Below are 64,099 nucleotides of genomic sequence, written 5' to 3'. Positions count from 1 at the left end.
ATTTCAACAAACAATTTAACAACAATTTTTCAATTCCTAGTTTCCAAGTTTTAACAATGTTATATTGTTATGTCTCACAGTGGGGGCAAAGAAAATGCCCCCTCTTCGCACAAACTTTACTGATGTGCAATATTTGAAACGAGTGCGATGTTCAAACTTGCTGCACAATCCCCATGGATAAATTCAAGCTGATAGGTTGACCTTTCTGGCGCTCGACATTTGCACACGCAAAAAGGTCTACTTCTGACAAACCTTCACAAGCACTCTCACTTTCCGTTTCCTCCATGTAATCCTTGTGATTTGTACCAGACGTACATGGTAAGGGTGACAAAACTCGGCGTGGAATTTGAGTTCCCTTTGTAGGTCTTCCGGGAGTATCATCTGAAGTCATGAACTTTTGTTTTGTTGGGGCATGACATGATGTTAACGTGGATTGACGGAGGATTTTCCTTTTTTCTCAGACTTTGTTGATGCGTGTTTTTACATTCCAAAAAGTTTCCATGTTCAGCTGTTGACAGATTTTCTTATATATAAAAAAGAAGGTGCAAATGAACTCAACAATCCTTTGTGCTCTATGTTTAACAACTCTTTTGAATCTGGTGATATACCCGAAGACTGGAAACTTGCTCATATAATACACTATATAAGAACAAAGGAGACAACACAAACAAAATGAACTAACTACAGACCAATTTCGTAACGTATATACCCTGTTATTGTGTGAAAAATCAATTCAGGACGTAGTAATGAAACATATGGAGGAAAATGACCTTTTTAGTCCACTACAGTACGGGTTTCGAAGTAAACGCAGTTGCGTACTACAATTATTGGACGTAGTTGAGGATTTATATAGATTTCTTGATAGTGGCAAACAAATTGACATGATCTATTTGGATACTCAAAAAGCATTCAATAGTGTTCCGCATAGGCGTTTGATCAAGAAGCTCGAATCTTACGGCATACGGGGAGAAGTGTTAAAATTGATTGAGAATTTCTTAGCGTGTAGTTCTCAATGGCGGAACATCTGACTGACAAAACGTTACTTCCGACATTCCCAGGCGACAGTGCTTGGACCAGTTTTGTGTGTAATATATATGAATGATTTACCCGACCAAGTTATCAACCTATTAAAATGTTTGCCGACGACACGAAGATTTATGCTGCAGTTGATTCAGTAAATGACCAAATTTCTTTACAAGAAGATCTCTACAATCTATGTGAATGAAGTAATGACTGGTTAATGAAATTTAATATAACAAAGTATAAATGCATCCAGTAGGGAAACGTGTTGATTTGATTCATCACTTTAACTACAAAATGAACGACAACAATAACACTGCATTTTGAACTAGCTTTTTTGAAAGTGAATAAATGCGATTTTAGGGATACGTGTCTTCAACAAAACCTGAAATTCGATACACACATCACAACCAAATCCAACAATGTAAATCGCTTGCTTGCAATGATTAAACAAACATTACATTATGGACAAAGATTTATTTCGGTGTATATACAATATAAAGAAGTGAAACTCCAGCTGCTGGTAGCAGTATTAATTCTTATTAAAAAAATTCATAAATTCGCTCAATATTGGACTACGGTTCACCAGTATGGAACCCAACATCAAAGAAAATGAGCGAAGTCTTAGAAACTGTTCAAAGACGTAGACGAAAATAGTTCAGGCTTACGACTTTCTGTCATATGAAGAAAGGTTTAAACTGTTAAACCTACCAACCCTATATTACAGACGAAAACGTTTTGACATTATTCAGCACTTGAAAAATCGTACATGGATACGAATAGGTGGACATTGAAAAACTCTTATCTTTCAACGATAACATCACCAGAGTTCATATATATATCAGATTGTTAAAGGTCAGTGAAATAAATCGCTCCGTTTAAACTCGTGCTCAAACCGGTGTATAATGACTGGAACATATTGCCAGAAGATATTGTTCTGAGTGGACTCCATTTAACATATTTAAAAGTAAACTCGATAAATTGTGGTATCCGGAAAGATTCTCTCTGGAAGAAGTTTATAAAGTCCCGGAAGCGGTATCAGAAAACTGATGTATACATGAGGGATCATAACAAGCAAGGGTGACATTAGACGTGTGGTGGGGAGAACACAAACACAATGTTATTTTGTTTACCCCATTCAGCCAGTGTAAGTTCATGTGGACTTATGCCCATAAAAGAGAATCATCACAGGTTCCGGACCATTGCATGGCACATGCTGCTTAAAATGATTTTTCCGGTAGTGCAGGCACACATCAGAGTTAGACCAGCCAGATTCCGTTACCCGTTCCCAGCGGACCCCGGGCTGTAGCCATCCAAGAGGTCATCTCTCCGACGTTGACCTGGGAATATGTAGAATGGCGGTAAGCTTACTCCTGCAGCACTGCCACCAGCTATTATGGTGACATTTTTAGCTCTGGTTTGACGTACTGAGTTAACGTTTTGTCCTTTCCAGGGTTGTGTTTCATAATCAAGACGGTTCTTCAATGTTCCACATATATTGAGGACTATCACTGCTGTTATTTGCTTCAAGGACTTTATTCAGCTCAGAAAAATAAGATTATTTCATTTCAGCTGAAGTGAATTTCGTCCTGGCCATGGACAGTGTTTGGGTCAGAATGATACATGGGTTGCATAATTTAAACGCATTGTTCCATGAAGGCGAAAATTCAAGATCAGTTGTTTTGTAACTTCTCAAGGCTTATCCCTTATGGCAAAGTCAGTGACCAGTCTCAGAAACTCTTGCATAGAATAGCCGTACCCTATCTTGCTAATGTAATCCACATAACTAACCAGTTGGGCCTCCTCCGCTTATTATCCCCCGCCATCGGCGGAGGGATTTTGTTTTGGCGTTATCTGTCCGTCCGTCTTTCCGTCCGTCCGGAGCCATATCTTGGAAGTTCTTTGGCGGATTTCATTGAAACTTGGTATGAGTATATAAAAATATATATGGATAAGGGGATGATGCTCGCCAAATGGCATTCTACACCATCTGTTAATAACAGAGTTATGGCCCTTTGTATCTTGAAAAATGGTTTTTGATTGTTAAATATAACATTTTTGTGTCTAGAAGCATATTGGCGGGGAATATCAATTCAACGAATTTGCTTGTTTAATAGAGGCCCTAAGTCACAATACACATAATCAGGCCCAACCGGCTGGTTTCCCAATGTATGTTCTGTCCCTTAGGGTACTTTCGGGTACTCCATAAAACCTTGAAGCCTTGTAGACTGACATCCTATTTCCTATTTTACATTAATAAAAGGGCATGTATCACTTATAAATTTATATACAATTATCAAAGCTGAGGTCACCGCTATGGAAAGGTCAATACAAACCAACGAAGGTTCAAACAATTAGCTTATTCATTGATAACAGGAATATATTTTCGTGATAATTTTAGAGAAAAAATGGATCAGTATTCATAACACATTAATTTCAAGTAATATTTTTATTAATTGGTATTTGATATATTCCTAAGGATCTGTATTGCTCGATTGTTTGGATGATGTTACATTTTCTATAAGCGTTATGAACGGTATTTCTGGAGGACGTCATTTATTAAAGTGAGTTCAATTTTGTATATTAGATGTTTTTTGTAAGAAGTGGTATGGAGTCACCTTTTACAAATTTGGTAAAGCCTTGTAAAAAAGGGGTTTAAATGCATGTGCGTACGGCATCGTTCCAGATTGATCTATGCAGTCCACACAGGCTGATCAGGGACGACACTTTCCGCTTTTTAGGGTATTTTTTCGTTTCAAGAAAGTCTATTCTTAGCAAAAAAATCAAGTTTAGGCGTAAAGTGGCGTCCCAGATTAGCCTGTGCGGACTGCACACATGCATTAAACCCCCTTTTCACAGAACAAGGCCCATGAACAAAAAACAACCACACCGATTCAGATATGCAGTGAGCCCAGTACAATAGTTAAACCAGGCATATTTACCGATAAAATGTAAAGTCCGAAAATATTTGAAAAAACTTTAGATTACAGATATCTTGTAAATGGAAATTTTCGACCAAATAAAAATTATGATCTGGCAACTTAACATATAGATTCTGATAATTTGTGCGATGCTTTAAAAATGAGTCGACATGTTTTTACCGGGTAAAGTTTTATTTGTTTGTAACAAGCATTTTTAGTGTACAGATATATAGACCGTCCGCTACAACCGTATTTGCATGTATTCCCTATGTATCGTCCTTCAAATTGAACATGAACTGATCACCGTTTGGATTGTATGGAATTTTTAAGTCCACATAAAAACTCAAAATCAACGAACATTTCGCAAAATATTTCGTAAAATATCCAAAATTTCAACGCTAGATGTGCTATGGCAACGCAGATTTAACGCGATACAAAGTGCTCGTCTTATGTTATGTCACAATATATTCCACGTGAATTTCCCGCGACGATATCCGAACATTTACAAGCAAACGCGATATTGGCTTGATGCAGCGTCGGAAGCACGACGAAGCTTTCATGAGTTGCCCGAAGCTTATGTCGCGTTCGCTCGCAAATGTTCGGATAGCGTCTCGAGAAATTCACGTGGAATATATTCTCAAAAAAAAAACGTGCATTATTATTTTTGAAATATTGTACGAAATATTCGTTGATTTTGAGTGTTAATGGGCTTTTAAATGTTAACTGTGTTGTTGTTTTTTCAGACTAATTATAAGCGACTGATACCGTTACAGTGGTTTCATGATTCAGAGACACCTTTCATTATTGAGAATAATCTCTTTCAGCTGTTATGTTTATCAACGCAACGTGGTCACGGTGGGTCATGTGGTTTATAATATAATCTCCATAATGGATTTAAAGTTATCACTGTAATATAACCCGGTTCTAAACGTCCGTGAGCAATACACAACAGTATACTATCCATTTGGAATGTGAGCGATTGTGAACGATAGGCGAACAATCCACGCGTCACGTGTGGAACACAGAAATGCAAACTATCAACGCATCACGTGTGCAATACAGAAAGACAAACTATGCACGCGTCACGTGAGCACTACAGAAAGACAAACTATGCACGCGTCACGTGAGCACTACAGAAGGGCAAACTATCAACGCGTCACGTGTGCAATAGAAGGAGGCAAACTATCCACGTATCACGTGTGCAATACAGAAAGGCAAATTATCTACGCGTCAAGTGAGCAATAGAGAGAGGCAAACTATACTTGCGTCACGTAAGCAATCCAGAAAGGCAAACTATGCACGCGTCACGTAAGCAATACAGACTTGCAAACTATCCACGCATCACGTGAGCAATACAGAGAGTCAAACTATAAGAGCGTCTTAGCAGCTTATTTATTACAGTAGCTAAATATAGAATTCAGATAGACTTAATATCACGTATTGCTTGTCAAACATAGATTCTTTATGATGCACATTCAGACAGTGAATAATGGGAATACTGTTCAAAACAGTTTCAATATCTTTATAGGAAGAGCAGACGGAAATTAATCATAAACGGTTTACATAAAAATTAAGTAACTATTTTCCCAACGAAGTCCATGAACAACGCAATAAACTACAGTGTTTGAACATTTGGAGAAACATTAATACATGTTACATTGTTCATCCTAAAATTTATATACATATTTGCTTAAATTATTGTTCATATAATGGCAAACATGTTTGATTTGTGTATGTCTTACCATTAAATGTGTTAGTTTTAAGCGCGTTGATACTTTTGTAATGTGTATATAGCATAATGACAAGCCGTATACATGATTTAATGAAAAAATGTTATGTTCTGTTCTAAAAAATCTTATAAAAACATTCAGTTATAACGCAGTATTATCAATACGCAATGCCACTGTATTTGTCACCCACACAATATCTGAACATCGATAACGATTAAAATATTGTAAAATACAGTGTTTTTTTATTTCTGTAAGGACAGTTTTATATGATACATTTTAACGTACTCTTCACTGGGATAAAGCAACAAAAACAATTAATCTTAATACACATCCCCCCAGATTGATAAATGAATATCTAGCTTTTATTGCTAACTTAAAGCTCATCGTTATGCAAAAGATAGTATTTAACAAAATACATATGTACAATATAATTATACAGAAAACTGTTATTTCAAGTTTCAATTTAAATATCGTCCTTATGCTGAAAAACAATGCTGCACAAATATGCATCAACAAAGACGTGTACGTGTAGAAAACATTCTTATCGCGTCAATGTCCCCCGTCGGCAATCAAGACCGACACAGGTTGCCGTCGATATAGCAGTGGCAGCAGTAGCGACCGCAATGAGCGCTCATGTACTGACGGTAGGCGGGTAGCAGACAGTACTTCCGATCGTACATCTCGCATCTCACTGTGACGTCACGTGGTCTGTCCACAGCACCTGTAGGGATCAGCTTATATGTTATTTATAATATGAGCAGATTTCTGTGCTTTAAAATATACTCAATACATGTGCGTAAACACTCATCCCAGTTTTGCCTGTGTGGACTGCACAGGTTAAACAGGGACAACACTTTCCGCCTAAAATGTTTTTGTGTGTTAAAAATAGACCTTATAAAAACAGACAGTGTCTCCGCAGCTTAGCCAGTGCGGACACTGTACATACATGCATTGAGCCCAGTTTTCCAAGAGCAATACTCTAAATCAAATGATTGGGTATTTGCATTATAAACACAATACTTCCGCTCATACCTCTAACATGGGTCGTCACTGTGTGTGTCCACGATGCATGTGTATATGGCACATAAGAGGAAGAATGTTAATATGCATACATAAATTATTTCAAGATTGTCACCTATGTGTCTGTAGACAAAGAAAGAAAGGACTGTAGTTAATATTGACAAATAGCAAACAAAAAGAAGTCTTCATTCACGAGTCAAGCATGGAAATACATGTATATTGTAAGTTGACTTCTTCGAAATAGTGTTCGAATAATCATAGTTATTTACATGTAAACACGTAATGACCGTTCTAATTGTACCACCGTAGTGCTTTTTATCATACCACCACATTGATATCTGCCTTATATAACGTTGCCTGATATATTTTTTATTTCAAGGTCAACAGGAAGTTCTTATATCAGTCAATGCTTAGAGTTACGTGGGATTTGCAATAAGTTTAAAGTCATAAATCGCAAAAAAGTTGATTTTTTAAAAACCCACAGCCTGCACTACATAAGTTAAATGACGTCATCAATGGGAAATTAATCTTAAATATCGATATACACACATATAGTCATTGTACTCGCAAGTGCTGCGCAAAAAGTCAAGACAAATGATAACTGTATGCTCATCCTCAACTATTTAAACAAACGATTTAACACGCTTATGGCAATATTGACACCTTCATCAAAATGTCATTTCAATACACATCTCCAAAATGGCGTCTCCAAACAATTCGGTGAAGTGGGTTCTTCGATTAAATTTGTCGCTGCAGTCCATTCCAGATCACCAATTCAAGACGTTTAAAATTAAAGCGGGCGTACTCTTCCCATTCGTAGTGCAAACTTCTTTTTTTTAATCTATACGATGTTTAAAATAAGCGATTATTCGTGTCGTCTATTCGAACGCCGTTGCTACATGTATGTCAACGTGTCGAAGCCGGATCAGCAAAATCAGCGGAGATCCGTACATTTTAAATATAAAAAATGGATTGTTTTGCAGACTTTTAGGCAAATGTGGTATGATAAATAGAAAAACAGGTTACTGTCCCATCGTTTTGTAATATATCAGGCTCGGCACGAATAAAATAACGGCTCGGCATGCATCGCCGTTATATTATTCTAAGCCTCGCCTGATGTATTACAAAACGATGGGACAGTAACCTGTTATTCTCTATATAGCAGCATATATCGAATCATTGTTAATTGGCGAATACACGATTTAAAACTTTGTATTTACCTTAATTTCATTTACAAGCTCATGTTCTCTATAGTCTTGTTAGTAGGAAAATTAATTTATTGTATTTTATTCAAGACCTACATAATTGTTCAAATTGTGTAACAAAACAAAAACGTCAACTGACATCAGGAGAAACAACACAATTACATCATTCATATCGCGCCCTTTCGTTGTATTTATGGTTTATTTGTGCAAAGTTACGAGAAGCATTACGTTTGATGATACGCAATAATGCATGAGGCATAGACATCTTGTGTGTGTGTGCTAGCAATTCACGATGACTTCATGTTGCACTACTTTGTTTAAGTGATTTTCGGGGGCACATCTTTTTTGCCCATTTATGGATGTTCGAAATAACAGCCCCTTGCCGCTACACACAGAAAATACAATTATTGTGATATATTGGAAAGTAGCTTCGTCCTTGTGAAAAATATACTAAAAAGTATTCCGGAGAGTGGCCGGTTTTCTTTAAGCGTATTTCCGTATCCGATGTACATTGTACTATACATAAGAGTACCCGTGGTACATTGAAGAAGTATCTGCGCCGAAAACGACCATTTGAGCTTTACGTCCTAGTGTAAACCCTCAAGGACGCAACAAACTATTCTCACCACTGCACGGCTAAAAACTACTCTCACCAACTCGCGGCTACAAACTACTCTCACCACTGCACGGCTACACACTACTCTCATCAATGCACGGCTACACACTACTCTCACCAATGCGCGGCTACAAACTTCTCTCACCACTGCACGGCTACAAACAACTCTCATCAAAGCACGGCTACAAACTACTCTTACCTATGCATGGTCCACACGTAGTAGGACAGTTCCTCTCGCCCCATATCCGGTACTTTGTGACACACAACTCTAGCGCCTGGCCACCCTGCAAGTACTGCTCACATCTGTCATCCAGGTCCGGTCCGGTTGTGGTTGAGGGAGCTATAATAATCCTCATTCTGATAAAATTCTACATGTTTGTTAAGTGTATTCCCAGGTCTGCCTGTGCAGTCGGTTCAAGCTAATCTGTCACGACACTTTCCATATTCATGGTATTTGTTGTTTAAAGTAAGTATATTCTTGGCACAATTACAGTTAAGGCGGAATGTGTTTACCCTGATAAGCCTATTGCTGACAACACGGGCTACTCTGGGACGACAATTAACGTTATTGCATTTAGACTCATTTTCTCAGAAGAGGGCTCTAATAACAAGGTCGAGGCAACATAATTACAAACATAGATCCAGCGCCCTGCCGCTCCTAATGTTGGTTACATTCCTCAGTACACAAAGACGAAAACTACTCGATATTATTATTTACGATTGACAACGTAGAGGTCTTATGTCATTTGTAACAGTCTATATTATTTAAATGCTGTGTTTAATAGGTTTCCGAAACACATTTTTGATAAACATTATCGTTATTACACGATTGAAAATTATATAATTTTGATGAACGCCCAGGCGTGGTTGACATGGCGTCCACCTATCGACCGCTATGTCACGGGTTCAAAGTCTATTGTGGGAACGTTCTTTAGATATCCAACGAAAACACCAAGTAGTGGTTCTAGCCAGGAAACGGACTTGAGAGCGTTGCAATAAGACTTAGGCTTTTGATGAAATCGAATTTTAATAAATATGCTTAAAGTAAACAAATTAAGTAGCGTGACCGACATGTGCACCCAAATACCTACGTACCTCGGTCGGCGCATACCCCACAGGTGGCATTACAGTTTACTTCGGCCCATTGTTTGTACGTTCCGTAACAAATGTCATTCCCGTATGTCCGCTTGCATTCCTGTACCAGGTTCGAGCAACCAACCGGATCTACCAATTGAGTTATATGTAAGTACACTTTGTTATGTTAGTAGTACGACTATTTTGACTATCAGGGCCCGTATGCACCAACATATTCTTAGACTTATTCGTAAAAATAAGGAACACTATTCTTAAAACTCTAATGTTCATGTTTTTACTTAAAGGTGAAGTTGACCTATATTTATACAATTCTTCATTTAAAAAATATTTGAATTGGATAAGTACTATTGTTAGCAAGTATATAAATACCTGCAAGTATTGTTTTTGAGTCGAAGGCTTTTCTTTATTCTTAAGTGTAATAATTGGTTGGTAAATACGGGCCCGGGTGCTTTTTATCTTAAAACTGTGCGTCAATATAGAATTAATATCCTTTCGAGAAAAGCTGGAAGGTAAATGTTCTCGGCAAAATAATTTTGTAAAACAAGCCGTAATTTACGATGTCGTGACTGTTAAATGTATATACTAGTATGCAAGGTGCGTATGCCAACGTATAATGGCTGCGCATATTAGATCTTACTTTCTTACAGAGTGGAAAGGGCAGTATGTTGGTTAAAAAGCACTGTATAATTACAGGCAAACTTCTAAAAGTGTATGAAGTAGGCTCATTTATCTTTCGTTGATATATCACTATGAAATCAAATAGGATGAAAAGCGATATGCACGGACCAAAACAGTAACCCTGACCAGCACATACACGTTGGATTTAGATGGATATAGTACCAAGTTACAAAACTACGGCAAAATATATATATTGTTCTGTTTCGAAAGTCTGAAATCAAAATATTGGTCATGTAGCAAATATTCTAGACACACATGTGCGTCTGTGATAGCCTGTTTGATGTTTTACAGGAATATAACATTTGATATAAGAATGAGACATAAGCCGTAATAGGCACTTCTTTCGACCGCGGAGAGAAACACAATGATTTACTGGTATGTAACCTATAATTCTTTCATACCGATGACACACGGTCCTTGATTACATACATCGATGCCTTTTGGCCGTTCCGGACACAGGAAGTCAGCTACTCGTATGTCGGATGTGGCATTTTGAAAGCATTGGTATTCCGTTATCTGCATACCTTCACTGCACGACTTCGAACACTGTAGAAATGGGAAAGTAAGGAACATATTCAGTAAAGTCAAGATTAGCATTAATTTTTATAGATAAAAGTGTTCCAATTAATAATTAATTTGACAGTGAGCATACAGACTAGGGAACAAACCAATCTAGCAGTGTCTCTCTGAAATGCAATTCTGTATGCCTTATTCTCACAGCCCACCATAGCTGTCTGCCTCACATCCAATATTGCTCTTGTCGCTCCCACATCAAACCCTACATGCGGCTCCCACACATCACAGTCCACTTGTGTCTCTACAACGTCCGAATATTGCCCTGCCTCTAGTTTATCCTACCCCAAAAATATATTTACGACATCTCATTCTACCTCCCTCCCTATCACATCGCAGTCTACCTAACTCCGTACCGCATCTCATTCTACCTCCATCCCTATCACATCGCAGTTCTACCTAACTCCGTACCCACATCTCATTCTACCTCCATCCCTATCACATCGCAGTCTACCTAACTCCGTACCGCATCTCATTCTACATCCATCCTATCCACATCGCAGTCTACCTAATTCCGTACCACATCTCATCTACCTCCCTCCCTATCACATCGCAGTCTACTTTACTCCGTACCACATCTCATTCTACCGGCGTTCCAACCATATCTTAATTAACGTACCTCCCTACCACACCACTCTACTACCCTTCTACCATATTCCACCCTACCTGCATCCCTACCATATCTCATCCTACCTATCTCATTACTACATCCACTCAATCTACATCCCTACCTCATCTCACTCAATCTGCCTCCCTACCAACATCTTACCCTACCAACCTCCCTACACAATCTCATCATACCTACCTCCCTACCACATCCCACAATACCTACCTCCCTACTACAATCTCATCCTACCTACCTCCCAATCACATCCATCTCTAAACTTCATCCCTACCACATTCCACCCTACTTACCCCAATACCACATTCCGTACCACATCTCACTTTACCTGTGTCTCTAAATCATCCTACCTGAGACACTCTCATTTTCCTCCAGACCCCACAAGGCTCCAGAACGCACGTGATGTTGGAATCTGGTTTGGTAAAACCGAGGCAGCGATCATCGCTCAGCACCTTCAATGACACGAGCAGATGGTATACGTATTCCAAAAATATCTTACAAGTGTTTACACAGCTATAATTGCAAAATCTTGTGCATAAACACCTGGTCTTTTTCATTTAATCTGTTTTTATTTATACAGCTCATCTCACCAATTTTCGACAACACTTTCGTCTTTTACATTTTTTCTGTACAAATCTGCTGATAATTCACAACAGGTTACCTGCTCTCCATTCAATCTTTTCAATTGCATGGTCTTGAATGACTTGGTATTGACTCACTAGTTCTTATCTGGCGTAGTATAAATAACATGGCATTGACTGATCTGGTATAGAATCACCTGGATTGGACTGACAATGTATTGAATCTCATGATCATGACATACCTGGTATTGATTCACTCGGTCTTGTCTAACGTGGTATGAAAGCATATGGTCTTTACTGATCTGGTATTGACTGACATGGTCGTGACTAACTTTGTTTTGAATATCATTACCTTGAAATACCTGGTGTGGAATTATGTGGCCTTGACATTTCTAAGCCATTTTTTGCACACTTCAGTCAACATTAAATCTTAATCTTTAATAGCTGATCAGGGATTATTATCTCGATCACTCTGAAGTCAATACTCTGTCACAACATTGATTTGTCTTCCAAAAATGTGTCATATGAGTTTGACAATCATGTTCCATTTGGTGTTCACAGAAGTATATGTGGGTTTTGAGTCGAACTAAACTCATATTCTTATAGCTAAGATTTAAGATTTGTTTTGAGCTGACTGACATACTCGATATTCTTTTTTTTTATTCAATATAAAACATACAATGTAAATATGTGCATAAGCAAGAGCAAAAGTGGCATAATACAACAGTAATAATGTCAAACACATATTATACATGATATGCTAGGATATACTGTTTTTTTTCTTTGGTTGCCTGTGGTGTATGCTGTTATTTTTAAATGTAATAATCAATCCTATAGATGATTTGCGCAGAGTTAGGTAGGAGACAACTGGACTGGGTTATGAAAGTTTATGCGTCCAATTTTTGTTCAAAAATATGAAGTTTATCGTTGTTGAGGGCTATTTCTTTTTCAATTTTGATCTTTAATTTTTTATAGTTTATAAAACAGTTGAAGGTAGGTATTTTTTTTTGTATTTGAAGCTAAATATAAAATATTTCATGAATATGATAATGTGGTTCACAGTGTTATTAATTTCTGGTATTTTAAAAGTATTCACACCGAAACTGATATTAGAGAGATACAGTTTTAATTTTAATTGTTGTTTCTCTAGAAATGTTGTTAACTGGTTCCATAGAATTTGAATATGTTTGCACTCCCAGAACAGGTGTTCTATTGTTTCAATGTGTTCGCTGCATATATCACATCAATTTGTATTGGATAGGTTGCACTTAAAAAGGTATTTATTTGTAGCTATGATTCTATGGACATATTTATATTGAAAATTTCTCAGTGTGCTATCTATAGTTGTTTTATATGGCATGATAAATATTTGTTTTGAATTAAATTCATGTTCTCGAAGAAGGCTTTGCCATTTATTTTGAATCTTGGAGTTTTTTGCAGGGTGTTTAATTTGTAGTTTGTAAATATTTTGTTTGTTTTGTTTTGTTTTGCAAGTATGTTTTCCGTGAATGATGTTTGAGTACATGGTGTGTTATTTATATTAATTGTAGATTTAATATGTATGGGTATGCTTTTAATTAATGTGTAATACATTAGGAAATTGCTTGAAGGTATTCCGTATATATAACATACATTCTCAAAATAATAAAAGTCTTTTATTCTGTAATCGTACAATTGGTCGACATATTTAATGTTTTGTTCAAACCAGTGTTTATAGAAAAAAGTCTTATTGTTAAAAGTTAAGTCTTTATTGTTCCATAAAATAGTTTTACTGGTGATGTGGGTTTCTAGATTATGAGTAACATTAGTCCATGCCGATAAAACACTCGATAGAAATATGTTTTCGTTTGCAATTTCATGCAAAATGGTATTGTTGATGTTACATTCAAAAAGTAAGGAGTCACCATATTTTTTTAGGATTTTCTGGTAGAATAATTTCCATTTACTTGTATTAGTATTATCTAGATATCTTTTAACCCAGCAGCATTTGATTGCATTCAAGAATGAGTCGATGTCCGTTAATTGGATACCTCCATTTTCTACAGATTGAATTAACTGAGTTCTCTTAATTTTATCTGGTTTACCGTCCCATATGAAATTAAATATTGCTGATTGTATATCTTTAATAATATCATTTGGTGGGTTTGGGAAAACTGTTAGTGTATAAATTAATTTAGGGAGTGCAAACGTTTTGAACACCGTATTTTTTCCGATAAGTGTAAGTTTACGATGCTGCCATGATTTTAAACAATTCCTAAATTTTTGTAATTTAGGCAATATGTTTTTTAGAACCGTTTCATTTTCATTGTTTGTTAAGGTTATTCCTAACGTTGTTGCTTCATCTGATGTCAAGTGGAATTTCGTTTCTTTTTTAAGTTGAATATTACTTTGTTTAAATTTACCTACTCGTAGCACAGTGCATTTACTTGTGTTTAGTTTTAGACCTGATGCCGTTCCATAAAGGGTTAGCGATTCTATAAGGTTATTGATTGAGTCACTATTGTCATTTAAAAAATAAGTTGCATCGTCAGCAAATAGGAACTGTTTCTTTTCGTCGTCAGGTTCTAGCGATATTCCTTTAATATGTTTATTTGATTGGATATAGTGTGATAGATACTCGATGCATATAATGAATAGCGAGGTTGAAAGTGGGCATCCTTGTCTTACCCCTCGTTCGATGTTAAAACTGTTTGAAAAGAATCCATTGTTAATAATAATGCTGTTTATGTCGGTGTAAAATAGTTTAACCCATTTAATTAGACTTTCACCAAAATTCATATTTTCTAAACAAGAGAACATAAACGAATGGTCTAGTGAATCGAAAGCCTTATCGAAGTCTCCAAAGAAAATAAGGCCTGAATTGTTTGATTGGTTGAAATAATGTATGCATTATTGTATCAGACGTACATTTTTACCAATGTAACGTCCTTTTATGAAGCCAGATTGAGATCTTGAAATGATTGATGGTAATATTTTTTTTAATCTGTTGGATATACTTTTTGTTGCAATTTTATAATCATTGTTCAGTAAACTAATCGGGCGCCAGTTTGATAATGATTCTAAGTTTTTTCCAGGTTTTGGAATGAGTAATATTATACCTTGTGTTTGTACCGTAGTTAAGTTTTCGTTGTTAAATGAACAGTTAAGGGAATTAATTAAATGTGTTTTAATATCGTTTCAGAATATTTGATAATATTCGATTGTGATGCCGTCAGATCCTGGACTTTTGTTATTTTGCATTTCTTTTAGTGCTAGTCCACATTCATATTCATTAAGTAATCCGTCACACAATAATTTTTCCTCTTGATTTAAAGCATGATGTGTATTTTTAAAAAGGGTGTTATTTTCAATATGTTTTCGTTTATAGAGGGTTTCGAAAAATAAACGTTGTTCCTCTAGTATTTGAGTTCTGTTTGTTATATCGTTGCCATTAACTACAAATTTGTGTACAGTTTTTGTTAACTTCTACATTTTTCGATGTTTGCGAAGTATTTTGTGTTTTTTTTCATTGTGTTCAACATGCTGTGCACGCGCTCGTAGTATTATTCCATTGAGTTGTGTATGATAGATTCCTTCTAATACTTGTTTGTTTGATGTTATTTCATCTTCAATGGCTTTGGTATCATTTGTAATTGTTTCATGCAATTGTTTTTCAAGTGTTTCAATTATTTTAATGGTTTCAGTTTCAAGTTTTTTTTGTTTCTTTTTGATTAAATGATGTGTATCCTATTGTTGTGTTACGTATATTACCTTTAATTATTTCCCATAATGTGTTGGGGTTAGCATCTTGTTATTTTGAGCTGTATTGGTTATTTCCTGTTTTATTTGCGTTTGGTAGTGTGTATCTAATAAGATGCTGTTATTAATTTTAAAGTATCCTGGGCCTCTTTCAGGTTGTATATTGTGCAGTTTAAGTTCAACTAGAGAATGGTCGGTCATAAATCCTGGTTTTATGTTGCATGTATTAATAATATTGCAGAGTGACTCAGATATTAAGAAATAGTCCAATCTGCAAAATATTGTTGGTTTTGTGTTTGAATGCCAAGTGAATTTTCTCTCCTTCGGATTTACAGTACGCCAGAAATCTATTAAATTGTAGTTTTCAATTATGTTATTCAAAATTTGTCTATTTTTTGAGTGAGCATATAGGTTGTCATTTCTTTTATCTAATAATGGGTTTAGAACACTATATAAATCTACTCCGACTATAATGTTTTTATCTTGGGTACTTATTATATAGGATTGCAATGTCTCGTAAAATTTGGATTCATCTATGTTAGGGCCGTAGACGTTTATTAATGTTAATTGTGTTTCGTGTATTTTTATATCTATACTTGCTTGTCTGCCAATTATTATTTCATTGAAGTTATCCACTATTATTCCTGTATTACTTTTTATCAGGAAAGCGATGCCTTGTTTATTTGTATGTTGTCCACTTAGATAAATATCCCCGTCCCATTCACTTTTCAAGGTTTGTGCTAAGGTAGGTGTTAGATGACTTTCCTGTAAAAGACATATATTATAATTTTTTCGTCTAACCATTTAAAAATTTTAGTGCGTTTGTCTATGTTATTTAGCCCTTTTACATTTAGAGTACATATTTTAATACTCATACCAAATGATAGTTGAGTAAATGGTAATTTTTGTGCGCCAGTCCAGTTGGCTGTTAGTACCGTTTCTAAACAAAGACAAAAATTTAAAGTTAATGATCTACAGTCTAAACGGTGATTTGAACAGCATCCAACAGACATTCTAGTTACAAAGGTTACAACAGAATTGCAAAAGAAACAAAGACCACACGATAGGTATCTAGACATAATACATATATCTGCAATCATATTGTATATGAACAAAGCGATACAAAAAATAACGCTATTATGATGTAAAATGTCTTAAGAGAAATGCTAACAAAACAAAAACCAACAACAAACAAGTAAACAGCACACAGGCCAATGTTTAGTAGTTTAAAAAAGTCTTTAAAATATGTATATCATTTTATCTAAACGTCACTTTTTGTTGAATACAATGTATTGCTATGTTACTAGTGTAACCAGTATAAGTTTCTACCGGACAAAAAAACGTGGTTATTTGATGCTGTTTTGTACAAAAAATATTTAAGATGTGTAGTTATGTAAACATCAGGATTTTTTAGATATAGATGGTATATATATTTTGCTCAGCTAAAAACAAATTTAAGAGTTAACATTTTCACAAAAATAATTTCAACATAATTGAATACCGCTGGATACTGTGTGCCTTTAGTGCAAGTACAGTTAATCATTAAAAAAAACACTAGATATGCCGATATTAATTTAACTATTTTCAATAAGTGTTTCTATGACAGATATTCGTTCACTAAGTGTTTCTACAAAGCATCATTTCCATTAATTAATTTACATTTAACAAATGGCAGTTTTGAACATATTGAAAATACACATCACTATATCATAACTAGATCATAACAGTTTTTAGTTCAGATACACAAACATGTATTAGTAACAAACTAACATTGGTATGAAAATTCAACTAAGGAGACAAAAAAAGGCATAATAGCAGTGCACACTTATAAAACAACGGTTGGTACTTTATTTTACGTGTAATAGTATTTAAAAAGCCAGAAAATAAACACTTATAATATATATGGTACAATTTCTGGTGCGATTATTGGGATTTCAGAAGGTTGACCATTTGAATATTAATTAATTAAATGCTTATCGTGCTCATGATCACATTTAGCTTCAGTTGAAAGCGAAATAGAAGCCTTATTTACATACGAATTGTTATATTAAGATTAATTGTGTTATGTGGATTTTATTTTATTTGAGGCACAGATGCACCAGCGTTAAGAGTCACTCAAACAAATTAACAGAAATTTTCAGAAGGTTGACAGTTTGAATATTAATTACTTAAATGCTTATCTAACACATTAACACATTTAGCTTCAGTCGAAAGCGATAATTAGGCATTATTTACATACGAATTGTTATATTAAAATTTGATTAATTGTGTTATGTGGAACTGATTTTATTTGAGACAATATGTTACAGCGATAAGAGTCACTCAACAAATTAACAGCTAAAATTGAGTTGTTAATTCAACGTTTTAGTTTTTTCATGTACATAAGAACAAATATATTATATTGTATTTAGGTTTTTTATTACAAAAAATACATGTCACTATGTACATGTAAATAAAATTGAATTGTGGTTTCAGTTACTTAAAAAATACTGAACAGTACAGATCTAGTATGTGATTGTCGACAGTAGTAAAGTATGCGCATTATAGTTAAAAGAATAATGTACATGTTTACAGGGTTCGACACTAAGGCACGTCCGACAGACATTGTCTAGTAAGATCGGTGGTCGGGCTCGTAAAACTGTGGGCTAGCTTGTCCGACTGGTCGTACATACAAAATCTATACTGATTCATATAACTATAACTAACCGAAAACCTTTTTCCCTTAATGTGTAAAATAACTATTGTATCCATTATTTACATCAGAACAAAACTAGTGTATATAAATAAACGCGGAGCATTCACATTATTCATCGCTATTTTTAGACGCGAAGGAGAGCTTCCCGCAGAAATAGCTTGTTTCCATTGGTAAAGTTGTCATGAATATTAACCCTTTGCATGCTGGGAAATTTGTAGTCTGCTAAAATGTTGTCTGCTGAATTTCTAAAATTAGCATTTTCTTCATTTTTTTCAAAGAAATCTAAACACTGTAGTATGTGAATTGGGAATAAGACATCAAACTGGGAATGGACATCATTTTGGTGATTTTCTCAAACAAAACTATTCATTTCATGATCTACATTTATTTTTGTAATATATTATCTATAATTAAAGCTTAATAAGCAATTTTCCATGACTTTTTCATTAACAGTGCGCGGCATGGACACAGTTCATTTCATGAGGATTTTTTTTTTATTAATAAAAAATCCAGTTTTGAAGTAAAACCAATTTAAATGATACTATTATATATGCAAGTATCTGTTTTAATTATAATTTGTCAAACTAGATAAATACAACATATAAAACTGCATATTATGCACTTTTGATAAAACACAATTTATTCCCAAATAGATGTCTTATTCCCAATTCACATAATACAGTGTTACTATCAGAATAGCAAACAGTTTGGATCCAGATGAGAGCCACGTTCTGTGGCGTCTCATCTGGATCCAAACTGTTTGCAAAGACCTTCAAAATGTGGTTCCAGCACTGAAAGAGTTAATGATTTTATGCAGTGTCGTAGAACTTTACATCATGTTTTTACGACTTATATCGAAAATCGGTATCGTCAATGTAAACATTTTGGCGTAGCAGACGAGAGAATGTAATTTAAAGAATGGCTTTGTTCAAGATTGGATTTTCGTCCGACAAATAAGTTAATAAAGAAGAATCCGACGGTAAAACTGACACAGATTATGATGGAAAAGGGCCTTGGAGCTGTGGTAGCATGGAGCACAGCGGTCAAGGAGGCCAGAATTTGAGAACGTTTAATAACTGTCACCTGCTGTACAGACATCATTTGTTTAACTGGTGATAAACAGTGAAATTACAACAAACAATTTATGTTGTTAAATAGTTTTATTTTATTTTTTACTCTGTGCATCAAAATAACTTTCTTGTGTTCACTAATTATTATCTGATAAAACCTGATTAAACAGTTACACGACACAATTCTGTTTATTTGCTATATATTTGTCATTTATGGTCTAGTAGACATCAGATTCAGGCTAGTACATTTTAAGAGGAGCTGGTCCGATGGTCTGGCTGTAAAAAAAGTTAATGTCGAAACCTGTGTTTATATAAACCCGTTACGTTTTTTTTTGCTTTTGTTGTAAAAATGTTTTTAGGATATATTGTTTCATTGATATTTATGTATGATCACTAATTTATAATGTCTATTTGAGAAAAAAACAACAACTGATACTTGTGCATTATCTATAATTTTATAAAATCTAATGGGAAAAAAACATCCTTTGAAAAACAACAACCCAAAAAACGGTAATAGAGAGAAAAATCAAGAACTGTATAGTTATTGATTATGAAAAGTTTTAACAAAGGCTATGATCAAAAACATATGTTGTACCATCTTTATGAGTATAGTATTAATACATCTTTGAAAATAGATTAGTCAGAGTCTTTTACATACCACGTGACAAAAAGAAACGGCGATACTATTCCATCTATACCGTAATTCACAAAAATACATTGACATGATTTGGAGTATTATTTGAGTCCTTTTATGAAGAAACACATCATTAAAATAGTTCTTGTTATTTTGATTATAATCATAGTAAATTTATAAATAGGTGGTGCAGCTTTTCTATACGACAGAAAAAAACACACCAATACGGTTTGCCAAGGGAGATAGAAAGAGTTGACTTGTAGTTAGCAGAGTTACCTTGCCTCTATTGATCGCAATTTATTTTATATATAATGTACACGTTTATTGAAAATAGAGAAACACGAACAATGTGTAAAAAAAAGGTCAAAGAGTACAATTTAAACCGGCGTAATCGCCTATGGATTAGGTACTGTATCGTTCGCACACATTGTATGCTTACAACTTAGTTACGCTTTTGCGGCGAATGTTATTGGTTCCTATTGTGCACCTGTTCGACGCTTTGGGAATAGCTTTTTTTTGGCCATGATTTGTCAAGCCAACTTTTGTAATCGGCATGTTTTATTTGCACTGCTTGCTGGTTTCCCTTGAACAGAACATATATGCTTCCCTCGGAGGACCACGCCCTTTCTACGTTCTGAGGATCTTTAAGTCGCGTCGAGGCAAGCACTTCCGCATTTAATTTGGTCAGGTCATCGTTAATAAATATGCCGGATCCTTTGAATCTTTTCGAATTTTCTACTATTTCAACTTTTATCTGCCGGCGAACGAATTTGATAATTACAGGTCTGTTTTCCCCCTGTTTGAATTTACCCAGCCTGTGTGCAATATCTATGTCGCTTTCGTTGATCGGAATGTTCAGGTACCTGTTTACAAGGGAGACAACCTGGGTTGTCACCGTTCTTGAAGATTGTCGGTTTTGGTCACCGGGGACGCCTGTTATTCTCAAATTATTTCTCCTGCTATATTGCTCAGCGGTGTTTGCAATTTCTTCGTATTTGTTCAATTCTTTATTTTTTTCGTTCACCGTTGCATGAATTTCACTTTTTAGCTTTTCGATTTGTGTGTCTTTTGATCGTTTTTCTGTTTTTAAAAATTCAATGCCACTCTTTTGCTCAAAGACAGTCCCTTCGAGTATTTCAAGCCTTTTGAAAACTGACCCAAGAAGTTTTTCCTTTAACTGCTCAACAGTTTCTTTGATGATATCTTTTATAAAAGACGTATCGTCTTTTGTGAGGACTTTTGACAATTTTGCGCTTATTTCATCAAGCTGTTTTTTAATGATATTTTCAGAATGACTACCGTTTTCTCTTGTTACACTTTCGGTATCCGTTTCGATAGTTTTTTGTTTTTTTGTATCGGGCTTTGAGTTGTTTATTTCTTACTCTTAGCGTTTGTTTTGCTGTTACTATTTTCAAAAACTGTGTTGTCTAAGAGGCTTGAGTCTCTATTTGTAGCCTCGCTCGCAGTGGAGGAATGCATCAGCTTATGCATCGCTATACTTTACCGCCGACTAGCGGTATTTTTCCTGAACGTTATACTTCTCACTGGCTAATTATACCCGACCCCTAACCCTAACCCTTACCCTAACCCTTTTTTGGGGTTATCACCCCTGACCATGCCTCGCCCGTTGTAGTTTTCCGCCTCCCAATATAATTTGTTAATATACACTTCTGCTCTATAAATTGCTCATGCGTGACGGATTAAAATTGCGATAACTTTCCCGTGCATATCGATCTTCAATAACGGTAAAAAGGTGTAGTAAATATTAAATTTATACCCCACCCATGGGGGTTTGCCGTTTTCAATAATTTCTTCTAACAAATTTCTTTCAGCAAATACATGTCTACATACATGTTATAGCAAGTCTATTAGTCCATTAATAATCACTATCCACACCCTCAATCCTTTAATCCTGACCTTATGTGCTGTTTAAAGTATAAATTTCACCATTGGTAATTTCATGTTTACATCAACCGGAAGCGGAAAAAACTCGATATTCTGCTGAGTTGAAAACAAACATTGTTTTTTTGTTGAGCAAAAAACGAGCCGCGCTATGTTAACATGGGTTTAATGCAGGTGCGTAAAGTGTCTACCCAGATTAGCCTGTGCAGTCGATACAGGCTAATAAGGGACGACACTTTCCGCCTCCATTGGACTTTTGCTGAGAAGAGACTTTCTTTGAACGCATAATGCCATAAAGCGGAAATTGTCGTCGCTAATTAATCTGGGACGACACTTAACACACATGCATTACACACCCTTTTCACATAGCACGGCCCAAATATAGTATGTTCTTGATAGTTTGTCCAGGGCCTTGCATCAAGAACATTCTAAAAATTTTGCTGAACTCAAGGGACGAGTTTCCACTCAGCTGATCACTGCAAATGCACGGACAATCTCAAGTCTCAACCACGTTCCGATTTACATATCCTTTCTCATAGTCAGCTTTGAGTAAAACTTAAAACTCAAAAGACATGTGTGAATATTAAGCTGGGAAAATAGCTTATACTCATCCAAAAATTAAAATGAAAATTCAAAGTTAGGTTAGAATAATGACCTAAGTATGTTAGTGATACTAATTCCTAATCTCAAGGCTTGCTTTTTATGCATAATCTTGACACTGTTTAGCTTTTACCCTCTTGTGTCATGACTAAATGACTTATCTTGTTTTATCCACTCGAGTTTGTAATCATATGATTAAATCTTGACTCATATGATTTTGATTAGTAATTCAATAGAATAAAGGCGCGCACAACTCGAAGAACTGTTCATTGATTCAGTCATAACCCAATTGAGTCATGTCTTACCTGATCTTGTCCGTCGGCAAGCTGCATACATGACACGTTTTGCAGCTTAAATCCTTGCCCACATCTTGCAGAACAAAATCCCCAGCCAGAAGCCACCCATCTGTATATAAAACACGGTGTATCACACGAATGTCACCCATCTGTATATAAAACACGGTGTATCACAAGAATGTCACCCATCTGTACATAAAACACTGTGTATCACACGAATGTTACCCATCTGTAAATAAAACTCGGTGTATAACACGAATGTCACCCATCTGTATATAAAACACGGTCTATAATACTTGGCTAGTTAACGAGGAATTTTTGGTCAAACAAATTCTTTCACACTAGTTATTATCAATAACATATCAAACTCCAAAAAAGAGTCCTACAAAACTACCCGTTCAGTCTCCGAGATATAACTGTTTACAGTCAATAGAATTCTAAGAATTAGCGATTGTACCATTACTACACCATACAACCGTATTTTACCGGAACCGGTGTAGATGTAAACAATGTGCTCTGAGCATCGTTCATTATGTAGATTATTTTCTTGGCTAATTCCAGCTATAAGCAGCATTTTCTAGGTAAGTAATATGTTTCATAATCAAAAATATATTATACAAAAGAACGCTAGTATTATAATTTCAAGTATATGTACCCGTTTCTTAAAAATGAAAAACGTTGCAGACGACGGAAACTTTTGTTTTTTATTTTTTAACTTTTGGTTTTATAATATGATATTTGTTAAGATTGCTACATCGTAAACTATGTAAACATCAATCAACTACGGAAGCGTGAAAGTGCCATCAAATTTAAAAAGGTGAAAATTTAAATAAAGAACTAATGTTGTGATTTGAATTCTATTCCAGGAGGAGATGTTTGTTTATCTAAATCACGTTTGCTCATATGAGCTTGCTGTTTTAATAGCTTCATATAGATAACATAAAGGTATTTTAACTATATATTTTTATATCTTTTAACCATTTATAATAGCTCTACACATTAGCAACTTTATATGAATAAAAATAAGGATATACATGTACATAAAAACTGGATTAGATCTTGTTTATGTGTGTTTTTTTTTTTATTATATACAGATGTAATAATGTAACTGTAACATTAATACTTTATTAACTTATAATACAATAATGTCTAGATAAAGAATCAAACAACACTTATAAAAATATGCATGTCCCTTCTTTTTCAGAATAATGTCTTTCCTTATATCGTCAATTATCTACCTTTGTGTGATCTAATGAGACATCTGTACTTTCTCTGCATATGAGGAAACAACTGTATATAGCAAAAATGAGGTAACCAAAGTTTGTTTTGTACTTTAATAAATTAACGAAAACATATGGTTTTAGAAGATTAACCTGTAAAATGTGAAATTATTTACAAAAACATCATTAAATGACAAAGTCTACCTTAATATTACGATTATAGCTGTAAATATCTCCATAGCCCTGCTGGCTGCATTTAAATACTTATTTTGAGGAAAAAAATTGTTCTTTATAATATATAGTTATATAGCTGCTATTTGTATAAAATGCATGTAGCTTTATACGTATGTTACCCATCTGTATATAAAACACGGTGTATCATAAGAATGTCACCCATCTGTATATAAAACACGGTGTAGTATCAAACCAGACACAACCCACCTGTATATAAAACACCTTGTATCATTAGAATGTCATCCATCTGTATATAAAACACAGTGTATCATAAGAATGTCACCCATCTGTATATAAAACACAGTGTATCATAAGAATGTCATCCATCTGTATATAAAATATGGTTTATCATAAGAATGTCACCCAGCTGTATACAAAACGCTGTATAGTTTCAGATTAAAGATGTTGCAATATAAGCTATAGACGCAATGGCATGCCTTTTTATTGATATAAAATACATGTTTATTCATCAGTAAGAAAACCGACTATAGGGGTAAAAATTCCAAACATGAAAATAAAATTTAGTGACCGATACAATTGCCTAATGTTATCTTAAAGCTAAATGAAATTATACAAAGTATCTCTAAGCGTCATGTAAACTTGTGCTTGATATGCCTACTTGCCTTGATACTGCTACTTTATATGGATGGTGGATTATGTGTTTGACCTTAAACTTTAGATTAAACATATTAAAAATATTTAAAAAATGTATTATAAAATATTTAAAATAATATGAATATATACAGTTGAATGTTAAAAGTTGCACCCCATGTGGTACCAGAAGATTTAGGTCGATACTTTGCGACTGCGTATGTATTCTATTCCATTAAAAAGTATGCCCACTCTGCATAAAGCTAGTGTTTTATCGTGTGTTTTTTGAAGTTAAAAATAACATTTGATTATTTAATGTACAAGGATGTTTGTTTTTCTATATTTAATATTGTGTTCTTTGAATATGTATTTTTATAAAGGAATACGCCTTCAAACCACAAATCAATAACTCGATTCATTTTGCTGTGAATAAAAAACAACAACATGGAACCACGTATGCGATGATTGAACGAGAATTAAAGGAGATACAAGCCTGCGATATGCATGACCGTTTGTTGGCTGGATGTTGCTTACTAAATGACGTCATTGTACTTAAATTGCTCAATGACATAATTGTACTTGCCTACGAGCGCTTTCTTAAACGGCAATTCAATGTGTTCTTGTTTCAATAAAATTATTAAAATAAACAGTTGTGGCGGTGCTATTGTGATAAAGCTAATACTATGTATTAACCTTACCTCACGGGGCAGGGTGCAGTGTCGCAACGAGATAGCTCGTCATTGGGCTTAGTAGCGATATCACAACGATAGTCTTCAACTGTGTTGCCACTTATGTCAAAACATTGGTAGGTTTTCGTACTGCTGGATAAACCTGAAATAATAATAACTTACAAAGTGTACACAGACATTCAAAAGACACGTAAAAGCAAATCCCGGGTCATATGCAGGTTAAACGGCTCTTAAATCTGCTTAATCGACCAGTAATAAAGAGGTATTTAACCTTGGATCCAAACGTTGGGTCTAAACAAAAAACGCCTATCATTTGGAGTACGAATTCCGTTTTAATGATACATTCAGCAACATGTTCTCCAGATCGAGCATCATTCTCGTGAAATCGAGAATCATGTTCTTGTTTGCATGATATTCAATCTTATGTTTCTAAATGCAAAATGTTGTAGGAGAAATCACACTGAACAATGTATAACCTTACTTACTTAGTTAGTTTGTACGCGATTGCACATGAAACACACATGGATATAAGACATATTAAACCATCGTTACATTGAATACTTTAACATTATGTATTATATTTAATATAATGTTGCTTTATATGTGTTGAAAACCAATACACCTCCTTTATCACTAATTATTTAATAATAATACGACACTTTTCTGAAATATGACGCCATCAATGACGTCACTGATACGTCACCTCCGCAGGTGATGTAGCAGGGACTTGTGCGTGCTCCCCACGTGTATCTGGGAATGTCCTCGCGTCTTCCCAGGTGGTAGGCGCACACCACCGCGAAGTAGCTCGTCTCATTTAAAATAGAGTCGTTCCTGACTCGTGCCTATGGACATCGAACACGATTACATGCATTGCTTTTTTGATGAACTGTACAGTAATAACCTATTTTAATATATATACACCACGTAAATGTGTAATTTTTATGTTCAGGAATAGAATGAGGCGTATCGTGGATGTTAAACTGGCCCATATTATTAACTAATAGAAGAGTCGTCATGCATCATATAATTTCAAATTTAAATCATGAACTGTCAAATTGGTAGACTGTATTGTATGATCCCTTGCGTTTTAAATACAATGATAAAACCATGCGACGGAAACTACGAGCGATTTGACTTATTTTCGAGAAAACCACACAGGTGAATGGAATGTAACCTTCGGGCTAAAAAATTGTTCCGTGACCTTACTTGCCTGAACGACCAAGTTGTCATTTACGGGCCCTGCTATTTCTACTGTCTCCGGAGTGGGGTTGTATAAGATCCGAAGGTCGCGGATGATCACCAGCGTCTGGGTGGGGAAGTTCTCTCCGTCGAATTTCACCTCGTTGTTCAATGTGATACCTGCAAAAATATTATACCGTTACAAAGCTAAATAATGATTGATTATGTGTCAAATACTCTTACGATCAGTTAACGGTTTGTTAATTTTACTATTATGATTAATGACACAAAGGAAAATGTCCATCAAACGTTTGCCAAGTATTTGAAGATACCTTTTTGTAAATAATTACCATATGGCAGTTTTAAAATTACACTGTAGTTTGAACCAAATAATCAATGTAAAAAGATAAGTTAAAAGTGGCGTTTTGATAATAAACTCAACCGTGAATACGAATCCCATGTGGGTGTTATAATTCTAAATGAATATTGCATCGCTCATTTGATTCCATATCTATATTCTACTCACCAAGAACGAAGTCATTATTATTCTGTTCCACCCGAACGGCTGTACTGTGAATCACTATTTTTAGCTGAGTTCCTATTGTCACGTCTATCGCGATTACAGTTTGCGCGAATGCATATACATGCCAAAAAATATGCTATGTAACCATTATATGCATGTGTATTTTACCTTCCATTTTGCCATATCCATATTCTACTCACCTAGAACCATGTCAGTATTATTCTGTTCCACCCGCACGGACGTACTGTGAATAGGAATGCTCGCAACGGCCTGGTAACCTGGGAAAACAGAGACCAAAATAAAGATCAACGCGTCATCACGGTTAAAACATAGGCGAGAACTTCACTTAGAACAAACTAAATAGAGAACGAATGGGTATCACTTTACTCAACGATATCGCTTAAATAATGCAATTGTCTTTGACCGCAATGTAAGCTTACACACCATTCAGGAAGTTTCGGGTTGGGCTCGGCGGGAATGCGTACGCCTCTCTCCGGCACGTGGTGGCGTTCCCGCCACACTCCCCGCACACGTCATACTTCATCTCCGATCCCATGACGCCATCACAGCCGAATTGCTGAAGCAATACAATACATATGTGCCGCGTTCTGGGACAACTTAGCTTAATGCATGTGCGTTAACTGTCATCTCTCATTAGCATGTGCAGTCCGCACAGGCTAATAAAGGATGACACTTTCCGCTTTATTTTCTTTAAAAGGAAGTCTCTTCTTAGAAAAATCCTAGTTAAATCTTAAAGTGTCGTCCCTGAATAACCTGTTTGGACTTCACAGTCTAATCTGGGACGAAAATTTGCGAATATGCATTACGCCCATATTTCTCTAAACGCAGTTCATATATGTACAATAGTGTTTATTGATTGCCAGAATTATACATTGAGATGTACATAAGACGCGTGTAAATTGAACATTTGGGTGAACATGTATGAACATCTTGTGTCATGTTTGCGTTTATTTTTGCGATAACTGAAACAATAAATGGTATATAAATGTATGCTAACAACTATATATGTATACATCCTTCAAGTACATATACAAGAATTACTCTGAATGTAACATGCTAGTATGTAATACACTTTGATTGAATATAAATTGTGCAAAAAAAATGAAAGACCGCATTGAGCTGAGTCTGGTCCAATAGAAGTAAAGTTGTTAATGTCGTAAAGTTAAAAAAAAATGTTGTAAAGTGGAAAATGACGTTAAGTGGAAAATGACGAATAGTGGACTTGACCAGCTGATCAGACAATATCCTATAAATGTGAGAATAGTGGAACATATAAGCATACGAATTAACTAATGAATACATTTAATTAAGTTTATGCACTTTCCCAACAGTTGTCTTTAGAAACACTATGGTAGAGATTACAAGAAAATTAAAAGGCCAGTACCTGGCACTGCTTCCTCACCCAGGTCTTTAATGGTGTCATTAATGAACCTCGCTTTGGGATAACTGGGCTTAATGCATGTGCGCTTAGTGTCATCCCAGATTAGCCTCTGCAGTCCGCAGTTAAGGACAACACGTTCCGCGTATACTGTATTTCAATAAAAAGGGACTTCCTTTTAAAGGAAAAATAAATATACAGGCGAAAGGTTTCGTCCCTGATGAGCATGTGCGGACTGCACAGGCTAATCTTGGTGGACACTTTACACACATGTATTAAGCTCAGTTTTAAGCGCGACAAAAAAAGTCGCGTACCTGACACAGCTCCCCCACACAGGCTTTGTACGGTGTTAGGTCTGGCGTAAAGCAGGTCTGAAGGTTATTTACCGGGTACCTGCACGTGAAGTAGCATCCGTTATTACCTGTATGGAGGGTAGTTAAGTTTTAAACATATGGGCTGGCTCTGTGAAAAGGGTGTTTAAAGCATGTACGTAAAGTGTCATCGCATATAAGCCGTACAGTCTGCACACACTAATCAGGGACGACACTTTCCGCTGTTATATGTATCGCTTTAAAGTCTCTTTTTAGCAAATATCCAGTTTGGGCGGAAAGTGTCCCTGATTAGCATGTGCGTACTGCACGGGCTAATCTGCGATTTACACTTAACGTACATGCTTTAAACCTGTTTTCACAGAACACGGACTACATATATTTGAGCTCGAGTTTATTAGAGGCTTTTTGAAACACTATCGAGTCTGTCCTCTGGGTAGAAACAGTACTTAGTGTCTTTGCGGGAATTCTCAAGAACGCTTTCAACGTGAGGGTCGAACCCGTTCCCTTCCTAATCGCTAGGCAGAAACCATATCCACTACGCCACGGCGACTCGTCTACCTATCTACCTGTAGTTATGATGGTGTAGTAGAACAAATAGTAGTGACTGTAATACAATAGGTTATTAATGTTAGTAATCTGACTTATTTTTGTAATAAAATCATAATAGAGACTTTTCGCAACTTTAAATGCCCAGAGTAAAAATAACATTCGACTGATATACGAACTTGTGAAACATGAATAGTCGCATTCTGACAACATATTTTAGGTCACATTTATTCTAATCGAAATTTGAATTGAAATACGCCTTTGAATGATCGTCATGATGAAGTAACAGTGGTAGTTTCAGCTAAGGTAGCAGCTACAGTTTAGAAACAAGACTAAATACAGTGTACACGAAATGTAACATACCTTTATCCGGAAGCATCACTGAATACAGTGCACACGAAATGTAACATACCTGTATCAGACAAGACTGAATACAGTCCACACGCAATGTAACATACCTTGATCCAGAAACAAGACTGAATACAGTGCACACGAAAGGTAACATACCTCTAATCCGAAGCAAGACTGAATACAGTGTACATGAAAATGTAACATACCTTCATCCGGAAACAAGACTGAAAGCAGTGCACGCGAAATGTAACATACCTTTATCCAACAAAACTGATTACAGTGTACACGAAATGTAACATACCTTTATCCGGAAAACAAGACTTAATACAGTGCACACGAAATGTAACATACCTTTATCCAAAAAGACTGAATACAGTGCACACGAAATGTAACATACCTTTTCCAGAAACTAGACTGAATACAGTGCACACGACATGTAACATACCTTTATCCGACAAGACTGAATACAGTGTACACGAAATGTAACATACCCTTATCCTGAAACAATACTGAATACAGTGCACACGAAATGTAACATACCTCTATCCAACAAGACTGAATACAGTATACACGACATGTAACATACCTTTATCCGGAAACAAGACTAAACACAGTGCACGCGAAATGTACCATACCTTTATCCAACAAGACTGAATACAGTGTACACGAAATGTAACATACCTTTATCCGGAAAACAAGACTGAAAACACAGTGCACACGAAATGTTACATACCTTTATCCAACAAGAGTGAATACAGTGCACACGAAATGTAACATACCTTTTCCGGAAACTAGACTGAATACAGTGTACACGAAATGTAACATACCTTTATCCGACAAGACTGAATACAGTGTACACGAAATGTAACATACCCTTATCCGGAAACAATACTGAATACAGTGCACACGAAATGTAACATACCTTTATCCAACAAGACTGAATACAGTGCACACGAAATGTAACATATCTTTATCAAACAAGACTGAATACAGTGCACACGAAATGTAACATACCTTTATCCAACAAGACTGAATACAGTGCACACGAAATGTAACATACCTTTATCAAACAAGACTGAATACAGTGTACACGAAATGTAACATATCTTTATCCAACAAAACTGAATACAGTGCACACGAAATGTAACATACCTTTATCAAACAAGACTGAATACAGTGCACACGAAATGTAACATACCTTTATCAAACAAGACTGAATACAGTGTACACGAAATGTAACATACCTTTATCCAACAAAACTGAATACAGTGTACACGAAATGTAACATACATTTATCCAACAAAACTGAATACAGTGCACACGAAATGTAACATACCTTTATCAAACAAGACTGAATACAGTGCACACGAAATGTAACACACCTTTATCCAGCAAGACTGAATACAGTTCACACGAAATGTAACATACCTTTATCTAACAAGACTGAATACAGTGCACACGAAATGTAACATACCTTTATCCAATAAGACTGAATACGGTGCACACAAAATGAAACATACCTTTATCCAACAAGACTGAATATAGTGCACACAAAATTTAACATACCTTTATCAAAAAAGACTGATTACAGTGCACACGAAATGTAACACACCTTTATCCAGCAAGACTGAATACAGTGCACACGAAATGTAACATACCTTTATCCATCAAGAATGAATACAGTGCACACGAAATGAAACATACCTTTATCCAACAAACTGAATACAGTGAATAATTGTAACATACCTTTATCCAACGCGTCACACGTCATGTTCAGGCTTTTATAGTCGGGACATTTCTGGAAACGTTCGAAAATAATAATAATAATAATAATAATAATAATAATAATAATAAAACAAAAAACAAATTATATTAATTGATCAAGTCATATTTTTAAATGTTACAAAAAAGTAAGTGTATTGCACAAAATATATTTTCCTTAGTAAAATTACGAGATTTTGGTACGTTACGTGTACATCTTTTAGCAATGGATTAAAATGCAATACAAAGTTTTTCTATGATAAAATATAATATAGCCGTTATGCCTTTTAAACACGATGTTATACATTAGTTTCACAATACAAGACACAGTTATTTCTCTTATGTTCTTCTTAAATACGAGGTACCACACGAACTAAAGAGCTTAATTTACCGTTAAACAAAATGTAGCACAAATATCGTCCCGAGTAGGATGGTAAGACACATGCTATTTCTTTTTCATGAAAATAAAGTAAACATTATATACCCTTACCTGAATCTTACAGAGTTATTACCCTACCTGCATATTACAAAGCAGGTATTTCGTCCATGGCCCTTCGCAGTGCTTCCCGCCGTATCTGGGTCTGGTAAAACGGGTATAGAAATGTTTACCTTACGTAGGAACATAATACAAAATATGTATATTGCACATGTTCAAACTTTCAATTATTTTTTTAATATAAAAAATAGTACGTATGGATGAACCATTAAACCGAAGACGGCTTCAAAATTGTCGTCGTATCCCAATATCAGCTTGTGAACGAAAATACAGTTTAAGATACTAGCTTGCTATAGTTCGTTCAGTTACAGTCAATATTCACCAATGACTGTTCGTTTCGTACGAAACCTTTTGAACGGTAAGTTCGCTGCGAACGTTTAAAGAGCGGCACACATTGATAACAAATCGGATATGATTGATGATTTAAGAAACACTTTTTATTTTGATAAAATACAGAAATTAATTGAGTAGTAATTGATAAGAAGGAAATATTTGGCATTGTGTTTCAGTTTAAAATAACATACATGTATATGAATTACTGAAATTTCATTCTGAAACAGCATGCCGGTACGCCATTTGGGATATATACGCACACTACATCCGAATGCGTTTGCTGTCGATCGCGAACGTTGGTTACGAGGTTACCCCTAAAAGGAAGTGGAATTTGGGGGGTTACATGCAGTCAGTTTGCTACTTAGCACATACGATGCAGGTCCTGGTGCATACACTTTAAAAAATGCATTTCAAATTATAATTTTTGGTATCAATTTAAAGGTACATGTGTAAGTCACAGGGCAAAACGCCTGAATCGTGCATTTCTTTGTACGTTGGTGGTTGCCAGCCTCAATAGTATGGCATGGTGTTTGCATAAAGATGGCGATGCCGGTGTCTGTAAAAACCGGTGCATATGTTATAAGGTAATTATTTTGAGTTACTATACATAGATTTTTTGTCTAATGCAGTTGTTTTGTAAGCTTATGAAACCACCTGTCCAGTCATGTATAGTGATATATTGTCTATACGCTCGGTCATGTTGCAATTTAAGATCAAAGATTGCGAATTCTATATATAACAAAGAAGTAAATTAATTGGGGATGCGTAACATACGAGCCTTCCGTACAGGGGTGGTATTCCAGAAACATCTCAAGTCATTTCTTAAATAATTTCACTTAAGTTCAAAATAACAATGTTTTGTACTTCTTTACTAGATATTAAGGAATCACATGTTATTCCTAGAATAACATTGACATAATGATTTTATTTCGATGTAATTATTGATGCCAAACTATTTCAATAGGAAATGAAACACTTAAGAAAAATTCCTAATTTAAGAATAAGAATTTAACTTAAGATTCTTTTGGAATACGACCCCAGTGACCGAACGTTCGGAACAGTTCGCAAACGTTCACTTTAACTGAACGAACTATTGAATAAAAACTATTGTGTTGATATTGGACACGGATTATTTTTGCAGTCATTCGCTTCTTGCAGTTGTCAGTTAATGCCATACGTATGTGAACTTACGTTTGTTGAACTACTAAGGATGGGTATCTTTACACAGAAAAAGTGAGTTGATTTACGGACGCTCGATAAGTAATTGTCGGTTCAGGTAATATTTTAAAGTACCCCGGGTACTCTATAGTAAACTACAAAAAACCCGAGTGCGGAAAGAATACTAAAAAGTATGCCGGAGTATTTGCGTGCACGGGGTAAATTGTAGTATACTAAAGAGGCGCTTTAGTACTATATGTACTTGAGCCGACAATGATCAATTGTGTCTCACTTTGGGTCCGTGCACGTCCTTGTCTGCATCAAAACGCCTCCCCCGCATGTGCGACTGCACGTGGCGCTCACCCATGGGCTCCATCCCCCTGGGATAGGGTCTGTCTGAAGCGAAGTGTTCATCGCAACTGACTGGCCGCTCATGCACCACTGGAATACAACGGTACTTCCGGTATATTTTATTTAGAGACATAGCTGTGTAGCTCTCATGTAACAATATGTTGTGTACCGTATACTAGAATGTCAAATGTCAAGCAGAGATATTTGTTAAGATTAATTATAACCAGATATACTGCTTCAACACAGTTGACAAGTTGTCAAACGAGATTGTGTCTTATTCAAACAAAAATACATTTTACAGCAAATAATATATAAAAATTCACTAGCGCATTGCATATTTAATCCCTTATTTAAACAGTGTATTACAGTTACTGTCAGAAATCAGAAATCAAAGCAACACAAAGATATAATTCGCTTTAGAAGAACTTACTGTACTTTTGTCGATATGTCAAATGTAAGAGTCTGAAAGTTGGTGAAAGAACTTATTAAATCTAAAATATTCAATACCATCTTAAAATCTAGATGCGAAACGAGGCAAAAGCCGACAGAACGACAATTCATCTACACTTTTTTTATCGGCCAACACCTTTATAAACGAATACTTGTCGAGTGGCTTCACCAATTTTAAATTAATATCAACATTTTTTTAGTTTACTGTTGATCATGTTGATGGGCAAATAGAGTGCAAACAGCATCTTCTTCTACAAGCTTGCTTCACAAAGACGCATCTTCGCTGGACGTTTAAATTCTGCGAGACGGGCTCAGATTGTAAAATCTCGTTAAAATGTATATGGAAGAAATGCAGCTCAGAAAAATATCGGCGACTTACGTCATCGCTATTTAATATCATAAGGTTAAGTATCGTTTCGTTTTACAATTGCAAAATCAATAAAAATAAATAAAAATGCCCTATATCTTTGTTTTCGTATTATGCATATTTTTGGTTATCATGCACCGTGCAAGAACATACCGCTAATGTCTTGAAAGTCATAGTTGGTGTGTTCATAGGTAGCAATGACAGCTTCTTTCATTCTCTAAAACCTCTGAAGTTTATCACGTTGATATACCGGAACGTAAGTGAATAAACATAACAAGATGTGAATGTATGAGAACATGTACGACTATTTAGCAGACGTACGTGTCATGTAAAATGGACACTTTTGTCCCACACTTAATCTACACACTTTTCCTGGAAGTAAACATGTGTCACTTTAGTTATAAATAGTCTTTTAATTTGGTGTTTGTTTGCATGTGCAATAAGGCCAATTTCATCTCTATAAGTTTTAGTGTGTAATACCGGTAAGTCACCCAGCTATGATCGAGACATAAGTGAAAACAATGAATATTAAAATATTAACTTTGATGATTTCCGGCTATGAATATAAATGCAACTTAGTGGTTATTAACGAACCCATGAAGATCAGCGGAGTCGTTCCTGACACCTTTTTTTTTATTAAACAAATTAACGTAACAACGATCTTTCGCCATGTATTGTCCCGAGCAAATACTCACATCGTGTACATGAATTTTGAATTACCTTTTATCCTTATAATCACAGCAATTCCACAAAATGATATCTTTTGTTTAAACAAAAAATGGACTGAGCGAATTTGCCCACACGAAATAATGTAATATGGTCAGACAAATAGATAAAATGAAAAAGTTGTTTTGCGTGGAATAGCTTTTTTTGGACAAATCTGAAAAAAGCAAAGTTTTATCATTGGAGGCTTATCAAACCCAATGATGCGATAAAAAACAGGGCGATGATGACACAAATACTATGAAGTTATAGACTATAACAGGGAAAGAAGTTGACATTAAGATTAAGAATCGTGTTGAAAGTATTACTGTTCGGGTGTTGTTACAGTCCGTCCCGTCCATCAGAGGCTGGGAGTAATATTTGGTGCCATGATCGGCGTGGCAGGCGATCTCTTTGCAGGGGTCATGTACTGGGGTCTGCGAAAGGCATTAAAAAAGCGGAACAAAGTTTAGCATCTACAACACATAGAATTGCATCGATCTTTTTGAAATTTATAATTTTCCGAAGCTTAATACGTGTCTATTTATTTTCATTGTAAAACTTAAAAAGTCATATGGTGGTCGTCCGATACGGAAACGCTGCATAGTTAAGGATGATTTAAAAAAAAAATGTAGTCAATCGTGGAACAAGGCTTTTGTAAAGTATACGGTTGTACAGAAATGTCATAGATTCCTGATGGTAAGCAACACTCTTGTCAATCAAGACTTGACATAAGGCCAATCATAGACCTACGAAGAAGAAGTAGGCGTGGTCACCAAGCATAAGACGGCACTGATCGTCCGCTGTGTACACCATGCCGGGTAGAGGCAGCGGGGCGAGCTGGGAGCCATGCAGGTGCGTCATGTCAACGTCTCCACTCACTGGAGCGTTTTCAAGGCATCCAAGATTGAACCTACAAGTTAGAGGGAAGTAAAAGTATTCCAGTAATACACAGAATGTCAGATTATTCCATCAATACCAAAGGAAGTCACACACACACAGGAATCTGCAGTACAAAGGGGTAAACTCCGTCTGCTCAACGGACGGACATACTCAGTGTTTTATCAGTAAAACAGACGGACGCATAATGTGGATTTAGTCGGTCATTGTTAAACATAATACCTACTTGTTGTTGTTGAGTTCCTTTGCGCTGCAATTGGACCTACGGAAGGCGTCCACTCCAGAATTGCCGGACGCGGACATGAGGGCGGGAGGACAGTGGTTATCGCTTGTGTTGTCATGGCTCATGCCGATACTGCGATGTAACAAATATATTCGTTTGTTTTGAGTAAGAAAGCAGAACGCATTTCTTGTCCAGCGTTTAGTGGAATGTTGTAAACTGTGCTTCGTGTTCCAATTTCAATTATTGCTATTAGTATAAGTATTAGTGTTATTATTATTATTATTATTATTATTATTATTATTATTATTATTATTATTATTATTATTATTATTATTATTATCATTATTATCATTATTTTTATTATTATTATTATTATTATTTTAATAATAATAATACTAATTATTATTATTATTATTATTAGAAGTAGCAGTAGTAGTAGTAGTAGTAGTAGTAGTAGTAGTAGTAGTAGTAGTAGTAGTAGTAGTAGTAGTATAGTAGTAGTAGGAGTAGTAGTAGTAGTTGTTGTTGTAGTTGTAGTAGTAGTAGTAGTAGTAGTAAAAGTAGTTGTAGTAGTAGTAGAAGTAGTAGTGGTAATAGTAGTAGTAGTAGTAGTAGTAGTAGAAGTAGTAGTAGTAATAGTAGTAGTAGTAGTAGTAGTAGTAGTTGTAGTAGTAGTAGTAGTAGTAGTAGTAGTAGTAGTAGTAGTAGTAGTAGTAGTAGTAGTAGTAGTAGTAGTAGTAGTAATAGTTTTAGTAGTAGTAGTAGAAGTAGTAGTAATAATAGTAGTAGTAGTAGTAGTAGTAGTAGTAGTAGTAGTAGTAGTAGTAGTAGTAGTAGTAGTAGTAGTAGTAGTAGTAGTAGTAGTAGTAGTAGTAGTAGTTGTAGCAGTAGTAGTAGTAGTATATATTTTGAATATCTGCGGTAAATTATGTTAAGATTGCGTGATGGGGGGTGACGAAGTAACTGTCCGTATATTATGTTTAATAGCCAAATTTAACCTTCGATATTTACGTTTTTCATCGAAATTCAATAAATGGATACCAATGTCTCCATGCTACATGCAAATGACACGATGGAGAAAATCCAAGAGTCCATTACGCGATCAATAAAAAAAAAATATCACTCGACTGTGTATGTAAGACTTTGTACTACGTGACATAGCTCCACTACGTGTGCTGCACTTACAGGTGGCCTATTTCATGCGCCAGAGTGAGGCCGAATACGGGGCCAGTATCTTCCACGACGGCACACTTATTTCGTATCTTACACGCACCAAAGGGGAACGCAAGACCAATGGTGGACTTCCCGTTGTCATTGGCGCCATATTCAATATCATTTCTAAATTTGGGAATAAAAGATTGACGTATGCACTCGTTATTTGTTTAGTGTAGGGGGCGGGGGTGCTTTATGGTATGTTCATACAGATCTAAACACAGTGTTATATTGGACAACACATCTTCATTCCCTGCAGAACGGAAACCAACTAAGGACTCGCGTTCTAAAAAGTTTTCTTTTTCATTTAAAGAATGGAAAATCTTTTACGTTTAATTTTAGTTAATTTCTACACTAAAAAAATATTAATTAGTTACACCAAGGCCTTGACAAACGTAAATAGGGGGACTAAAGAAGATATCCAAACCGTGTTAAAAGGATGGTAACGTCAGTTGTGTTCAGCGTGTGATGCTTGCTCTGCCACTCACAGAAACTATTCATTGTCTTCTCAGCGTCCACTGTGTCACTCACATCAAACCCCTGCAAATACATTATATAAGTAGCTGGTACGTCATACATTCTATTAATAGATCACATACACATGTATTTGTCTTCTCAGCGTCCGGTGTGTCACTCACGGCCAACACCTGCAAAACATCGTGTGAATTTGCTATGACATCATACATTCTATGAATGGCACATCAGACACATTATGTGAATAGCTGCGACGTCATATATTCTATAAATAGCATCACATACACATTTATTTGTCATCACATCGTCCGGCGTGTCACTCACGACCAACACCTGCAAAACATCGTGTGAATTTGCTTTTACATCATACATTCTATAAATAACACAGCAGACACATTCTGTGAATAGCTGCGACGTCATACATTCTATAAATAGCAGGTTGTCTGTCTTTTCAGCGAAAGCTGTGTCTCTAACACCTAACCCCTGCAAACACAGTCTGTGAATAGCTTTGAAGTCATACATTCGAAAATTAGTATGTTAAAACACCTTCTCAGCGTAAGTTGTGTCACTCACGTCAAAACCCTGCAAATACATTCTGTAAATTCATAATTCTATTAATAGCATCTTACACACTTTCTGTGAATAGCCATGAGCAATCAAATTGAATGAATACCATTGTAGTTTTGCACCGCAAAAGTAAAACACCCACGGCGATTAAAACGTCGCAAAATCGTATATGTTAACTAATTTATGCACAAAGTGTTAAAGTTGAGCTATTGTGTTCAGTATATGTCCGTCCGTCTTTTTTCGTGCGTTATGCGGTGTCCGGGGTACGAGTTCCAGTTTACTTCGTTACCGCACGAGAAGCCCCATTTGTTGCTCAAACCGAATGAAAATATTTCCGGTTGTTAATTTGACAATATCTATGCCAAGTTCGATTTGGAACAGTTTTCATAGCAAGTAAGTTAACGCTACACACGCGACATGTATTTATCAATTTTGGTCAAAAAGTTGATTATAACTTCATACGCCATATTTATTGATCAATATTTGTCAAAAAATTGGTGAACACTCCATACCACATTTATTGATCAATCTTGGTAAAAAGTTGGTCAACACTCCATACGCCACATTCATTGATCAATCTTGGTCAAAAAGTTGGTAAACACTCTATACGCCACATTTATTGAAAAATTTGGTCAAAACATTTGTGAACTCACCCCATACGCCACATTTATTTATAAATCTTGGTCAAAAACTTGGTAAACACTCCATACGCCACATTTATTGATCAACCTTGGTCAAAAACTTGGTAAACACTCCATACGCCACATTCATTTTTCAATCCTGGTCAAAAAGTTGTTTAACACTCCATACGCCACATTAATTGATAAACCTTGGTCAAAAACTTGGTAAACACTCCATACGCCACATTCATTGTTCAATCCTGGTCAAAAAGCTGTTTAACAATCCATACGCCACATTTATTGATCAACCTTGGTAAAAAAACTTGGTAAACACTCCATACGCCACATTTATTGATCAATCTTGATAAAAAAATAAATTTTGACAGGACCAAGACCGAGTGCGTATCTGTGTCATTTTTGTCCAAAAGCTAGGCCACTGGCTTAAATTTGATGACAAAATTAGCTGTGCTCTGTGAAAAAGACGTTTAATGCATGTGCGAAAGTGTCATCCCAGATTAGCATGTGCAGTCCGCACAGGATAATTAAGGACGACATTTTCCGCTTTTATGGTATTTTTCGTTTACAGAAATTCTCTTCTTAGCAAAACTCCGGTTAAGGTGGAAAGTGTCGTTTCTGATTAGCCTGTAAGGACTGCACAGGCTAATCAGGAACGACACTTTGCGCACTTAAATTAAACCCCTTTTTCACAGAGCACGGCTCAGATTTATATCGTCAAGTTTTATCTCGTGCCCAATATAAAGCTCACATGTTTTGCTCAATATTGATGATACTTGGTAAAAATGTTTATCTTGGCAATACGTGTATAACAATAGGCAAATTACAAAACTCTCTACACGTTTCCGAAATCCAGGTCACAAATTGAAACTTTGACAAACTTGTTAACACTAGACGCCATATTAATGACTCAGTCTTGATAAAAATATGTAAGCATGTGCATCATATTACCAGATGAAAATCGATAGTATAAGAACGATCGTATAAACTTGAGCTCTATACTATCACTATATTTAGATAAGAAAAAAATGGGTTTTACCAAAACATGAAGAATACGTTTTTGTCAACTACGTAAAAAACATCGTCAGAAAATGCGATGTTTGATATTTATTAATGAAAGAGGAGAAGAAATATATAGAATATTATGTGAGTTTTGAATTTAGATAAAGTTTATCATGCGATGCTTCGAATCATGTTAGCGCGAAGCTTGTCTAATAATCATAAAATATCGCATTTTGTGACGATTTTATCTTTCCGTAATTGACACAAACATATTCTCCAATTAAAAAAACCCAAACAAATCTGTTCTAAAAATAGTGATAGTATCAAGCTAAATTTTATACGATCGTTGTAATACTATCGATTGTCATCTGGTACTAGGATAAAATAAGATAAATAGAATAGTATGTGAGTTTCGTCGGCAAGCCTCGCGCTAACATGGTTCTAAGCCTCGCATGATTAACTTGATCGTTGTCCAAAACTCACATAATATTCTCTATTTATCTTAACAATATCTAGCCAATTTTGAATAAAGATCACATGTTTTAACACTATGGTCACTTGGTAAGCTCTTCAAAATGCGTTAACACTCTTTAAAGCACATTTATGAGTTTAACTTAATAAAACTTGGTAAGATTTTAAATCTTGACGATATCTAGCTGTACTTCAATTATGGGTCCTTCGTGTATCAGAATATTGTTTTAGCGCCTTAAATCTAAAGCAAAACTTTGTAACAAATATAAAAGTGACATGTGGGAATCAATATTGTTGAAAAAACAACAACACAATTCTTATTTTAGAAATATATATAGTATAAGTTCGAATCTGCGTCTAGTTGGTTTAACATAGGTCATCAAGTGAAGTCTTCGGCAATTGGTGTTTCTTGATAAAAGGTGAGCACTTAAGGGACAACAAGGCCCTCTTGTTTCATATGCGACTTTTATAGAAACAACGGTATCATGAAACGGACACCGTACCCCAGTCACATGTATTGGACGAGTTGAACTCAACGATCGTGGACATCACGAGTTTGATAAACGATAATGTATTTTATGGTACACCATACAACATTGACCTACAATGTATATTGGACGATCACAATTGTCTCTGACCTAACAATTTTAAGCAACATCCATGGCTTTAACGGGCCTCCATAACAAAGTTACTTACATTGGACGAGTCGAACAAAATGATCTCTGACAATAAGAGTTTCATCAAGGTGCCAATGGACCGGTCTTCGAACAACTTCGACGCCTGAAACAAATAATAAAATGTACAAGTGATGTAAGATCTCATAAAAACATTTTAAAGACTCGTTTATATAATTCCATAAATGTTCAGCTAACACTCGCTTACAAAACTATGAATTTTTCTAGATATTAAATTTATGGAAAACACATCTTTAACTCATTTGAACACAAACTAGTATTTGACAAGTTAAAAATATTATATCAACGTTACTATATCGATTTATGTATCATAACATTGCAATCCACAACTGCTACTAACGTATCTCGTAATAGGAACGCGGACATACATTAAACGAATTTATGCGAAACTCGTTCTGGAAACTACAGTTATACTTCGTACTAACATCTTAATTAAAAACTATATACGAATATTTATCATCAATAAGAAAACAACATTGCTTTGAATAAGAACAAAATGTCAACGAACTTACAGATTTGATAGAGACCACTAAAGCTATAACCACAATTGGTACTAAAATTAAACGGTTTCGCGGGTCGAAAAATGGAAAAAAATACTCGCGGATCCGGTACAAAGGTTTGCCTACGAAACCTGCTCGTGTCGCTTTTTCATGAAAGAGAAAACGCTTAGTTTATTTGTAGTTAGATTAAATATGTGGTGTCAAAGTGTATTCTCAAACTTTTGTAAGAGTCGCTTTCAATCCCAAATTTAGAAAATGCACGCATTAAACGAATGTAAGTTTATGTTTGGTTTGCTGAAACTGGTAAACATATGTTTGAAAATAACATGGCGAATTTCTGAAACGGAACTTGTCTTAAAAATCTAAATCGACTTAAACTTGAAACTGCATTTAAAGCAAATCTTGCTAAGTTCTTAATTTGCCTTCACATTAAAGTAAGAAAAACTTTCTGAGATGCTGAAAATATGTAGTTGTTTCTGTGGTTTGTATCGTTCTCTCATGTAAATAATGTTAAATGAATTATCTTAGTTCTTTACAAAACGTATAGTCGGGCCGCGCTATGCGAAAGGGGGGTTAAATGCATTGCTAAGTGTCAGGGACGACACTGTTCGCTTTTATTTTATTTTTCGTTTAACGGAAGACTGTTCTTGACGAACATTTATTTCGGCTTCGGACAGCAACGGCTTATCTGGGACGAAACATTATGCATATGTATTAAACCCAATTTTCACAATTTGGTCTATACTAAATAAATAATAAATTAATACATGTTTCAGTATTTTAGTCAATATTTGATTAGTTATACTATATCTAAAATACATTAACTGCAGATGGCGCTAAATGAAACGCGTTATAAAATGCAGTTTTCTTTTTGTATAAACTTATTTAAACACTGACCCGAAAAACCCGAATATTCACATTTTTTATTTAATTTTGACTAGCCGTACAAACAACCAATATAATTTCCAATCACTAACGATGTTAAAGCCAGTGAAGACGTACTGTTCAATCACTTACGATGTTAAAGCCAGTGAAGACGTACTGTTCAATCACTTACGATGTTAAAGCCAGTGAAGACGTACTGTTCAATCACTTACGATGTTAAAGCCAGTGAAGACGTACTTTTCAATCACGTACGATGTTAAGCTAGTGAAGACGTACTGTTCTATCACTTACGATGTTAAAGCCAGTGAAGACGTACTGTTCTATCACTAACGATGTTAAAGCCAGTGAAGACGTACTGTTCAATCACTTACGATGTTAAAGCCAGTGAAGACGTACTGTTCAATCACTTACGATGTTAAAGCCAGTGAAGACGTACGGGAGAATGGTGTCGTTGTGGAATCTCGCCATGACAGGGTCGATCACGATTCCCGCCTCTATGTACCTGTAGCGTGACAGGGCACGTGATCACAACATACAACTGACAATGTAAAAACAACTGGCAATGTACCGACAACTGGCAACGTACACACTTATTGTTAAAGAAACAAATAGTTTTTATCAATAGAAAATACACAAACTATAACTTCAAGGTTTGACTGAGGTGTCAGGTTTATTAACCGGTTAAAAAGCAAAAACATTAAAAAAAAACAATCAAAAAGATGTACATGCTTCATAGCGGTACAATAACATTTCATTCTAGTTACAAGTAATAAAAATAGAAAACTATAACGTGTATGGGTAATCTTCTTTGCAATAAAGTTTGGATTACGTTAGTAGTTTAGTAACGCTGTCAGTCAGACATGATGAATTAGTGATTATACATAGAGATAATCACCACACAAGAGGACATTATATAAGACAGAACATAGAAGACAAGGTTTCAGCATTCATGCAGTATAGCTCTACTATGGATATTCTGTAAGAATAATTATATATGTGTGTGTTTTCGTGCTGTAGTGTTGTGTCCAGTGTTTGGTGTATTTCGTCATACAGCTTTGCAATCGGTCTCTTGCAAGATATTTAGAGGACCTAATGTTATAATTAGGCTGTACAAACTGTAGTTTTGCTTTGTTTATAACACTCGTTGAGATCTATTGTATTCCACATAGAGCTATTTAAATGAAGCGACAGTTTCACACCTAGTCCTGTATTTGTAACTGAGCCAAAGTGTGTGTTGTCTTAGGAATTATGAACGCTGCTGTTATTTCAGGGTATCGTCAACCATGCATTGTGTGATGTTAAATTTAATAAAATTTGTCGAACACACTGCCGTCAAGTGTCTACAAGTATGTCATATGTTTCACACTGGCTTAATTGCGTTTGATGATTGTTTTAATTCAATTATATGCCGCTTCTTCGTCGACTGGTATTACTGATACACGCCTAAAATGATCTATTTTTGGTGTGTTAGATTTGGAAAAAAAATAAGAAATACAACATCTTTCATGGTACAAACATTCATAGGCCTCTCGCACAGTGACTTTTATGAAAAATACTTAGAATACTATAAATATATGATCCGCGCTCTGTGAAAAGGGGGTTTAATGCATGTGCGTAATGTGTCGCCCCAGATTAAACTGTGCAGTCCGCACAGGCTAATCCAGGGCAACACTTTCACCCTAAACTGGATTTTTATTAAGAAGAGACTTTCTGTAAACGAAAAATACCATAAAGCGGAAAGTGTCTTCTCTGATTAGCCTGTGCGTACTGCACATGCTAATCTGGTACGACACATTTCGCACATGAATTAATCCCCCATTTCACAGAGCACTGCTTAATGTATACAAGGGATACAACTGACACACCAAGGTCTGAACTTAATCGAAACATAAGCCCTGTGATCTCACCTGGTTTTCATTTCGTTGACCTGGTGCCTCCCTTGTGCTTGAGAAGTGGGATAGAGTATGTCGGTAACGTCGTCTGCAAACGGCAAACACCGATCAAAGCTGAGGAACGTATTATGTTCTCTATATTTCATTATTAAAATATTATTACATCAACGAGTTTTACCTTTTCAACAAAAAAGTTTTCATATAATATAATAGCGAATTGTGATCGCTAAACTTAGATTTTCAATCAGCAAAAACAATCAAAAACGAGAGTCATACATTATGAAAACCGTGATTAACGTGCGTATTTACTGTAGTATTAAGTCACCACTAAATAAAGATAAAGACCGCCGACATTTTCTTTTCAACGATATTTGAATGGACAGTGTAATATGTTAAGTGTGCGTAGTCTTACCTTCCGTCTTGCACACGTGCTTGTCTCCCTGGTAACGGTAGATCAGGTGATTGGGCGACGCTGACGTTGACGTCTGATCCGATGTCCGACTCATGGGGTAGATGAACAGGCTCGTGTTGCCGAAACTGAGCAACCCTTTCTGTGAAGAGAACATCATTTTTTATTTCAATATTGGAATACAATCATGTTTTTTTATGGTTTCTTTTGACCTTAAAATAAATGTTCAAAGAGGGTGATTCGTGTTGCAAAAACTGAGCATCCCTTTTTGTGAAGAACAATATTTTCTTTTCAAAATCTTTTCACAAGAAATAAGATTCGCTTCTGTTAACAAATGAATTAGAAATAATTTAATGTTTTACTATATTCATTTTCTATATCCGTAGGATTGTTAAACTTCTTTAAACTGAATGAATTTTTTTTTAATCGATTATTTATCACATTTCTTTAAAAGTGATCGTATTGCAACAAAAACATCAAATAAGAGGACAATATCACTTTATTTTAACTAGTACATGTATTTGATTTACGCCCACTCCCTTAAAGTTAACAATTCTTGCACTGAAATCAGTTTCAACTTATTGGATTCTAGCTCAGTTTAATGAAGGTCAAATGTTTTCCGAATCTTTATCTTGGGAAGAACAAGTACGTGGTTTCTTTCGAAATATCCTAAAATCGCTCATGAAATGTGGTTTAAACTGGGACATCAAAGAGGGACGCTTTATCTGCTACTTTATTATGACCTAAAATCAATGAAACACGTTCCCTATGTTATTGACCCACACGACCTTACCAGCCCTCCACAGACGCTGGCCGCCACCCAGGAGTCGTTGTGGGCGCTGGTAGTTCCGGTGTAGTAGCACGTGACGTCATGCTCCATGCAGGGGCTCACCGTTGAGTGGCCGCTTCCGTTCACTTGACGGATGATGCAGCCTGCAAATACATGTTAGCCCCGTTTTGGAAAAACTGGGCTTAATGCACGTGGGTAAAGTGTCATCCCAGATTAGCCTGTGCATTCCTCGCGGTGACGACACTTTTCGCTTTTATGGAATTGCTCATTTATAGTAGACAATAATCCAGTTAAGGCGGAAAGTGTTGTCCCCGAATAGCGTGTGCGGACTTGACGTGCTTATATGGGACAACATTTTACGCACATACGTTCACGTGCCGAATGATGCAGCCTGCGAAGGGAAACAGCTAATACCATGTTCAGACTACACACAGATTATTCAGCTTTATTAGAGATTGAGGTTTAGTATGAAAAATCGGCCATTTAACCATTTTTGATTTTAATAGTTATATATGGGCCGTGCTCTGTGAAAAGGGGGTTTAATGCATGTTTGTAATGTGTCGTCCCAGATTAAACTGTGCAGTTCGCACAGGCTAATCAGGGGCGACACTTTCCCGTAAACTGGATTTTTGTAAAGAAGAGACGTTTTTTAGTAGACAAAAATCCAGTTGAGGCGGAAAGTGTTGTCCCAGAATAGCGTGTGCGGACTGTATAAGTTAATATTGGACGACTTTTTACGCACATACGTTCACGTGCCGAATGATGCAGCCTGCGAAGGGAAACAGAAAATACCATGTTCAGACTACACACAGATTATTCAGCTTTATCAGAAATTGAGGTTTAATATGAAAACTCGGCCATTTAACCAATATTTATTTTAATAATTATATATGGGCCGTGCTCTGTGAAAAGGGTGTTTAATGCATGTGCGTACATGTATAGTGTCGTCCCAGATAAGCCTGTGCAGACTGCACATTCTAATGTGGGACGAGACTTTACGCACATGCAATAAATCCCCTTTTCACAGAACGCGGATCATATATTGTTTTTGGTTGGATTATGGAATAACCTTACTGTTGGGCAAAGCATGATAGCTTGAACATGTATAAAAGTAAAGCATAAACAGCATAGTATTAGGCAATCGAGATAATTTGTTAGAAATATCAATTGCATACTTTATTGTTGTTTTTTCTCTTTCATAAATATAATAAAACGACCTTGATCAAGATTGCAAATGGATAAAATAACAAGACGCACATTGACTTACTTTCTAAGATGACCACTGAAAACTACTTTAGCAATTAAAGTATATAATCACAAGGTAATAACGTGATTATCAAGATGGCGACGTCCATGCATAGGCCGGTATTGTTTGCCGTTTTTAACCCCTAATTATTTGTATTTATTTTTTTAATTCCGCTCACTCTCCATCTATATTAGCAAGAAAGTTACTGGCGTGTATTTCATAGTAATATTCGCTCTATATTTCGACTTTACTCGCTGCGAAATATTTGAGCGGAATGACCTAATTAGAGCTCAACTAAGAAAACTTGCGGGGTGTAAAGTGGAGATATAAAGCAAATTTAAATACGAAATTAACGCTAATCAACTTTTTACTGATATGGCTGCAAAGTGAGCGTCATTTAAAACAAAAGTAATTCAGTGTATACAACAGCGAAAAATAACTTTCTCAGCATGGACGTCGCCATCTTGACTATCACGTGATTACCCCCTCTGATAATAGTCGATTTTGTTGAACTGAAACTAAAATTTAAACTCAGATATAGGATGTTAGAGTGTATATAGAGTGTCATCATTAATCTCGCACTAATCTGTTATGGAGCTATTCATAATTTAGCCGCGCTTTAAGAAATCGGGTCTTAATGCATGTGCGTAAAGTGTCGTCCCATATTAGCTTGTGCTGTCCGCAGAGTCTATTTAGGGAAGGTACTTTCCGCTTTGATGGATTAAATTTATTTAAATAGTTACGTGCAAACAAACATACAGTCTAGGCGGAAAGAGTCATCAATATTTAGCCTGTACGAACAGCACAGGCTAATCAGGGACGACACTTTACGCGCATGCGTTAAGTTCCGTTTTTCAAGAGTCCGACTCATATATATTACCCGATGAAATCATGTTCGTATTCTTTCGCAGATTGATCGTGAACGTTTCGTTGCCGAACGACACTCGGTACTGCAGTGTTGGCGGCCGCTTCCGGAATTGCTTGACGTCGACGTCGGAATGTTCCGTTCCGTTTAAGAGATGCACGACAACCGACTGGTATTCCGGCACTGAGAACGTGAACAATATATTCACATGGGGATCAGCAGTAATTTTGTATGAGCTGATGGGGGTTTTGAATTAGCCGATGGGCAAATATTAAACTGACGACATTTAATGTTATTTATAGGCTATAGTGTATGTATAAGATCTCTGTTATTGCGTTATACACGACAATTTGAACGAACGAACAAGCATAACAATAACACAAAACAACCGGAACTGAAAACGTGAAAGATCTATTAGCAGGCGCATCGACGGGATTGTAGTTGTATGGGGTGGGATTCTGAGTAATAAGGAGCGGGAAATGATGAGTTTCTTGAAAATATTTGAAATTAAGTGTTTGAAAACCCAATTATTTGTAACAGCAAGCTCTTTGTTTAGTAGTAGAGAATAAAAAATAAAATATTTAAAATTTGAGAGGAGGGAATTTATTAAAATAGAAATTAGGAATGTACGCGGTTATTGAAGAATTCACAGATATCGCAAATATGACTCGTATGATACGAATGGTTATGTCATAAAAAAGGATGTGTATAAATGAACCGTGCTCTGTGAAAACGGGTTATATGCATGTGCGTTAAGTGTCGTCCCAGATAAGCCTGTGCAGTCCGCAAAGGCTAATCAGGGACGACACTTTCCGCCTAAGCTGGATGTTTGCTAAGAAGAGACTTTCTTTTCAAAGAAAATATTATAAAAGCGGAAAGTGTCGTCCCTGATTAGCCTGTGCGGATTGCACAAGCTAATCTGGGACGACACTTTACGCATATGTATTAGACCCCTTTTTCACAGAGAACGGCAAAATATAAGATTCAAATCAATATCTGCAAACGCAATTAACTAACAAAACGCTGTAGCTGGAACGTATTTTTTTCAACAACACTAATTTATTTTACATACAGTCAGTGGAGGCATCGGTCCCAAAGATGGCAATTCTCTCTAGAGTGTCTAACACAGGTATTGTGTCCGCTACTGTATACAGCTGTAATAATATATGATAAAGATATGGATCTTGAAAGAACGTGTTGATGCATGAAAGAAAATATATCAATGCAAAAAATCAACAATTTGTTTAGATCTTATTTTTTAAGAAAAACCTATTGAAATAAATTGAACATACTGAAAGAATTCATACCCGTAACGACGAGAAAGTGACCAAACAAGACATCCAAATAGAAATCATGGCTATCCCCACATATGTCCACCAAATGATGATTAAGGAGGTAAAGGTTTCACTTTGTGGACATGTATTCTTAACACAGCTTAATCACTGCAATACTAACGATAACACCTTTTTAACATACGATAACGCTATGCACATAACTATACTTTTTATGTTTCGACTGAAAGGTTGAGCGATAACTTTATAGCGTTCCGTGGTCTGTCATTATCCCGATTCCCAATTGACAACCCATGTTAAAGGGGCTTATCCACAGGTAGAACATACAAGTTATTGATGAACATTGAAACTTACAGTAACAGAACAAAACGAACACAAAGTTATGGGACCAAAACAGACTAACACATTAAAAGAATGCAACACGACGGACGGATTACACGCTACATTGCAACGATAACGTGACTTTGCGAATCAATCTGACACAACCATCAAACCCAACGTTACTATAAACGTTACTCTACGCTAAACCCGACTCTTCGATTCAACCCGACGTTTCGATTAACGTGACTTTTCGATTCAACCCGAATCTTCCATTCAACCCGATGCTACGACTAACGTGACTCTACGAGCAACCCGAATCTTTCATGCAGCCCGACGCTACGATTAACGTGACTCTTCGATTCAAACCGACGCTAAGATGCAACCCCAACTATGATAAACGTTATTAAATAACAAATAAAACTTATTTCGTTTCCACATAAACGCTGCAGTGTTATTGGATACGTTTGATACATAGTAAATGCAGTGCCTTTAATTCGAACAACCAACTGTTTCAACAATCCGCATTTGAATCTGGGCCATGGCAGTATTTGGGCTGTATTATGGTCCACATGGAACCAACATTCGTATAGGGCGCAGTATCGTAATGCGTCAATTAAAAAGTGTACAATTTATCAGTATAATGACGGACAACCAGGCAATTAGATAGCAGTTAATTTTCTGGCTGCGATAACATTTGTTTTGTCACATTATACACCGAAATCCGGGTTAAACCGCGCCTCGACGTCTTTACGCAGACTTATGAAAGAAAAATCATGTTTTAATTTGATAAGCTTAATTTGCACAAAAAGCTGCATGATTTATGGATAAAATATGATTGTTTGCAATTTATATCTGTTGCACCGATCTCATTTTTCAACAAAGTCAACACATTTGCTTGCACTTAGGCCGAAGTGTTTTTAAACACAGCTGACATAATGTTCAATTGGGAAAAAAACAAGATTGAAGGGGCATTTTCATGTTTTGGTAAATTGACAAATTAAAATAAAAGATTCGCACATATTTGTTGTAGGTGTGAAACAGTAATACTGAACATTAACCATGCTATAAAATATCAAGTATATGCATCTTTTGACAATTTAAAAACCTAAAACTTATAAAGCGTTGCAACGCGAAACGATTGAATAATTTTGAGAGCTCTGTTGTTGTCGTTATATTTTGTGAAACTACGTGGATTGCGTATATAAAGTATAAAATACATCATTACTTGTATAAGCACGGATTGCCGAGTGGTCTAAGTTATGGATGATTTATCGATATAATCTATTTAACGACAAACAGACAAACAGACAATATCTGCCAAAATCTGTGAAAATGCCCCCTTAACGTCCCACGTTTTAGCCTGTGCAGCACACGTGTTGTCGAAAAAGACGCAATTTAAAAGTGACGCCACTTAGTGTTACACTATTATAAGGTTGATGAGACAAGTTACAACCATTATTGCGATTCGAAATGATATGAGTTCAGTAGAAATGATCAATAAATGCTTGTATTCTCATTAGATTATACTTAAATGAATATACATTATTTAAAACTGCTGTGTTGAGGAAATAAAGTATTGGTTCACTTAGAAAGGTTATTTCGTTTGTTACTTTGTTCCTGACGTTGCCTTTTAATCTTAAGTATTGTTAATATGTCAAATGCATAAATAAGCCATTCAGACCCAAATGAATTTTTGTATCATGTATATAACTGCTGAACATAATGCAAACACACTGTGGGAAATAATAACGAAACACAGATAATGTTTTTTTTAAATTTAAAACAAACAGGTGAGAAACTAGCATCTTGATTTTTACGGAACGAAACGTGCAATCTAGTAGCAGCCATAGCAATTATAGGTCAGACTCTTTTTATGTAGACTGTATAAAATAAAATAAAAACACAACAAATACCAGCTGTACATGTTTTGTTTGGTTCGCGTGATGTCATTTGCTGTTTAGTCCGGCTCTGTTGAAGGATTCTCTCTGGTATATTCTAAATTAAAACTCATGTGGTCCATGAATGGGTCTTGGTATCTCAGTCCTCCCCCAATGTTAAATTCCTTATTGCATACACTGCAACGACAGATTCGCTTATGAACGCCATATGAACCTGCATCATCTCAAAAGGCAGTGAAAGAACGGTTTAAAAGTTCAAATCAGCATAAGGGCGACACGTCATAAAATACATTAAATTAATTAAAATATACATGAAAGGGGGTGATAAACATTACATTATATCGTAAATTAGCATCCCCACAACCCATCCTCTTGAAAATTGGTGAATTGATACAGTTTGTTTTCAGGTTTTACGTACAACCAATATTTTTGGCAATAAATTATTTATCAGAAATAAAACGGCGTCGGGAAAATAAAATAATTGGGATTTTAGTTGTATTCTACTGCGCACGTGCGTCAATAATGTGTATTATAAGAGAAAATTCTATTTGTACATCCGATTCGCGTAAGAAGACAACAGATTTGTATACGGTTTTCCTTTAAAAAAATTTATCCTGGCGTCTACGATGTTGAAACAAAAAAACGAGGGAAGCATAAACACCATAGAGCCGAAAGAGCGTATTGATTTAAAATAAATTTAAATACAAAGTGGCTTACCGGGTTAAAAATAACCGCTGCTCTTTAACGGAAAACACAAAAACAACGCCATGTTTGAAGTAAATTTCAACTAGCATCACTCAAACCCGGTAACCTCACGTATACGCATGCCGCCCCCCCCACCCCTTACATTGCCATTATCCGTATATGTAACCTAATAATTTCTTGAACGTACCGGGTTTTAAATAGGTGCACGCAATATTTAAAAGCTAGAACAAGGTAATTGCTTAAACAAAGCTTATTTTAAATGGGTGCAAATCAATATTACATATTTTTAACATAATATTTGATGCAACATAGGTCCGGGTCAGAAAGTCTTTACAGCGTTTTTATAAAGCTAGACAGGACTAAGTGGTGATGAACTTCCTGCATCATGTTGCAGTTGTATTATTTGAACTAAACAATTCAAAAGGAAATGAGAAAAAAGGAAATTTCCTTTGTAAGAACAATCAATTTTGAAATTAATTATCCTTTTTAGGTCCCAATTAAGGTGAAAATCGTGAAATTGTGAATAAACAATGTTTAAAAACATTTGAAAGTATATTGTAGTTGTATAAATAAGGTTTAGTTATCTGGTTTCCCCGGCAAAGAGAAATTATTTGATAAAGAAATCTTTATCAACTTAACAAGGAATTTTGAAGGTCATCTATGAAGCCTTGTGAACGGCATTTGACATTTCAAAAATCTACAAACTTGGTGTTTGTAGATTTTCTTGACCACTAGCAAATCGGGATGCGATGAAAAAAACTACGCTATTTTGTTTAGAAATACCAAGATTGTCTCGAAGTGATGTATCCATGTTCTTTTCAATGTTTTATCACATGCTATACCCTGTTTCCCATGTAATACATATTTTTTTATTATATTACACATGTGTAGTACAACATTTTAAGCGTTTTTATTGGCTTAGTTTTCGTTTATTGACCAATCGCTTTCTGTTATTTTGCTGAAATGACGTTGCAACGTCAAATGACGTCAAGAAATGTAAACAACATTCGGGATTTATCATTATGTCTGCGTAAATATTTATTTAATTTGCTCATTTAAAAGCATGTGATAAAAAAGATCTGACACTCGTTGTCATATCACACCATATTTTCATTAAACTCGTCCAGGAAATTCGTTAGTAAGCTCGTCAAAGGCTCGCTTACAACAAAATTCCTGAACTCGTTTAATAAAATATGATATGATATGACAACGAGTGTCATATTCTATATTTATTCCTGTAAAGCTTTGCTAGGAAGGCCGCCGATTTGAAACGTTTCATCCAACACAATAACAGGGCGAGTCTGCGATTTTTGTGTTACTTCGTTGTCTTATTTACAGTGTTTTAAATTGTGGAAGCTGTGATAAAATATCTAAAATTGTATTTTTTAAGTCTGTAAGCAAGTCTTTTAAATTATTAAACGCACGAGGATACAAAGTCTTGGCACTACAAAAGGCCGTGCAAAGTTAATTATGAGCTTGATTATGATTTTGTAAATGGCAGTACGTTGACGATTACGATTTATTTATATGACAAAGACACGATTTTACGATAGTTTCGATTATATATTATTATATTATTTATTACGATAAATTTGCATTAAAACTATCCTGTTGTCCCGTTATCGTCATCGTACTGTCCGTGAGTCAATCGTGATACATCTCCGGAACCTCCGTACGATATAATAAATCGTTATCTGATCTTACAACGCTCATGAGTCCATGTGGTTGCGTTATTATTATCCAACGATATAAGCAGAGACAAGTGTGTCATCTTGGTTACGTCAAATATAAGTTGAGTTGATGAGTTATTATATATCACCTCAATGGTAAGAGTCCTCTTTGTGTATATGGCGCCCTATTACATTTACCAATACCCGTGTAAGCCATTTGTTTAAATCGCTTGCCTGCATGATAGGCAGAACTGTGAGTGAGTTTTGACGTCTGTCAATCACTTTAATGTATATGTAATGTGCCGGTATATGCTTCATAGCAACACCGACATTCGTAAATCCTGACCAGAAAAATATACAGTTAAAAGTAAATGCTTGGTAATCATAATACATGCAATTACTTTATTGGAAACATAGTCCAAAATATAACTTGGGGTAGGTACACAGGCCGAACTAAAGCTTGCGAGTATAAGGATACATAAAATAATACGATCATGCAGAAAAGAATTATTAGTTCAATGAACGAAAACAAACATGTATTTTTTAGATCATATATAAGCAAATAGAAAATTCCAGTAGCAAATTAGAAAAAAAAGAAACACATACTTATAACATAGTATTTAAATGACAATTAACATAAAACAATCGCATAAAATATTTTTATACACACAGCAACTCTAAATGTACATCATTTTAAACAAAAGAATAACTGAGATAATAAAATAAACCAAAAACATTCATGCTTCTAAAATCAGAACAAACAATGCTTGTCAGAATAGACGCAACAGAACAAATGAGCCGTGCTCTGTAAAAAGAGCGTTGTATTCATGTGTGTAAAGTATCGTCCCAGATTAACCCTGTGCAGTCGGCACAGGCTAATCAGTGACGACACTTTCCGCCCTTATGATATTGTTTGTGTAAAGAAAGTCTGTAAGGCGGAAAGTGTCACTTAACGCAAATGCGTTAAACCCCCTTTTCACAGAGCGCGGCTCATATAATTATATTTTTCTAAGGCGCTTGGAGTGGTACCAATGCCTGATTTGGAAGCGTTATAGGCTAACCTATAAATTTTCACCAACTGAACAATTTCTGATATTGTGTTTAAAAAAAACAGGCACCTTTGTATCAATCGATATCAACGCAGGTGAGATAAATGATATATATAGTGGTATGATAAAGAGATAAAGATGCGCAGTCAATATATAGAGGTACGACATATCACTCGAAATCAAATGTAAAGTATTCAATTAAGGCAGAAATGATTCAACAAGTCAAACGAATTCATACAAAGATGTAGTACATTCAATACACACAAATCATCAAAACTGCTCAAACTTATTTTACAAATATTTCCCGCCAGAGGTGCAGAGCGGTAGAGTTTTTTTTTAACTAATTCGTTCAAAATGGCGGCGTATAGTTTTGATAAACAAAATATAGGTTACTTATCGTTATGTAAAATATCAGGCTCGACACGAATGAAAACCGGCTCGGCAAGCCTCGCCATTTATTTATTCTTAGCCTCTTAACCTGTTATTCTCTTTTTTTTCATACTTGATAAGCTTTTTATTACGTATAGCGGAAGTTGTTATATGAGTCAATGCTTCGACGCAGGTCATAGTACTACTTAACATAACAAACAATTTGATACCAATTTGTTATATATTGCATACACAAAATGCAACACACACATTTACAAAAAATAACCGAAAGTGCTCATGATGTCTTGGTCAACAAATCAAACGTCATAAACATTTTCATGTTGTTGTTGTTTTAAATCCAGCTTGATTATATTATACGATTTCTTTAAAAATCCTTACTTAAATTTATTATAAACATAAAAAGGCTCGACACGTATAAAACAACCACTTGACAAGCCTCGCCTTTCACTTTTTTCTTCGCCTTAATACTTAATAGATTACACAACTACATGGCAGTAACCTGTTATTCTCTATGTACTGATCTATACCCAGATACAAATTCATGCAGTTAATCAAGTGAAATGTGTGCATGTACATTACACTTAAAGAATAGATGCAATAACACGTTGAAGTGTTTATCTTGAAACAAGGTAGATAGCTCAAGACTTGGTTTGATGCAAAGTTTAAAGAACAAATTGACAAAATTCTGCAGGTGAATCACACTATTCTTGACATAAGTTCACATTCCTTCAAGAATGGTAGTATTGTTTCACATTATCAATTTATCAATATATACCAGAAATATTAACATCGTGCATTCAATTATTGACGTTATAAATTGATTTTTTATATGTAATCCTTGCTTAAAATGACTGACCAACAATGGGTAGGATGACGTTATTCATTCAGCTATGTTCCAATTCCCAATAAGCATATCGTCTATCAATTCGAAACAAAAAACAAAAGAGGGACTCTAAACGGTGATTTTAATTTATGAAATACAAAAACTACAACATTTGAAAGATAGAAGCTCCTTAAGGCTTTGATTGACTTCGTGATTAGTAAAAATTCTAACAACAATACACTATCTTTATATGATATAACGACGAGAACCGGATACAATACAATAAAATTAAGTTAACCTTTGAATGATAACCACTACATAATCATTTCATAATCGTATTTCTCTAACTATTTTGTATGCAAATGCTCTTCATTTCACAGCTACTAGCAAAAAGCAACATTATTTACATATTCACTTACAATCGTTACTAAAAAAATATTTTTTTAATTTGCTAATGTTGTCAGATGAAATATAGTATGGGGGTCAAATATCACATACACGATATAGTCACCAAAGTCTACACAGCGGAGGCAGTATAGAGATTTTATTATAATGGCCCTTGTGCGCTCATCTGAGTTCAAGGATTTGACCAAGTGATCTAGTTTTTGACCACACCTGACCCAGATTCAAACCTGACCTTTATAATGTCATATAAACATTTTGTCCTGGTTTCATCAAGTTTGAGTCATATATTGGGCCTTTGATTAGTAACAAGGTTTTTCAAAGGTTTGACCTGGTGACCTAGGTTTGGGAAGCAAGGGACCCAGATTCAATCTTGGCCTAGACAATGTCAGGATTACAATTCCGGCAAAGTTTTATCATAAATGAGTAATAAATAAGGCCTTAAAGTGGTAAAAAGTGTGTCTTTTTTAAACATTGTACATGGTCACCTATTTTTACGCTAACGTGACTCAGATTAATTCATTGTCCAGATAAATATGCTGACCAAGTTTAATCAAGATCGGATAAAACATGGTACCTCTAGAATGTTAATGAGCTAACAGTTGATGACACACAAAGCACAATACACGCTGAAAAAAACGGGGCGTATGGTGATTACAATAACTTGCCTTGACCACTTCATGCTCAGGTGAGCTAACTATAATGAATGACATTTTTTTATGGTTTGATCAGGTCTAATTGTAGCTAATCTGACTGTCATGACTATAACTAGGACACATTTTAAATGACGATATGAAATTAAATCTGAATAAAAGTCTAAAAAACTTTAATACATACAAAAACAAACATGCACTTCAAAACCAAAATTCAATGCTATTAATAAAATTGCAACCGTTTACCGAAAGTAAATTACATGCACTACGTAAATTCCGTTCATGTTAAATTGTACAAAAAAGTAAAATAATAAAACGGTTGAATTTAATTATAGAAGCTTCTTAATTTATTGAAATAGAAATTCGGTTAATAAATGAATAATAGTATAAATTACGTAATGCTGTAATTACTTTCTTTATTTGTTTTTGTCAATTAAAAAGTCGGAACTGTTTTTGTTTTGAACTCATTGATATTGTCGTGGATCCAAAATCCAACAATTAGTTTTCTTGTTTCTTCAATAAAGTAGACAGATGTAGGTTTTTCAATGTCAACAAAGATGGTATTGATGATTGTCTTGCCGACTGTATCCACTTGACTTATGGAGTTGTTACCAAAGACGAAAACCTGCCCTGTTGCTGCCACATGTATGTTATCTGTACTACAGCCATGTCTGAATGCGTGATCGTGGAGCGTAGCTGTGACTGTTCCATCCCTGGTCAGTGTGAGAAGCTTGTCATCAATCCTGTCCGTCACATAGATCCTCTTCCCATCAGGACTCACGCCAACACCTACAACTAAATGAGGAATACAACTTACACAATCTGGCACGAAATCTTGAATATTAGTATTTCTAGTCGTGTTTGAATGCAGGATCCTGGAGTGTAGCTGTGACTGTTCCATCTCTGGTCAGCGTGCGAAGCATGCCATTAAATAAGTCCGTCACATAGATCATCTTCCCATCAGGACTCAACCCAACACCTACAACTAAAAGAGGAATACAACTTACACAATGTGGCACGAAATCTTGAATATTAGTATTTCTTTCTAAAGAGTATTAGCGTAAGCTCACTTATTCTCATATCAATAGTTAGCAAACAGTGATCGTTCAAATATATAACCTTCAAATGGAAAAAACCCTGAAATAAACAATATGAAAATATTTATTAAAATAAACTAAATCAACTTTAAAAGACTTAAGCCAATAATTCTTAATTAATATCAGAAATTTTGAAAAATTGGGACCGCATGTGATGCTTAGTGTGTAAAGCTTCTTTTGATGTAAACAGCATTATAAGTACATAACTCATTAATGTCATGATTGAGATACTTTGATAATTGAAATACCTGTCAAACAATGTTAATTGATCGGGGATGACGTTTCGGAACAGGACTAGAGTGCATGATTTCAATTAACGTAATTGTAACCCTTATAGAACATTAAAGTCGGTCCTTCACCATGTGCCTGCCCTATGTAATTAACAGCCTTATTGATACAATCTACGCTCAGATCTCATCTTCATCAAGTTCATGCATATGTAAACACAAAGTGCAAGCATCCCTGATAAAAAGGAAAATAATAGTGTACTCATATATCACCTTGGTCTGGTGCAGTACAATGCATCAATTCGTATAACTTCTTAACTAACCGTCCGTCCATTGTGTATTCGTACAACGCAGTACCGGAAGTCACAAACACTTCTGCATCGACATGCGCAATTCCATAACAGACATGATTCATTTTTAGAACCTGTTTGCGTATAATCTTTCCGCCATCTACCCGTAAGAAATGAATCCCGTTAAGAGCATCAGCTTTACATTTGCTAACAGTCACCGCAATCTCGACTGAGGAAATGCTACACATGGACCTCGGATGAGTAGGAAGCTGAACTTGATCAATCACCTTGTACGCCTGATTAAGGAGTTTCACACAATTATTGTCAAAGTCAGCAATGACGAGATCCCCGTTGGAAGTCGAACATATACCCGTAATCCCACATGAGAATTTATCAGTAGCTGTTTGAATATTATGTTCTGACTTGTCCTTGATGCGGACAATCTTGTTTGGATCAACGTTATGTTGTGGATCGCCTATGATGATATTTCCAAGATCAGTGCAGTCTGCATGACATTGAATCAATTCACGGTTAGGCTGAAATTTAATATCAGTTCCATCATTCTTGATCATGCTTTTTAGGAGTGAATCTGCTGCAGCAGTTTGATCAATACATTTTCTTAATGTAATAAACGTTCGTTCAGGTAGAATATTGTCTTTGAGCTTAGCACCATATATCTTTAACTTTGAAATACATTCTAAGCATCGCTTGGTGTCATCTTCAATGGAATTATTTAAGCGCTTGTGAATTGATTCCAGTTCTCTTATGGTGTTTTGCTGAAGTCGGTCAAGATTCTCGTTGATATGTCGACGTTCATCAAGTATTTCTTCACAAATTTGTTCGTAAGAAGCTTTAAGTGATTTTATGTTATCTTTTCCTCTGTCCACCATATCCTTTAAACGCTTCTGCGACTTTTCTATTCCTTTCGTCACTTGAACAAGGGGTATACGTTGTGAGTTTGATTTGGCCTGTTCAGCCAATGTAAACACCTTACTGCATTGCCTAAAATGCAAATGTGCGTAAAACGGAACATATGGGTGTAGATTATTCTGATTATTCTATGTCGAGTCTTACGTCATGCTGATAATGTTGATGTTAATTAATGGCGATCATGGTGATGATGAAGATGTTGGTGGTGATGATTGTTGAACATGATGATAAGGGCGAAGGAGACGATGTTGTTTTTTTTAATAGCAATAATGATAAAAATAAATATTTAAATACTAACAACAATAATAATATTGATGATAAATAATAATAATAATACTAATACTTCTAATAATAATATAAATGATAATCATAATACCATATAATTAAAGTACTTATGTTATTATTAATATAACAATTAATATCATTATTAGTAGTAGTAATTTTGTTATTACAGTCATTTTTTCCTTATTTTGGGAATGGGGCCCTGCCCCTTACTATTAGGGAAAAGCATCGTTTTGACTAAAATTGGTAAACTAGTGTTGTTGATTTTTTGCTAACAAACACTTTAAAATTAAGAAGAAAAGTGATTTAAATATAATATTACATTTATAGAATTTGTATGACCCTTTCTGGACAGTAGTAGTAGTAGAAGTAGTAGTAGTACTAGTAGTAGTAGTAGTAGTAGTAGTAGTAGTAGTAGTAGTAGTAGTAGTAGTAGTAGTAGTAGTAGTAGTAGTAGTAGTAGTAGTAGTAGTAGTAGTAGTAGTAGTAAGAAGAAGTAGTAGTAGTAGTAGTAGTAGTAGTAGTAGTAGTAGTGGTAGTAGTAGTAGTAGTAGTAGTAGTAGTAGTAGTAGTAGTAGTAGTAGTAGTAGTAGTAGTAGTAGTAGTAGTAGTAGTAGAAGTAGTAGTAGTAGTAGTAGTAGTAGTAGTAGTAGTAGTGGTAGTAGTAGTAGTAGTAGTAGTAGTAGTAGTAGTAGTAGTAGTAGTAGTAGTAGTATTAGTAGTAGTAGTAGTAGTAGTAGAAGTAGTAGTAGTAGTAGTAGAAGTAGTAGTAGTAGTAGTAGCAGTAGTAGTTGTAGTAGTAGTAGTAGTAGTAGTAGTAGTAGTAGTAGTAGTAGTAGTAGTAGTAGTAGTAGTAGTAGTAGCAGTAGTAGTAGAAGAAGAAGTAGAAGTAGTAGTAGAAGTAGTAGAGTAGTAGTGGTAGAGTAGTAGTAGTTGTTATAGTAGTAGTTATAGTAGTAGTAGTAGAAGTAGTAGTAGTAGAAGAACTAGTAGTAGTAGTAGTAGTAGTAGTAGTAGTAGTAGTAGTAGTAGTAGTAGTAGTAGTAGTAGTAGTAGTAGTAGTAGTAGTAGTAGAAGTAGTAGTAGTAGTAGTAGTAGTAGTAGTAGTAGTAGTAGTAGTTGTTGTAGTAGTAGTAGTTGAAGTAGTAGTTGTTGTTGTAGTAGTAGCAGTAGTTATAGTAGATGTACAAGTAGAAGCATTGGTACTTGTAGTAGTTTTTGTCGAAGTGTAGCGTCGGTAGCATAAATATTAGCAGTAGTTGCTGTTGTAGCATAAGAAGAAGTTGTTGTTGTCGAAGTAGGTGGAGTAGTTGTGGAAATAAAAATAGCAGAAAAAGTAGAATAATTAATATAGTTATTAATATATTTAAATTATTATCGTTAATTCTACTGTACATTTCTGATGTGAAATGTGTGAAAACATATTATGTATGCACGGAACAAGTATACTTTTACTTGGCCTTGACATAAATGTATATTAATACCCACTGACTTGTGATTTTGTAGGAGACATAAATTACATAGCAACTGTTCATGATCTTCACAGAACATCGTTAGTTTTTCAATCGTATGCTCCTCACAAAACTCTATATTGTCATCCACTTTGTTCGCAACATACCAGCTATCACCATCAGATTTCGCTGACACCGCGTGATCCTTAAGTAGTTTTTTGTGCATTTTCACACAGTCGTCGCAGTATGTTTTTAAACATATTTTACAGTGAAACAGTCCTTCATTATTGATGCCATCCTCGTCGCAAACAGAACAACATACTTCGTAAAATACGTCTGATCCCTTTTGTTGCGAAGTTTTTAAGTTAGACGCCATTTTATTTTTTCTTTATAAAACCAGTTTCGATTTCCATATGTCTAAACCGCGTGACATGTTTAATTACTTGGTTACTATTAAAGGGGCCTATTTACAGATTTAGGCATGTATTGAAATTTGTCATTAAATGCTTTATATTGCTAAATGTTAAAATTGGCTCTAAAAGCTTCAATAAAAACACAAGAATAACATTAAAGAAAGAAAAACAAGTAACCCTCAACGGGTTACGGCACGATCCAATGACCCCTGTAGTAAAATTCAATCGCTTAGAATACTTGGCCATCCGTGCTCAAACAATCAGTGAGGTTTTTTATTCTCCATATACTACCTCGTAGTATTAGAAAATATAACGACAACAACTCTCTAAATTATTCAATCGTTTTGCGTTACAATGCTTTATAATTTTTAGGTTTTTAAATCGTCCAAAGATGCATATAATGAATATTTTAGAGCATGGTAAATGTTCCGTATTACTGTTTCCTCACAAATATCATAACTACAGCAAAAATGTGCGATTCTGAAACAATTTATTTTAATTTTGTCTATTTACCGAAAAACGTGAAAATGCCCCTTTAAGTGATAATTATATGTTTAACAGATTCGTAGGTCGGACTATTAGGCCAAATTTATTGTAGTTTGGTTTACGTATGGTTCATTCAAGGTTGAATACCAAATATATCCGATCGCATCTCGAATATGAGACATGTTCAAACTGCTCATAAAGCGAATTTCGAATGGTAATTTAAATGGACGGGTAAATCAGCATATCTAGTGAACAAACGTTCTATGTCGACTTTGTATTGGTTTGTCGCTTTCATCCTCTTTCACGTCTTAATTTTAACTCTGCCACTGCATTGATATCTGCCTGTTACAACGCTGCATGATAAATTATTATATTAGTTCAACATGAAGTTGCTATATCATTCAATGGTTGGAGGTTAGTCCTATTACTCGGAATAAACTATAAAGGCATCATTTTAGTACACAAGGATCAGATTGCGCCTAATTGGATCAAAAAGGTATCTTGCACCTTCGTATTTCAAGTTCACATGGTAGCCTTTTGCATCCAGGGTGGGAAGGGATTTAACAAAACAAATGGGTACCTAGATGTAACATATTTTAGGCACAAAATGCAATAATACGCAAACAAACTACGGAGTCCGGATAGTGCCATCCATAATCTCGCTCTTCTTTCATCATGGGCGACACTAGTTACACGAAGCGATGTTTGATATTTTTCTTGACAGTCGCGGCGACGTACGATATTTTTCTTGACAGTCGCGGCGACGCACGATAAATTTAACACGATATATCGCCCTTGTGTAGATAGCCCAAAAGGCGATATATCGTGTTAAATATATCGTGCGTTGCCGCGACTGTCGCGCAAACTATTGTGCGTCGCCGCGACTGTCAAGATAATTAATGTGCGTCGCCGCGACTTTCAAGATATATATCTTTCGTCGCCGCGACTGTCGCGAAAAATATCAAGTATCGCTACGTGTGTCTAATGTCGCGTTCAAAGGGCGACACTAGACATACGAAGCGAAACACGATATTTTGCGTGACAGTCGCGGCGACAAAAAGGTTACAGTTTTGTAACATATCAGGCTCAGCACGAATTATTTATTCTAAGCCTGATTTATACAAAAACTCAGGCAGTAACCTGTAATTATCTTTATACGGTAATATAATATTTCATATGACAATCGTAGATTATACTTGTGCTATTTCCCATTACCTGAATATTTATAAGATCACTTACTTATCAGACAATGCCCGTAGTTTAAGCTTACTACTTC

At 35.4% G+C, this 64,099-nt stretch overlaps 2 protein-coding genes across 2 annotated transcripts; both read right to left on the bottom strand.

Annotated features, from left to right (window-relative positions):
* Positions 1 to 5,534: 5,534 nt before the first annotated feature.
* Positions 5,535 to 49,934, bottom strand: LOC127837781 (A disintegrin and metalloproteinase with thrombospondin motifs 7-like). The gene is made up of 28 exons (XM_052365155.1): positions 49,752 to 49,934; positions 49,517 to 49,598; positions 48,460 to 48,627; positions 46,337 to 46,476; positions 45,547 to 45,685; positions 45,150 to 45,222; positions 43,654 to 43,744; positions 41,859 to 41,942; positions 38,441 to 38,553; positions 37,987 to 38,139; positions 36,805 to 36,933; positions 36,432 to 36,591; positions 36,008 to 36,115; positions 34,101 to 34,249; positions 32,339 to 32,402; positions 31,807 to 31,858; positions 29,146 to 29,252; positions 27,877 to 28,009; positions 27,633 to 27,710; positions 26,941 to 27,089; positions 26,434 to 26,572; positions 25,740 to 25,872; positions 23,006 to 23,105; positions 11,831 to 11,932; positions 10,687 to 10,831; positions 9,608 to 9,736; positions 8,712 to 8,852; positions 5,535 to 6,392 (listed from the first exon to the last, which is right to left on the bottom strand). Exons 1-28 carry the CDS (start codon positions 49,797 to 49,799, stop codon positions 6,241 to 6,243), a joined length of 3,261 nt encoding a protein of 1,086 aa, XP_052221115.1. The 5' UTR covers positions 49,800 to 49,934; the 3' UTR covers positions 5,535 to 6,240.
* An 8,564-nt stretch (positions 49,935 to 58,498) lies between these two features.
* LOC127839506 (uncharacterized) lies at positions 58,499 to 62,306 on the bottom strand. The gene is made up of 3 exons (XM_052367896.1): positions 61,966 to 62,306; positions 59,245 to 60,263; positions 58,499 to 58,632 (listed from the first exon to the last, which is right to left on the bottom strand). Exons 1-3 carry the CDS (start codon positions 62,298 to 62,300, stop codon positions 58,499 to 58,501), a joined length of 1,488 nt encoding a protein of 495 aa, XP_052223856.1. The 5' UTR covers positions 62,301 to 62,306.
* Between the last annotated feature and the right edge of the window lie 1,793 nt (positions 62,307 to 64,099).

The sequence above is a fragment of the Dreissena polymorpha genome, chromosome 7 (assembly GCF_020536995.1).
Source record: "Dreissena polymorpha isolate Duluth1 chromosome 7, UMN_Dpol_1.0, whole genome shotgun sequence".
Classification (NCBI taxonomy): Eukaryota; Metazoa; Mollusca; class Bivalvia; order Myida; family Dreissenidae; genus Dreissena; species Dreissena polymorpha.
The sequence above is the reverse complement of the archived record's forward strand: the minus strand, read 5'-3'. Positions and strand labels throughout refer to the sequence as shown.

Bases quoted from the DNA above. Each gene is read 5' to 3' on its own strand.
- LOC127837781 (XM_052365155.1), bottom strand. From the start codon at position 49,799: ATGATTTCTATTTGGATGTCTTGTTTGGTCACTTTCTCGTCGTTACGG. The intron at 46,477-48,459 runs GTAATATATATG...ATGTATTTGCAG, and splicing joins TACGAACATGATTTCATCGG to GCTGCATCATCCGTCAAGTG. The intron at 9,737-10,686 runs GTATGAAAGAAT...CTCAATTGGTAG, and splicing joins TCAAGGACCGTGTGTCATCG to ATCCGGTTGGTTGCTCGAAC.
- LOC127839506 (XM_052367896.1), bottom strand. From the start codon at position 62,300: ATGGCGTCTAACTTAAAAACTTCGCAACAAAAGGGATCAGACGTATTT. The intron at 60,264-61,965 runs GTCAGTGGGTAT...TTTGCATTTTAG, and splicing joins TGTCTCCTACAAAATCACAA to GCAATGCAGTAAGGTGTTTA. The intron at 58,633-59,244 runs GTGATATATGAG...TTCCTCTTTTAG, and splicing joins TTGTACTGCACCAGACCAAG to TTGTAGGTGTTGGGTTGAGT.